The 72,089-nt window shown below is 44.3% G+C and overlaps 1 protein-coding gene and 2 pseudogenes across 1 annotated transcript; 1 reads left to right on the top strand and 2 right to left on the bottom strand.

The window, feature by feature from the left end:
- Positions 1 to 12,777: 12,777 nt before the first annotated feature.
- LOC111753410 (large ribosomal subunit protein uL18-like) lies at positions 12,778 to 13,267 on the top strand (annotated as a pseudogene).
- A 4,508-nt stretch (positions 13,268 to 17,775) lies between these two features.
- Positions 17,776 to 52,053, bottom strand: Rspo4 (R-spondin 4). The gene is made up of 5 exons (XM_003476325.4): positions 51,840 to 52,053; positions 26,883 to 27,071; positions 26,200 to 26,340; positions 23,456 to 23,641; positions 17,776 to 20,073 (listed from the first exon to the last, which is right to left on the bottom strand). The coding sequence occupies exons 1-5, from the start codon at positions 51,916 to 51,918 to the stop codon at positions 19,967 to 19,969; spliced, it is 702 nt and encodes a 233-aa protein (XP_003476373.1). The 5' UTR covers positions 51,919 to 52,053; the 3' UTR covers positions 17,776 to 19,966.
- Positions 52,054 to 57,565: 5,512 nt separating this feature from the next.
- LOC111753411 (small ribosomal subunit protein uS10-like) lies at positions 57,566 to 57,995 on the bottom strand (annotated as a pseudogene).
- Between the last annotated feature and the right edge of the window lie 14,094 nt (positions 57,996 to 72,089).

A 72,089-nucleotide genomic window follows, 5' to 3' on the forward strand; every position in this document is an offset into this window, starting at 1 on the left:
TCACTCCGCAGTTTCCCAAGGGCAGCTGCAGCCCTCCTGGGTTGGCCAAGGCTCCAGCTTCTCTTTGGAAAATTTGTTTCTGAAATGCTCTATGTTTTTTATAAGACCTCAAAATTTTTTGAGAAAATGATGGTTATTGGAGATATATATATATATATATATATATATATATATATATTCCTATGAGCAATGTGATATATACACATATATGTATGTATATTTATATTTCCTATATAAATTTGTATCTATACATGATATAACTTGGTTATTCCTTGATTTTCCACTTTCCTACCTTCCCTTCAATCCCTCTTTCTCTTCTTATTTACAAAAGCTCTGTTTTGATTTTTCTTCATTTCTCATTTATTTTACTTTTCCATTCCTCCCTTCCCCTTTCTCCTTCCTTGTTCCCCTTTCTGTCTAAACATTTCCTTCCTATTTCACATCTTTTATATGTTTTGGTCCTTATTTACACTTTCAGTTTCTCACACTAAAGAAGCAACGTGGTATCTACATATATGTGTTTGATTTATTTCACTTAAGTGCATGATCTCAAGGTGCATTCAGTTACCTATAAATCTTTCAAGCTTATCCTTCTTGATGTCAGAGTAGTACTCCATTATATGAAAAAAACCACATGGTTATCCATTCACCAGTTGATGAGTATTTGGGCTGTTTCCAAGATTTGACTATTACAAATTGTGCATCACCCAATAGTGATACATGGGTGCACTTTTATCACTATGGTATGATGTTTTTAATTCTCCTGGGAAGATACCCATAAGGGGAATGGCTGGATTAAATGAGACTGTCAATCCTAGCTTTGAGGAATCTCCGTACTGATTTCCAGAGTGATTGCACCAGTATGCTTTTCCACTTTTGGTAGAAAAGCGATCCTTTTCCCCCACAGCCTTGCCATTTATGATTGGATAAACAATCACTAGCCTGATAGTAACTATCCTTTCTAAAATAGAATTTCAATGTCATTTTAATTTGCACTTCTCAAATGACCAATGATGGTAAGCATGACATTTTCGATTTTTCTAAGAACATGCTCAAAAGAGGAATAGCTGGATTAAATGGAACTTCTAAACCTAGTTTTTGAGGAATTTCCATGCTAATTTCTACAGTGGTTGTACCAGTCTACACTCCCACCAGCAGTGGATAAGTGTTCCTTTTTCACCACAGTCCAGCTATCCTTTGTACTGGTTGATTTCTTAATGGTAGCTATTCTTTTCAGAGTGAGATGAAATCTCAATGCTGTTTTAATTTGCATTTCTTGAATGACCAGTGATGGTGAACATTTCTTCATGTATTTATTTGTCATTTGTGTATCTTCATCTGAGAACTCATCTCAGATGCCATTTTTGCAGAGGGTCTTTGAATTGGGGGCTTGATGTTTTTCAGTTCTTTATAAGTCCTTTGTTTGAGGGATTGCTGGCTAAAATTCTTTCCCATTCTGTGGGTTTTCTTTTCACTCTGTTGGTGATTTCTTTTGAAGTGCAGGAACTTTTCAATAATATGAGATCCCAGTTGTTGATACTTTAAAGTACTTCGCATGCAGTCTGTGTTATGTTCATGAACTCTTTGCCTACCCTTATGTGTCAAAATTTCTACCTATCTTGCCTTCCAGTAAACTTGTTGTTTTTTATTTTAATATTTAGATCTTTGATCCATGGGACTGTGGAGGAAAATGTACACTTCTCCGTTGTTGGTAGAAGTGTAGACTATTGAAACCACTGAGGAAATCAGTGTGGATAGTCCTTGAAAAACTTAGATTAGAGGCTGCTTTCAAGCCAGCTATTCCCCTTCTGGATATCTTCCCAGAAGAACTAAAAACATCAGACCATGGTGATATATGCGCACTCATGTTTGTAGCAGCACAATTTATAATAGCTAAATCTTGGAAATAACCGAAATGTCCATCAACCTAGGAATGGATTTTTAAAAAAATATGTGGTCTTTTTATGAAAGAGAGTACTACTCAAGGATAAACTTGAGACTTTTATAGGTAAATGGATACAACTTGAGACCATACTAACAAGGGAAATAAATTAGACTCACATGTGTTAACATTATACTGTCTCCCTAGTGTAAGAAATTGAAAGAGTAAATAAGATTCAAAATGTACAATAGATATTGTGAGAGGGAATGAAACTACTCAAAAGGAAAGAACAACTGGGATGAGGAAAGGAGAAACAAAGGAAAGGGAAACAGAAAAAAGAAAAGAAAATATATATGTATGTATATGATAGCTAAGATAATTATACTACTAATTTCTTTTATGCTTTGTGCTTTAAAAAATAAGAACTTTACTGAGGTTCCTCAGATGATATTATGTGAGCTATTTACCTCACCTCAAAGTCACACTACATCTACAGCCACCCCAAGCCAAGGTCATGCTACAGCCCACCTGATGCCAGTGTCATGCTGTGTGCAGACTGCCTGATTCCCAGAGCCATTGCTGCAAACAGGGAAGCTCTGCTTTGTTACCCAAAGTCAAAATCACTGAGAGTGGCAGGGAACCTTGTTTTGTTATGCCCCAGTCACAATTGCCCAGGGGAGAAGCTCTGCTGTTTTTCTCCTTCACTAGTTCACCCATTCCTGCTAGTCAAGAAGAAATCTGTTGCTCCCATTCAGAACAACCATCCTTGTCCCTTGCACATAGCTGTTACTGCCACTTCTGTCAACAGATCAGAACAGGAAAAATAAATTATTTACTCGGTCTAGGCTTTACTCAAAAACATTGCCTCAAAGATCTTTATATCTAGGGACATGCAACACACACAAAGACAAAAATCTCATAGAGGGTTTAAAAACTCTTGAGATGTCACGTGGCAATAACAAATCATATTCCATTTTAGATAGGGTGATAAGTAAGATCAAACTTTTCATCACAATCTAGAACCAAATAACAGAGAGAGGAGGCAAACTAGCATTAGAGGAGCAACTCCTAGAGGCTCCAGATATAAAGAAAAGAAATCAGTAGGAAAGGCCAAACAAATAGCCCTAAGGCTCAGCCCTGTGAAGCAACGGATCAAGGCTTCTGTTTCACACGTGTTATCCCAGAGCCCACTGCTAGGCATCTGGAAATGTCACTCAGTGAGGCCACACATTTGCACACAGCATAGGGGAGGAAGAGATGTGAAAATCCAGGAACAGTGTGATGGGCATTTAATAGCTGAGACTAGACCATCTTGTGCCCTCCTTCTTGGCTTTCCTGTGGCAGCCTGAGAGGCACCTGGTCTAGAGTCAAGGAAGGAGCTTGGTAACAATAGCCATGACCATGACAAGGAATGTCAGTGCCATGTCCAAGACCACATACCCAACACCACATGCAACGTGTTCCAGCAGGAAGTTATGGGAGGATATACCTGGAAGTCTCATGTAGGTGCTGGTTCTGGAAGGATGGGCAGGGGCTAACTAAAAAGGAGAAGAATAGGGCTGTCAGCCTGAATTCACCTTCCCTTCTCCACTCGACTTAAAGCAGGTCCCCTCTGCCTCCCTTTATTTCATTCTTCCTGTGTCCCATCCATTCCCAGCAAGTAGAGATTGAATCCCTTTGGGAATGAGGCTCAGGCTTGAGTCCAGGCCCCTGGAAATATACGGCCACAATCTGTCTCTCACAGAGCCTGACGTGCAACAAGTTCTAATTAGGAAAAAAATGGACAGGGCTGGAATATAGATCAGTGGCACAGTGCCTGCCTGGTAAGTGTGGGGTCCTCAGTTCAATTTCCTGTGCCCCCTCCCCCAAAATAGAAAAGCACGGGTCTGGATGGGTTCATTGCTAATTAAAAAAAAACAACTCAGGGAATTTGTAATACCAATACTCCTCAAGGTTTCTTAGTGAAACTGAAAGGGAAGCAGTACTGCAAAAGTCACCCTTGGAAGCTATCAGTACTCTGATTCCAAAACACAAGGATCCAACCAAAGAAATTGTTTAAAGAATACCAATGCAAAATTCCTCAAAAGATGCTGGAAATTAGAATGCATCGAATCGTCAAAAAGATCAAACTGCATGACCAAGTGAGCTTTATCCCAGGGATGCAAAGATGGTTCAACATACATAACTCTAGAAATGTAATGCATCACATAAACAGAAACCAGGACAAAAATTATACGATCATCTTAATAGATATAAAGAAAAAGTCTTTGACAAAATCGTACATCTCTTAATAAAAGCACTGTTGAACATATGTACAGCTGGACCTTATCTCAATCTGATAAAAAGCCATTTATGACACACTTAGTGCCAAAATCATGTAAATGGGGAAAAATAAAGTTTTCCTTCTAAAATCAGGAGCAAGACAAGATTAACAACTAACACCACTTCTGTTCAACATTGTATTCAAAACATTAGCGAGAGAAATTAGGCAAAATAATAAAAAAGGGATAATTACAGGGAAAGAAGTCAAACTATAAATGTTTGGGCTCAGTGGTACAAGTGCCTACCTGGCAAGCGTGAGGTCATGAGTTCGATTCCTGGTGCAAAAAAATTTATAAATGTTTACAAATGAATTTATCCTCTACACAGAAGACTTAAAAACCTACCAAAAGATGCTTAGAATTAATAACCAAATTCAGTAATGTAGAGAATGCAAAATCAACACATAAACATCAATAGCATGCCTTTACACTGATAATAAACCCACTGAGAAAAAAAATTTAAAAATTCATTATTCAAAAGAGCAGCAAAAAATTTAACACTTTGAAATTAATTAAGGAACTGAAAGATCCCTACAATGAAAATGATAGTACTCTGACAAAGGGAATAGAGCAGGAAGGACATCAGAAAATGGAAAGATATCCCCTGTTCCTAGATAAGGCAAAATAAATATGGTCAAAATGGCCATATTTCCAAAATTGATATAGAGATAACATAATTCTAGTCAAAATTCCAATAACATTCTTCATAAAACTAGAGAAAACATATCCTAAAATTCATTTGAAACCAGAAGAGTCCTAGAATAGCATAAGCAATGCTGGATAAAAACAGCAAAGTAGGAGGCATCACAATCCTGGAACAGAAATTATATTACAAAAGTACTATGATAGAATACTACATGGTACTGGCACAAACCCAGACTTAAAGACGTTCCCATGTTCAGTCAACTATTTGATCTTTCACAAAGAGGTAAAAAATATACACTGAAGAAAAGACAGCCTCCTTAAGAAACAGTGTAAGGAAAACTGGCTGTCAGTGTGCAAAAATTCAATCCAGATCCACACCTCTCATCATTTTGGTTTTAGTTCAATACTAAATTAAAATCAAGATGTCTCAAAGAACTAAATATTATAACAGCAACATATAACTTCTGGAAAACAAAATAGGCAAAACTCTTGAAGTCATAGGCATAGGTAAATACTTTCTGGACAGAATCACAGTTGTACAGGAAATAGCTCCAAGAGCCAACAAATGAAATTATAGCAAATTCAACAGGTTCTGCACGTCAAAAGAAATAACCAACAGAATGAAAACAACCTGCAGAAAGAGAAAAAAAAATTTGCCAATCATCCCTCAGAGGACTCACAGCTAGAATATGTAAAGAACTCAAACAAATGAGACCCCCAAAATAAAAGACCTAGTCAAATAGTGGACAAGAATGAACAGATACACCATAAAGGAATGTAAATGGTCAATAAATACATGAAGAAATGCTCGGCATCACTGGTCATTAGAGAAACGCAAAGTATAACCACACTAAGATCCCATCTTACTCCAGAAAGACTGGTCACCATCAAGTAATCATACAATAAATGTGTGAGAGGCTATAGAGAAAAAGAAACACTTCCAAATTATTGGTGGGGATGTAAACTAGTACTACTATGAAAATCAACATAATATTTTCTCAAAAAACTAAAACAATAAACAATTTGTTTAACTATATCATTAGAAGAAGGGAACTTTTAAACTTTGAGCCAATTTTTTTTTGTCTTTTTGAGACAAGGTCTTACTATGCCTTTCAGGCTGGTCAATATTTTTTCTTATAAAAAATGGTGTGTGCATTCTGTCTTCTTTATTAGTATATGTTTGTGCTATGTAGTGTTTAATTTCCTTGTGGGAAGTATTGTATGTGAATAATATACCTCAATTACTTTTTCAATCCCTTTTCTTCCCCTCCCAATTTCCTTCCTCCATCTCTTGTTCTCTTTCCTCTTCAAGAAAAATCTATCTCCCTACTTACTATTATCTATCATAATTTGCTCTTTATTTATAATTTGGGCTTATCATACTAGAGAAACCATATGATATTAAAACCAGTGTGTTTGATTTATTTCACTTGACATTGTGGTCTTAAGGTTCATCTACTTTCCTACAAATGACTCATTTATCTTGATGGGAAAATAGCACTGCATCATGTATAATCCATTCATGACCCATTCATCTGTTGATGGATATATAGGCCACTTTCAAGATTTAGTTATGAATTATGCTGCTATAAACATGGGTATGCATGCATCATTATAAGGTGATGTCTTTAACTGTTTTGGAAAGACACCACAGAGCCCGCAGTACGATGGCCTCTCTGATTAAAGAAAGAAAGCTGGGGAACAAAGCAATGGAGTGGGTGGGAACTCTGGGGCAGAAGATCTTCCCAGACAGAACAGGACATTATCAGTAACTGGGACAATATGCAGCTTCGATCCCAAGCCTCCCTCTCTTGAGCTGTGTGACTCAGCAAGTGAATCAATCTTTGTGCCTCAGTTTATTTTCTTTTCTAGTGGGCCAAATAAAGAGTAGACAGTGGCACACAGACACTCGGAAAGGAAGTAATCTGGTGTCTCTGCTGCGTCCCTTCCTTCTTTCATTCATTCATTCTGCAGCAACTATAGATTGAGACCCTCCCATGTGCCAGGTACTCTTCTAGTACCAGGGCTCTAGATGGGGCAGGTTTAGTCCTCTGCTTCAGTGGGAAAGACAGGCACATCAAGTGAGGAAAGTTGAGTCCTTGGAGTAAACAATTAGATAATCATCATCATTTTAAAACACAGAATAGCTAGAAAGAAAATATTTAAAGGTACTAAACAAAAAAGGATGTAGAGATGAGTGTGGTTTAAATAATTTACCAAGGAAGGCCACCTGAAGAGGTGGCATTTGAACTGAGTCTTATGAAAGAGAAAGAACAGAGCTCTGGGTGGGGGGAACATTGCAGGCGAGGGGACAGTAAGCGCAAAAGCCTGGAAGCCAGAAAGAGCTTGGTGTGTGCAAGAGCCAAGTGAAGACTGCGTGGCTGGAGAGGCGAGGAGCAAAGGGCAGCTGACAGGTGTGCAGAGGGCTTGGGAGCTGATGGTGGAGGACCTGGGCACATTATGAGAAATACGAGTTTATCTCAGAATGGAGAAACATCTATCTTTTCCAGCCCTGACATACAGCAGGGCACCTTCTGGGGCCTGGATCTTGGTAGTTCTGGCCTCCTCCTTCCTCCTCTGTGTTTGCCACCATCTATGGGCAGCCTTAGCCACCCCAGATCTCTCCCAAGGGAGGTGCAGTCTCAGCCAACTGATGCTTTTCCCTGTTGCTGGTGTAACAGCAGTAAGGGCTTCTGCTTCTTTGGAGGCATTGCCCCAACCACCTTCACCAGACACCATGAAAGGATCAGCACTGGATGATAAATGGACTGTTGTGCTCTTAGGGAGGTGTTCCAATGGGAGTGATCACAGCAGAACTCCACCTTTAAGGCCTAGCTGGATCCTTGGCTCCTCCTTCCATCACCTGGGCCTCTAAGTCTCAATAGCCTCACTTGAGGCATGAAAAACCTGGAAACCAGTGCACAGGTAGATGCTCAGCCTCAGAGGAATGGAAGAAATAGGAGTGAAGCAGCTATGAGCCATGCATTTCCCAGGTTTCTACTGCACTGGTGCAAATTGCACACCAGGAACAGCAATGTGTCAGCCAGTAATGATGTAGGAGAGAACTTTCCATGTTCTGCTGGGCATCTGGACTGGTGCAGGGCCCAGGCACTGTGGAGGAGTCTGGCAGGGAAGCTGTGGCTTCCTTCCTGGGTACTCACCCCAGAGGAATTATTTCTACAGGTTAGAGATGAGGGGCACATGACAGTCTGAGGCAGTGAGCACTAGATGATTATCCATATTTAACTCTTGGAAATGCAACCCACAGATGAATCTGAGAAACACCAGTGGATCGGGAAGAAGCCAAAGATGGAGGAAATCTGTGGCACAGACCATTGCTTCCCTATGTGCTTTAAAAGAACTTGCATATCTCTAAAAACAGAACACATTCAGGAGAGTGAGTGCAGAGGAGAGGAGGAGGGAATCAGGAGGGAAATTAGATTATCAGATGGCTTTCTAAGAATTGAGGATGAATGATGTAACTCTTGGCATCAAATATTCAAGATGAAAGGAGAGGGAGCGAGGGCTATGCCTTCCTCAAGGACAGCCATCAGGCCCCAAGAAGCAAGAGGGACAAGAGCACACAGCAGGTGCCAGGCACACAAAGGACCCCACAGATGGACTATGAGCAGCATGCTCGTTCGTCACTTTTCCTAGATCTCCAGCAGGAGCCTTGGCCTCCTGGGCAGTGCTGCCTCCTACTGGTTGAGGCAGTCCCAGGACCTAGACTGGATGGAAGTGAGCTGTGGCCCAAAACTAGGACTGGGACTGTGCAAAGAGAGGTGGATGGAGTCCTAAGACTGAGGGAGAGTTCCTAGGTCCAGACCACAGCAGGAGGGACTTCTATGCTCCAGGGTACAGAGGATTTGGAATTAAGGAGATTCCTGAGCAAAAGAAAACCGAAGACAGCTGCCATTATTTTACCCTACTGTGTGGGGGGCTTGACATACTTTGTCAGTCCAATCTCTAACGCTCATGGGGAAGGACAGGACTCTGCTTTTGGAGGTTCCATGGGGTAAAATGACTCGCCAAAGTCACACAGTGGCTGGATGAATGCAGGAAACAGACCAATTGGTGGCCTGTGGATGAGTCGGCTATCACCCCTTGAAGGCTGGGCCAAGGGACCAGGGAGCACGGGCACAGGTGGCCCTGGGTCTGCACATGTGACCCTTGCTTCAGCAGCATTTCATAGGACCAGACCTGGGCCAGAGGACAGGAAGGGCCATGGCCAGGTAGGCACTGGTTGCCCACAGGGCTGGGCCCTGGCTCTCAACAGGCAGCTGGCCACCTTTCCAGGGAGCCAAAGGTAGGGGCTCACTTCTTAAAGTCAGGGCTTCCTCCACTGGTGTTCTGAGAATGTTTCATGTAGGTATTTGTGTTAAAGCTCTTTGAACTCATAGATTTTTAAAGAAGAGTTTTCAGAATGTCTTCACAGAATTTTTTCATTATTTTGTTTTGGGACTTGGTTATATATTCTCATGGATTAAAATTCTAAAGGATCTGTTACTGGACAGGGTCTAAAGGTCCCTGGAGCTGAAAGAGGAACTTAACACATTCTTCCTATAGAGAAAATATTACTGTTAAAGGTAGAATTAAGAGGGCTTTGGGTGAAGAAAAGCTTAAATTTATGTTGGTGGCTCCCAGGCCTCGTGCGTTTGTATTATGCATTTGTGATTGGTTCATTGTCTAGGGGTGGACCCAGGATATGATTTAATGGCAGGAAAAAGGTGTGTCTCTCTCTTGCTAGTTTCTGCCTTGCTGTTTGCAGCTGCCATGGGTTGCGGCCCTGCCATGCCACCCTGCCTTGGAGCCAACTGAGTATGGACTGAAACCTCCAAACACTGTAAGAAATAACCCTTTCCTATCCCAACTTTGGTCATCAGGTATTTTGTCTCAGCGATGAGTTAAAAGTAACTAAGACACTCCTGGATCTTGTCCTCTGTGGAAGGCCTTCACACTATCAGAAATGATTTGTCCATTTCTGGGAGGAGTGAAGATGATGTCTTTATCATTGTCACCTGCACAGTTCCAGGCACACAGTAGGCAATGTATGCATGCTTACCAAAGAGATAAATACACAAGACCAGTTGATTTTAATGACCCGAAACTGCGCCTCAGTGTTCTGTTCTGTGAGGTAGCTTGCAGGGTTGCTGTGAGGTGGCAAGAGATAAAAGAAGTGAAAGTCGAGGCTCATAAGAGAAAATCATAAAAGGTTATTATGATCTAGGTTAAGAAGCCAAATCAAAGGGAATTGGACACTGTACATAAGGCCCCTGCCAGTATCTAGCATGGAGTAGGTACCTGCTAAACATGAAACATTTTTATCATCATCGTCATAATTATTTTTATTGTTATTAGAATTCACATTTCCAAGTCAAAAGGATCATGAAGGATGAATCATAATTTCTGTAAGTGGCAACAGGCAATTGTGACCCTCATCACTTGGGGCCAGATGTCTTGGCAAGAGGTCACGTGGTAACCTTCTTGGGACACTGGGCTCCAACGCTCTAAATAAAGTACCCATTCTCTGCAGGAAGATCCTGGGCACCTAACATTTTTTACAGCCAAAGTTCTTATGGCAATAGTGCCCTGCAGTTAGACAGAAACCATCCTCTCAGGCCTTCCAGGAGGACCTCCACAGGCTCCCTACTTCAGAAAGTTACCAGGTGTCCATGGCTGGGTTCCTGGTCAAGCAGCTCCCTCTGGTGGCAGAATGTGGGGAATCCAGGCACCAATGCAGTGGCACAGGATTGGGAATCTGCAAAGGCCCAAGTATGGCTCGGCTGGAACGGAGTACAGGAAGGGGCAGGAGGAAGCTGACAGAAATGTCTCAGTTCCAGGCCCCAGTTGCTGTTATCTCCCATTTTAGGTGTCCAAAGAAGCCAGAGTGACCTAAGGAGCCTTGCATCTCTCCCTGACTCTCCTCTTTGGCTATGTGACCCAGGATATTTGGGAGCCTCTGAATTCTCCAATCTTGCCCCGGAGGAGGCCATTAGCAAATGACCACCTGATAGCAGAAGGTTCCTTCCCAAGAAGGCTGAAGAGGACCAGGCCACCCCTGATACCTCTCCACCAAGGCTGTGGTGGCAAACCTGTGGCACCATGCTGCAGCAGGCTGCATCACTGAAAGCTCTAAAAGGTTCACCACCACTGGCCCAAGGGAAAGAACTTGATTCCAAAAAAGCAGGACTAGAAACCTCTACTCTTATCATGGTCTTGGTTTGGAGAATCCAAGACCCTATAATTCGGATCTTGGCAGAAAACTCAGTGTAGAAATATATATATATATATATATATATATATATATATATATATATATCAGATTATTGAGACTAAGAGTCAAAATCAGAGCTGTGTGCAAAAGTTTAGTTAGTTCACCTTATAAGTAGGCAAACAGAGCAACCTAAGATAGAGTCAGCTGGATAAAAGAAAATAGTACACACTAAGTGTGGAGTTATGTCAAGTCATGTTAACCTTAGAAAAGCAAAAGTAAACACAGGAAGAAGGGTAGCATGATGATAGAACAGAGAAGGATCTTCCTCTCAGGAAGAAGCTTCCTACTCAAAGTGTACTAATTCAATGAACAGCTCCTCCCTACCTCCAAGATCACTAAAAATATAAAAATAACCCATTTTGCTTAAGCTCAGTCCAAAGCTGCTGAGTAACTGACTGTTATAGTTGATACATTGTGTCAACTTGAGAAGTTTAGAATTTTGACTGAGACTCATGAGGAAGCCAGGATCCCTACTTGGTAAATATTCTCATTCTGTGCAAGAGGAGGGCACTAAGATTTTATTGGTGCTACACTCTGGCTGGAGGGGAGTGGCCTGTGTACACTATAAAGGAGGAAAAGAAGCTTTCTCTCCCCTTTTTTGGCTTTTCACTCTTGTTACTTGTGGCTGGCATGAATAGTTGCCCCTCAGCCAGGCCACCCTGCCTTGGAACTAGCTGAGTATGAAACTGAAATCTCCAAAAACTGTAAGCTAAATAAACCTTTCCTTTCTTTATTTTGTGTGTCAAGTGTTTTGTCTCAGCAATGAGATAAAAGTAACCAAAACACTGACTTTTCTCATGCTCTGCTTATTCATGTAAGAGCAGGACAAAAAAGACAATATGAAATCCATTTTTACAATCCTCTCCTGTAGACAGGAGGTATTTTCCTTATTCAAATACTCTCCTCGTTAGAAGAAATAAAAGAAATAAAGATAGGAAAGAAAAAAGTATCATTATTTGCATTTGATATGATACTCTACTTTGAAGATCCCAAAAACTCCACTAAAGGACTACTAGATTTAATAAGCAAATTCAGTAACATAGCTGGTTATAAAGTCAACCCTCAAAAACAACAGCCTTTCTGTACACGAATAAAAACTCACTTAAAGAGAAATCAGAGAAACAACATCTTCCACAATAGTACCCAAAAAATTAAATACCTAGGAAATAATCTTATGAAGGACATAAAAATACGTCGAGTGAAAACTACAGTACTCTGAAAAAGGAGATTGAAGAAGATACTGGAAAATGGAGAGAGATCTCATGCTCTTTGGCAAGAAGAATAAATATAATGAAAATGATCATAATTCCAAAACTGTTATACACATTCAGTGCAATTCCAATCAAAATTCCAATAGCATATCTCACAGAATTAGAGAAAATAATCCTAAAATTCATCTGGAACTAGAAGAGACATAAAATAGCAAAGGCAAACCTGGGCAACAAAGGCAAGGCAGGGAGTATCACAATTTCTGGCTTAAAATTACACTATAAAGCTACTGTCATAAAAACTGCATGGTACTGGCACAAAAAAAGACTCAAAGATCAATTAAACAGATTAGAAGATGCAGAAACAACTCCAGACATACTAAGCCACCTTATCTTTGACAAAGACGCCAAACACATTCACTGGAAGAAAGATAGCTTCTTTAATAAATGGTGCTGGGTCCAAATAGCACCTGCAATTTGGATGCAGGCTTTGCCAGAACTACAATTGGCAATAAAGTTTTTGGAGCCCTGAAGGGTGCTATGGATGGAGGCTTGTCTGTCTCTCACAGTACCCAAATTATTCCCTGGTTATGCTTCTGAAAGCAAGGAGTTCAATGCAGAAGTATATCAGAAGCACATCATGGGTCAGAATGTCACAGACTATACACATTATCTGATGGAAGAAGATGAAGATGTTTATAAAAAACAGTTCTCTCAGTACATAAACAACAACGTGACTCCAGATATGATGGGGGAGATGTATAAGAAAACTCATGTTGCTGTACAAAAGAATCCAGTCTGTGAAAAGAAGCTGAAGAGAGAAGTTGAAAACAAGAGACGGAACTGTCCCAAAATGTCACTTGCCCAGAAGAAAGACTGGGTAGCTCAAAAGAAAGTAGGCTTCCTCAGAGCTCAGGAGCAGGCTGCCGGGAGTTAAACCAAATATCTGTGAAGATTTTTCAGATAAAGACCAATAAACTTATTCATCAAGAAATAAATAAATAAATAAATAAATGGTGCTAGAAAAATTGGCTCTGCACATGCTGAATATTAAAGTTGGACCCATGGCACCCATTCTCCCACCCTTTGGACCCAGGACCTCCGTCTTGGAGGGCAGGCCACTTTCACTCCCATATCTCCCCCCCCCACACACTCAGACCTCAGACTTCCACCTAGGAGGACAAGCTGCTTTTGCACCCACCCTCCCACCCCCAGGAACCACCCCCACTCCTGGACCTACTATTGCTGTTGATCTTTGGCTGCCACTCCTGCTCCCAGAACCTTGGACTGCAGTGAATTAACCTTTCTGGATTGATGGGAGACTCAGTAATGTCTTGTGCAAAAAGAGGACCTTAGCAGGCCTTCTGTCAGTGTAGTGAGTTTGCTCCTAAAATGGAGGGAGCAGTAGCAAAGTCCCTTCCAGCTGTAGGACCTTGGTGAGCTTGACAAGAGTGTGGGTGAGTCCTTCCTCCCTACTGAGAACATCAGCTGAGTTGAGGAGTGTGCCTATTGGCCTTTCCCAACCTGAAGAAAATTAAAAGGGCTTATGAGACACCCAGCTGAGACAAACACTATAGACAGGGAGATCTGGTGGCCTGGAACAACCTGAAGACATAGTAACAATGGGAACTAAGGGTTCACTTCTATTAATAATCCTAGGCTAGTCAGTCTACGAAGAATATAGGACTCAACCAACAGGCCCTGCAGGAGGAACTTGGGTGACTGGCCCTCCTCTTCATTGTGGTACCCAGCAAACAGACAAACATCAACCACACGGTAGGACTCTAAGATACACACTACTGACAGTTGAGAATAGTGGAATTGAAAGGCCAAATATTAGCCCCAAAGGTGAAAATAACAAAACAAAAAAACAAAATATAATCTCATACATCTAGTCCATCAGGAGCCAGTACAGGAAACACTATAATAGAGGACTTTAAGTCATACACCTGAAATCTCTGAAAAGTTATCAAGTGAAATAAAGAAACAAATCTCTGAAGCTATAGAGGAAATCAAATTAGAAAGAGTTTCTCATGTAAAGACACAAATGACAGCCTTAGTAAAGGAGTTGCTCAGCATAGCTAAAGAAGAAATAGATTTTCAAAAAGTACAAGAGCATGGGAAACTGATTGAAACCTTAAATTAACAATACAGAAAACAAGCAGAATGCATGAAACAAATTCAAAGAGATATCTAAGAAATAAAAAATTCTATTGAAAGTTGCAAAAACCATTTAAATGAAGCTGAGGATAGAATTTCAGTCCTTGGGGACAGCTAGTGAAAATGAAAGGATAGAAATTTTAAAAATAACAATGCAGCATGAAATAACAATTCAGCAGCTTCAAAATGATTCCAAAAGAAACACTATCAGACTAATAGGCATCAATGAAGATGCAGGAGTCAACATGAATGACATACGTAAACTAATCAAAGAAGTAATAGCAGAAAATTTCCCAAACATGGAGAAGGAATCTGATATGAAGATAAGTGAGGCATATAGAATGCCAAACAGTCACAACCAACATAAATCTACACCCAGACTTATAATAATTAAGATCCCAGACATACAGCATAAAAACAGAATATAAAAAGCTGTTAGACAAAAGACACCATTCACCTGTCAAGGAAAGCTGATTAGAATCACAACAGACTTTTCAGCACAAACCCTCAAGTTAAGATGAGCTTAGAGTGAAGTATTTCTAGCCATAAAAGAAAAAACTTTCAACCCAGATTAATTTAACATGCAAACTAATTTGAAGGCAATAAGATTTACAAAGATGCCCATTCTGGTTTGACTATTGTCTCCTTTGGAAGTCCTGTAATGTTCACAATGCCTAAGTTTTGTTGGTCTTGTTCTCTACTGTTTTGTCCAACTTTATAATATCTAATGAGATAGACAATTCCTTTTAAGGAAACAAGAGACAACGTTGATAACCATTGTTAATAACCTTGTACTCTGTTCTACATCATGTGCTATGTCTAGCCTTGGTTTTGACTTACAGCTTTGTTTTGCCATATTTGACTTTATTCTCTCCCCCCCAAAAAGTAATAAGAACTAAGGAGTAATAAAATCCAAAATGTGTAAATTTTGTTGTAAAAAAGATAGGGAGGAAAAAAAAAGAGCTCTAACGGATATAACAGCAAGTGTGTTTAGGGGTGTTAAATAGCTGACTATATTAATGTTTTTGGATCATCGAACACAGCTGTTTGCAGTCTCTCTGTTTGAATGTCTACTTTGTATTCTTTGATACTGTGATTTGAGCAACTATTTCCAAGATGATAATATGTAATCTATTAACAGGTGATTTCTTACTGTTATGTTTTTTTTTTTTTGTAGTTCTGTATTATGGGTAACCTTACACTGCTTTGTTTTGTTTTGTGTTTTTCTCTTTTTCCTCTTAAATAAAAAAAATTTAACATGCAAAACTTTCTTTCAAATTTAATGGAGAAATAAGGTACTTCCATGACAAAGAACAATTGAAAAAATTCACATCCACCAAAACAACCTTAGAAAGAATACTGAAAGATATACCAGATAGAGATAAAAAATGATCACAACCCCCAGAACAACAACAGAAAGAAACCACCAGACAGGGCAAGCAATTAAACAAGGAGGAAAGAAAACCAACAGCAGCAAAATAACATGAAAAGGTGAGCCAGTACATATCAGTGAAATCCATCAAGGTAAATGGGCTCAATTCACCTAATAAAAGAAATAGTATGACAGCAAGGATCAAGAAACAGGATCCCACAATATGCTGGATACAAGAAACACATCTGACTCAAAAGGAAACTCATAGACTAAAAGCCAAAGGTTGGAAAACAATATTCCTTGCAACAGGAACCAGAAAAAAGCAGGGGTAGCTATCCTATTTGCAGACAATGTGAACTTCAAAACAAAAGTGATCAAAAGAGCTAAAAAAGGTCAAAACACACTTGTCAAGGGAACAATTCAAGAAGAAGAGCTAACAATCATAAACATATATACACCAAATATAGAAGCACACAACTATATAAGGCAAATACTAATAAATATGAAAAACCAAATATAAACAACAACACAATTGTAATAGGGGACTTTAAAACCCCATTGTCACAAAGAGATAGATCAACTAAACAAAAAATCAGCAAAGAAATAACAGAACTGAATAAAACTTGTGAGCAAATAGACTTAGATGTTTACTGAGTGTTCCACTCAGTCACACCAGAATACACATTCTTCTCAGCTGTGCATGAGACATTCTCCAAAGCAGACCATATATTAGCCCATAAACCATTATTAAATAAATGTAAAGGAATTGAAATTATCCCATGTATATTATCAAACCATAGTGCACTAAAATTGGAAATTAATGGCAACAGAAATTGCAAAACTTGTTATTGGAAATTAAATAATGACATCCTGAACAATCAGTGGGTTAAAGGTGACATTAAAGAAGTTAAGCAATACCTACAATTCACTGAAAATCAGATACAACATACCAAAACCTGTGGAACACAATGAAAGCAGTCCTAAGAGGGAAATATGTAGCAACAAACTGTCTTATCAAGAAAACAGAACAAGCACAAATACAACTTAATGCTACATTTCAAGCTTCTAGAAAAAGAAGAGCAAATCAAACTCAATGCTCATAGAAGAGAGGGAATCATAAAGATCAGAGCAGAAATTAATGCAATTGAGACTAAAGAAAAACTAAATAATTAATGAATCAAAGAGCTGTTTTTTTGAGAGAATAAAATTGACAAACCTCTGACTAACTTTATCAAGAAAAAGAAAGAAAAAAACTCAAATTCAGGCAATAAGGAATGAAAACAGAGAAATTACTACAGATCCCATGGAAATTCAAAAGATCAAGAATATCTACTTTGAAAATCTACTCACATAAGGTGGAAAACACAGAAGAAATGGACAAATTTCTAGAAGTATATGAACTACCAAAACTCAATCAAGAAGGTAGAAGATATAACAATTTTGGATAACCCAGTATCAGCTATTGAAATCGAAAATGTGATGTAAAAAATTACCAATAAAAAAGCCCAGGTGTTGATAGATTCACAGTTGAACTCTACAAAAAAATTTAGAGAAGACTTGATGCCAATACTCATCAAACTCTTCAATGAAATTGAAAGGGAAGCAATCTTCCCTAAATCATTCTTGGAGGCAAGTATCAGGTATCACTCTGATTCCAAAACCAGAGAAAGAACCAATCAAAAAGGAGAACTATAGACCAATCTCACTAATGAACATTGATGAAGAGATTTCTCAATAAAATGTCTTGTGCTCTGGGTGACTGATTTAGGGATGGCAACGCACAATGTATATACCATTTTTGTTCCCTGATGGTTGTATTTTGAGATTTTGTTTTACCTTTTTCTCTTTGAAATAAAATGGACTTTTTTAAAAAAGAAAGAAAGAAAACCATTTCAAAAAGAAAACTCTCCTCCTTTTGTTCCCAATTTTATTCTTCAAATCCGAGAGGCAAATACGCTTGATTTGTACAGAATTAACTGTTTGAGTTGCAGCCCTCAAATCTAGCTCCTAGCATTCCAGGGCTGAAGTAATCCAAGAGATGCCTTGGGCCCAGCCCAGCTTGCCCTGGAATAATCAAGTTTGCTTTCGCTGTCTGCTTCTCAATCTGCTCACAATTAGTAGGTCTCGGGTGGGGTCCTGGATATGAATTATTTTTTAAAATCCCCTGGAGTTTGATTTTGGGCCTCCCAGATGTGGGCCGTCCATTCATTCCAGTCTTCTCTTCTCTTCATCCATCCAATGGGGAAACTGAGACGCCACCACTGGCAGGTGGAACCTTGGGACTCACCTGTGCCTACCAAGGCTGAGGCCATCTACCAGCAGCCCAGGACATTCCCATGGCTTCGTGGGACTGTCCACCTTCTAGAGGACCTAACCCCTCAGAGAAGCCACACTGAGCCAAATGGCCCCTGAGGCCACTTGTGTGAATCAAGAGGTAGAGGGCGGTAGGGGTGGGGTGTTCTGGGGCACAGGCAGACAGTGCTGCCCTCTTCTGCCTCTGGCTGAGTCGCATTCTTGAGGGGCCTGAAAGGGTGAGGCCCATCTCTTTTCAGCACCCCCCCCAGTTGAAACCCAGCTCATTCTGCATACACCTCAACCCCTCTTCACAGAGCATTCCAGTGGAAACCACCCCACATGGTTTAGATTGTGCTACTCCAAACTCATCAGCATCATGGTTTTGTAACCCTCTTGATGCCTAAGATACATTTGCAAGTTTCTTGTTTCTTTCTTTTTATTTAAAAAAAAGTTCAGGGTTTGAGAAACCCAGAGAGCATTTCAGAGGCACAAACTTTTGCTGGTGGCCTAGCCAAGAGGGCTCTAGCTGTCCTTGGGGAGCTGGTGGGACAAGATGAGGGTGAGCCTTAGTGAGCCAGGCAGCAGTGCTGCGAACCCCAACTAGAAAGGTGGAGGATGAGTATGAGAGTCACTGCCCAGGAGTAGGGGAGGTGATTTTCTACCTCTCAGATGGAATGGAAGGCAGTGAAAACCAACCTGTGGATTAGTTTGATCTCTCGATCCTTCCAGGGTCCTTTCTGCCTGGGGAGAAGGGGTCACAGCAAAGCATAAACTCTCAGGTGTTGGAGTTGGGCCAGGTGAGTAGGCTGTCCCACCCTGTGTCCTTCATCTCCTCCTTGAGAGCCCCTTTCCATTTCCTTTCAGTAGGATGTGCTGAGCCCAGCAGCTATCAAGCGAGGGCCCCACACGTTCCTCGGTGAGTCCCTTTCTCCCAGGTCTCAGTTTCAGCTCTGGTAAAACAGGCAGGAGGCATCATGGTGGAGAATAGAATGACTTGGCAGCTTCAGTGGCCTCTTCTGGGATGACCTATTTGCTCCCTAGGGGTGACAGTCCCACCTGAAACAGCATTCAGTTCCCCAAGTTTGGAAGTTTCCCAAGGTAAACTCAGAAAGATGGGGTACAGAACTGTGAGAGAGGGGAGGGGAGGGAAGGCTGGGGAGGATGGGCCTGGTAGGTCTGAAGCCGCACATGGCTCCTCCCACTGCACACTGGCAAGATGTCCAGGCTGGGCCTTGGGAAGCCCCCAAATCTCTTTCTAGGTGAGCTGGTGACTGAAAAAAAAATGGCCCATGTGGGATGGACACAAAACAAAGGGCTCAGAGCTGAGTTCAGTTATCTGGGGACTCACCCTGTTGTTCCTGGGCTACCCCCTGGTAAAACCTTCTTTGCAAGAAGGGGTCAGAACCAATCAGGGAAGATGCACAGAAAGATGTTTGCTTTCTATAAGGGGCAGAGAGACCACAGGGAAGGCACAGACTTAACATTTCCCTCTTAATGTGTGTATGCGGGTAGAGAGAGGATTGAGAGAGAGACAGACAAGGCAAAGAATACAAAGGACAGAAGGAAGAATAAAGAAAGCGCAGACAGGTAAAGGGTAAGAGAGAAAAGAGGAAGCAGGGAAGGAAAGCGGGAAGAGAGGAGAAAAGTGAGGAAATGGAGAGGAAGGAAATAAAACAGAAGAAGAAAAACATGAGATGTCAGTTGACCCAGAAGAGAAGGGAAAAAAGAGAAGCACAGACAGGAAAAGGGAAGGAAGGCGTTGGGGTGGTGACCACAATGAGCAAAGAGAAGGACAAGAGCAGAGCGTGGTCACTGTAGGTCAGGCTGCCGAGGCCTCCCATCAGGCCTGCGCTCCAGCTTCCTGTCCTTGCGCTGGCGCCGGTCCTTCCGACCCTTCTTCTGGCGGGCAGCTCTCTCTGCAAGGGGAGGACAGGGCCTTGGTTCTGGGGCTGCAGGGCTACAGAGGTCCTGGGTGACTCCTCAGTCCTGAAGAACAAGGGTGCCCACCCACACACCCACAGGGACCCTAGAACAGAGGGCTCTGGTTTCGCCATCACCCGGTGTTAGACTGTGGGTTGCAGGAGTGGGTGCCCTCCCCACCACTGAGCCTTTCTCTGTGGTTCTTTAGGGGCAGGGAGGGCAACCCAGTGCCCTGCTTTGTACCTGCCAGGCCTGAGGTTCACTGGGGCTTCCAGTCAGGACTCAGCATGGTCACATTGTGGGTTCTTGACTTTTCATGTGCACTCACCAGGGTGGCAGGCTTTGTCCCCCAGAAGCAGGACAGCAACAATGTTTAGCAGTTAGCTGCCACACACCATAGCTGGACACCTAAAGGCTTTAGGGATGTGAAACTCTCAGCAGCCCCTGCTTGCATTTGACAGGTGATGAGAACAAACCCATAGATTAGCTTGGTCTCAGCTGTGACCATCCTAGCGTCCTTCCTGCTTCCCCTGTGGGGACGAGGGCTGGCTGCAAACAGCAGGACTCAGTTCTGCATCTAGACCCATTATGGAAGGGGATGAATTTCTAACACAGGTGTCTCATCAGTCCCTCTTCTTAGGTCAGGTGGCAGAACCCTGCAAGGGTACCAGCTTGCTCAGTGACACATTCTGACTGGAGTTTCTGGAGTCTGCCCTGTGCTTTCCCTTCTAGGTGGCACACTTAGAATGAAGGGACAAATACAGTAACCAGATGGGAGGAAGATGTCAGGGAGTCCCAGCAGGCTCTCTTTGAGAGCAAAAAACACTGGTGTCTCTGCTCCCTCTTCTGGTGGCAGCTCTCCTGGTCTATCTGACCTTCATTGGTCCCACTGCTGGCCCCTCTGGGCCTCCCCAGGACAGATCCTGACCCCCTCCATACCAAGTCCCTAATATGCTCTCCCAGCTGTTGTTTGTCATTGTTATTATTGACCGGTGAGAAAACCTAGGTGTGATTGGGAGCGAGACAAGCCCGACACTTCTGGCTACACATTGAGGCCTTCTGCAAGTACTAATCATCCCCAGATAGACCCCAGGGAACCATGTGCCCACTGGAGCACAGCAAAATAGGTGGAGGGAACCAATCTTCAAGGGCTCAGAGTAGTGGGGAGGATCTCAGGGTCTGGCAGCCATGGGTTACTTCTTGAGTGTCAACTGTGTGTCTGATTCCTTAGGAGTCTGGGCCATGCTCCAGCCCAACTCCTCTCCATGCAGGGCAGACTCAAGGTCACCCTTAGGCCAGGATGCCTACCTTTGGGGCTCCCACACCTACTCCAAACCCCAAGAAGACACTGAACCCATACTATCACTCTCAATTCTGGGGCTCCAGAAGAAGACCACTGGGGACAGGTATGTTACTGCCTGAGCTTGCACTGTCAGCTTTGAGGGTTCCGTGTTGGTAGTAAGTGGCTTTATTCCTCCCTTAAGCCAGGCTGTAGCTGCCCATGTACCCATTCATCCGTCCATACTCCATCCATCTACCTATCTGTTCCACCCATGCACCTACTCACCTATCCATTCACCTATGCACCCACTCATCTACCCACCACCCATTCGTTGTCCAAGAAAAATCAGCATGACACCTACTACATACATTCCAGGTCCTGCTGGAAGTGACAGCCAGACACAAGCAAAGACCTTGCTCTCCTTGGAGACTATATCCTGTCTTTTAAGGAAAGCAGACACTGGAAAGCAACCACAGACTGAGCAGGATCACTCAGAACACTGTGACTGCTGTGATGTGATGTGACAGACAGTGACTCCAGGGGCAGGAAACTCAGACAGTCTCTCTGTATCTATGAAAGAGGCATCCAAGCGGAGTTCAGGTGATGCCAGGAGCCATGTGGAGCTGGGAAGATTCAAAGAGCCGGATGCACAAAGTGCTCAGCATGGTGCTGGTGCCTGGGCAGCACTTTATGAGTGCCTGCAGCTGCTGCCTTTATTAGCATCATTAGCATCTACACTGTTATCATTGTCTAGGGGACAGCCTTCCTCTCTGAATTCCCCAAGAGCCAATCCTTGCCAACTCTCAGACCCACAGGGTAAGAAGGGCTACAGAGGTCTGTCTGCCTATCTGTCTAGATGCCTGCCTGCCTGTCTGTCTGTCTGTCTGTCTGTCTGTCTATCTGTCTTCTTGAGTCCATGATCACTTCATTTCTCACCCATCTCAACCTCCCTCTCTATTCCCAACTGCCAGACATGACTCCCAGAGGCTCTGCACTCCTTACTCAGAGACCTCATATCCTTCTGAAATGGGGGTGTCCATGGCTCAAATCCTGCATCCACCATGTCTTAGCTACGTGTCCAGGTGACCCAGCTCCAGGTCTGTCAGCCTTAACCATGACTTTAGATTCCTCTTTGCACACTGACAGTTTCACCCCTCCCTGGCTGTGTGACCTTTGGGCAAGTGACTCAAGCTGCCTGGGCCTCCATCTCTTCATCTTAAATGGGCGTAATAATAACACCTTCTTCAGAGCATCATTGTGCAGAAAACAAACTGTCTAGCACAGTTAACACTGCTAATTCTTATTACTACCATTTACTGCCAGATCTTACCAACTACAGTCTGCAGTGTCTCCTGTCTGAATCAGTGGTTCTTGAGTGCCCCCAGGAATATTCTGGAAATCTGTGCACTGGTCCTAGTTACCATATGAAGGGGTCCCATGGTGCTGACTGGACAGAGACTAGAAACACTGCATGGGACAGGCCCCCATGAAGACCAGTTGTTCTGTCACATCCTGGCCCAGCCTCACAGAGCTGAAAGCTGATCTCTGCCCTGCAGTAATGGCAAGCACTTTGAACACTCCACTCATTAACCCCATTAGGACTACAGTCTGACGCTAAGCAGGAGAGCAGATGGACCTCACTAATGATCAGTCACCATAAGAGAAGCAGCATCACATGACAAGGAGGTCAGACATGTACACAAGGTGCTGATCCCAGTCGCAGCTGGGACCCCTCCCACAGTGTGGTGGCACAACACTTGTATTGTAAACCTTCTCCTCTTTGTCTCTTCTTTGACTGGGCCCTGTGTTGGGTGTTTTGAAGGATCTGTGCTCATAGGCTATATTACCAATGGATTTCATTTAGGTTAGTAAGGAGCATGTTCCAAAGTGCTTGTATGACATGAGGAGGTCAGTATGGAAGGGTGGACCTGTCTTCCCCAGGTGCTTGGGGCTGAGCTTGTAAGCAAGGCTCGCTCACTCTCATGAAGGTGTGGTTGAGGGGGTACTCAGAACTATTCCTGGGGGCAGCATCCCCAGGACACTAAGAACCTCTGGGGGCCGTGCCCATTGCAGCCCCACACAGCACCCTTGCTCACCTCCTGGGCAAGGCCTCTGGATGGGACATTTCCTGGACTCGGATTGCACCTGGCAGGTGGCCTCTTCCTCCCTCCCAGCCTGCCCAGTCTCACGTACACGGGTCTCCAGGCCCCAGGTGGTACCGCAGGTCTTCCCGCCATGCATGCAGGGGCCCCAGCTGCCCCAGGGTCCCAGCTTACATTCCTCTGTAAGGTGAAGGAACAAGATGGACAGACAGACAGGTTAGCTGGTGGTGAGTGCCCTTCAGTCCAAGGGCAAGGCCTGGGCATTTGAAGACACCTTCTGAAAACACCCTGCAAGGAGCATTTGATCATTCATTAGGGACAGCAGGGGACTTGTTTAAAATTCGTTTCCAAGAGCCCAGGTTGAGCAAAGGGCAGACACTGCCATAGCCAGAAGCCAGCTGGTGACTTTAGCGGAGTTAGGGGCAGGTTTCCTGGAGGAGGTGACCTATTAGCCAACCCGACAATGGAAACATCTTCACAGCAGAAGAAATCTGTGGCTGTCAGAGTAGGGGTGAAAGTTGAAGCAGGGAAGAGCAGGAGATGAAGCTGAAAATCACCTGGGAGGTCCATGGGGAAGAATTTTTGAACTTAACCTTGATCAACCACAGAAGGCAGAAGATATCCAGTGCTGCTGAAAGTGAAGCCAAGGCTTGGAGTTCTTCACAGAGGCAATTTTTCCCATATGTATGAAAGTAGGTGTTTTATACATATATATTATCATCTAAGAGCCCCTGAGAGGCAGGCACAGGATACAAGTGACTGTGAAAGCCCTCATTCCACAGATCAGCACACTGTGGCCTGGAACAGCACAGGGTTTTCCAAAGGAACATGAACATGACAAAGGAACACACAGAGACGTCAAGGTCCCCTGGAGCCTGCAGAGGGCGGAGGGGCAGCCAAAGAGCAGCTGGGCCAGCCCTGCCTCCTGACTCTGCATCCACATATCAGGCTGGGGCAGCGGCTGCTGGCACATCTTGGGGTGCTCAGAGGAAGCAGGAGACACCGTGTGGGGGACTAAGAAAGCTTCCTGGACAGGGAGACTCGAGTTGAGGGTGGGCTAAGGGTGGAAGATCTATGGATGAAAGGAGCCACTCAGTAAAGTTCCCAGGACCACATGGTCCAGGATGCTCCCTGGAGTGAGTAAGTGGCAGTGGATCTCAGACAGGAAGAAGAAGATGGGGCAGAGAGACCAACACTGGAGAGCAGATTGCCCAGGGATGGCAGGAACCATAAAAGGCCTTGAGCGGAGGACCACCTGAGCAGATTGAAATAATCTGCCTGCATGGTGGTGCTCTGCGGACCACCAAGCAAGACATGAGGTGGGGAGGCAGGTGGAGGCTTTGGATTTAATCCCACTTTAGACCCACAGGTGAGGAACAAGGGCAGGGTGGGCTTGGGAGTGTCATACTGCTTCAGTTTTGTGCCACAAGTTGCTTCTGCCAGTTGACATACTGTCTATTGATTCTCATGTCTCATGTCTATTCTTTGAAATGTCACCCTGTGAGGGCAGAGGCTCTGCCTTCTGCTCACTGACATGTCCCCAGCACCTAGGATGGGGCCTGGAAAGCCAGCTGTGGTGGTGCATGTCTATAATCTAGGACTCTGGAAGGCTGAGGCAGGATCTCAAGCTTGAACCCAGCCTGGTCTGTTTAGTGACTTATTGAGACTCTGGATCAAAAATTTCAAAAAAGCCTCAGTTGCAAGGGCTAGATTTAAAGGTCTCGAGTTTAATCTTCAGCACTGAAAAAAAGAAAAAGGCCCTGGTCAGAGCAGATGGTCTAATGTATGCTGTTTGAGTGACTGAGGGACCAGACTAGGTTACACAGAGGGTGAGAGAAAGAAGGGTCCAGATGCCACCAAGTCTGGGCATGGCCACAGCGGGGTTCTGGATCTGGGTGTGGAGCTGGAACCAGGGAGGCACCAGGCTTAGACATCTAGGGGAGGGACCTGTGGAGCCAGAAGCCTCAGCTGTGGGATGGCCTTGAGCATGTGCCCAGGAAGACCGTTGGCAGTGGGTGACAAGACCACCCCAGCCAGGGCACTCACTCATGGGGTCTGGCAAGGAGCTCTGGGACTGAGATAATGATAGCTAACAGGCACTGAGAATTTGCTGTGAACCAGTTGCTGAACTGAGTAAACTACAGAGCTATATTTAATACTTCAACAACCCTTCCCTATGAGTAGGGTTTGTGTTCTCACGTGAGTTTTTAACATTTGGCAAAACTAAGGCACAGAGATCACTAATGAATAAGTTTTAGAGCCAGAATCTGTTCCGAGGTTGTCTTTTCTATACTGGTGATTGAACCCAAGACCTTGACACTGAGCTACATCCCCAGTCCTCTTTATGCATCTATTTATTTTTTATATTGAGACAGGGTCTCGACAAGTCCCTAAGTTCTCCAGGATGGGCTTGAACTTGTAATCCCCCTAACCCAGCCTCCCAGACATGCACCAACAACACACTTGGCTTGATCCTAGATGTTTCATTCCAAAGTCATTGCTCTTCTTCTGTCTCCTTGACAGTTACATGATGCTAATATTGGTAGCAATAGCTGTCGCCATCATGGTGGCTGAGTTGGTTCCAGCACACTGGAGGACTACTCTGTGCAGGTCCCCAGTACAGGAGATTCGGTGGCCCTGGGCCTACCACCACTACATGGCATTCTACTATGATATGTCCTTGCCTTCAACATCTGTCATCAAGCCCTACTCCCAGCAGAGAAGGAGTCTCCACTCACCCTGGCACTCTCGGGTGTTCTGCTGGGTCAAGGTGCCTGGTGGGCAGGTGCGTAGACATTTCCCCTTGTGTAGAAAGAACCGTCTCTTGCAACGGATGCAGAAGTCTTGGCTGAAGCAGCTGTCGCACGTGGTCCCACATTCTGCAACACAGGCAGGACGCCACTAGTGAGGGCCCCTGCCCAGGAAGGGCCCCAGGTCTGACTGAGGTGGGGCTCTGACCTATCACAAGCTCTGCAGCATGGGGGTCTGGATGCCGTGTCGCCTCTGAACTGCAGCCTTGGCCGAAGTCAAAATGGGTTGCATACTGGAAATCTTTTCTTATTTTAGCTATGCTCAGAAAGGGCAGGTGAGTCACTTGAAAGCACACAGTAAATCTGGACTGACAGTGAGGCTTCCCTGGCTGTTTTTCCACCAAGGTTCAGACATGATGGTAGTTTTTCCCAATGTCACAGCACAAATAGGAGTCAACACTTTCCTGAGCCAGGAAGGTGAGAAGGTGAGTAACATGCCCAAGGCCACACAGCAAGTTAAAATCATAATTCCCTGCTGTTAATGCTACCAAAGGCAGAGAAGGGACTGACTGCCAGTCTGGAGCTGAGTAGGTATCAGGTGGGCTCAGGCACCTTCCTGCTTCCTGCAGCTGAGCTGGGGCAGAGGATGGGACACGAGTGGGGCCACCTACTTTTGCACCTATTGATCTCCTGGCCACGGATGCCGAAGAAGCCGAGTGGACAGTCATGCACACACTTGCCGTACTGGCGGATGCCCTCACGGCGGATGAGCAGGAAGAGCTTCTGCTGGCAGGTAGAGCAGCCATTCTCCTCCGAGCAGATGATGCAGCCCGTGCAGTTGCTCCCTGCGCCAGTGCCCACTGCCAGCCAAACAGGAAAGAAGGGGGGAGGAGAGCATCAACACACCATGAGCTGCTCAGACTGTCTCTCTGTGCTATTTCCTGGGCACAATGGCACCCAAACAAAACTACATTTCCCAGTTTCCATTGCACTTAAATGCATGACAGTGCCATGCCCCTTGTCATCACTTATCCTTTCTACTGGATGGAATGTGAACAGGATGTTTGAAGCACAGCAGCCATTTTAGGTAATGAAATGGAAACCATGCTTAAAGATGATGGAGAGATAAGATTAAAGGAGCCTGGATCTCTGAAGAAAGTGGAACTGCAGTACCAGCTCTAGATTGCATGTGTAGAGTGTCAGAATGAGACAGAAATCAACATCTATTTTATTTAAACCACTGTTACTTGGAAATTTCTCTCATTATAGTCACATTTAGAATTTACTAACGCAGTGCATTTGAGATTGATCAAAAAATGCAGTCGATGTGTAAATTTTTAAAATTTATTATCAAGAAGGCACATTACTATTAATTTTGTCAAAATATTTCCCCTCTTTTTGAACATGCTTATCGTTGTTACCACTTTCTGAAGGCAGTCATCTCCCTTGCTTGCCTTTGTTCCGCTGTCATGCTGCTTCAGTCCCTGAATCCATTGAAAATGTTTACCTTTTATGATCATTTTGACTTTTGGAAGAGTCAGAGTCACACAGAGCCAGATCTGTTCAATAAGGTGGGTGAGGTTACACGATAATACTTTACAAGCCTGCCTTGCTGCGGATGGCTCCTTCAGAAGCACTCACCATAGGTTTTACCACAACTTGTAAGACATGAAAGAGGGCTTCCAGAACTGCTTCAGAACGTGGAAAGAACAGTGGAACAAGTGTGACAAAAGTGAGGCAGAGAGCAGGACAGGGTGGGCATCCCTGTATTCCCAGTACTTTAGAAGCTAAGGCAAGAGGATTATCACAAGTTTGAAGCCATACTAGGCTACATAATGAGTGCCTGGCCAGTCTGAACTACATAGTAAGACCCTGTCTCAAAAAAAGATGTGAAAGGGATAATTTGGGAGGGATTAGTGACAGTGTCTTTTATTATAATAAATTATCTAAACATTTACTTTATATTTTTATATCCCTTTTTTTTAGCATGTGGGGGATCTCACGCATGTGGGGATGGCTGGGACCCTCACACTCCTGCATGGCTCTGAGTAATATTCCATTCCCCATTATCACCACCATCAAACACACCCAGCACATTTGGGAACAGCAAGTTGAGGGGAGGAATTTTTACTGCTCCAGAATTGAGAACCAGTAACCACGGCTGGGGAGAAAGAGGTAGAAAAATACCCTCAGATCTAAGGACAGTGTTGGTAAGGCCCACAGGGAGGCTGTAGGGAAGTACCAGACCATCTCTTCAGGATCACTCAGTGGGAGGAGGAGATGCACAGGAAACTCTCACACACAGACAGTCAGGGGCTGCACAAGGTGATAGCTTCTCCTGCCCCAGAGCCTGCATCCACAGCCCTGTGGCTCTGCCCCTTCCCACACTTCTCTGAGCAGAGTCAGTTACACAGGAGAGAGGGCAAAGCAGAGAGGGAGACATCAGCAGGAGAGTGAACTGTCTTTCACACCAGGCTTGCAGGACTATCAGGGGCCAGAGCCCTTAGGATGAGCCCAGCTTGGTGGTCTGTGTGGCTGCTTCACACAAGTCCCTGGCTAACAGGTGCCCAGCAGTCAGAGGCAAAGTGACCAGGTCTCAAAGGAGGACAGGAAAGGCCAAGCATCTCTTTACAAGAAGCAATGAGGAAAACACTAAATTTTCCAGTTTATGATCCCTTGAGTTTATGACCCTTCCTCAAGTCAGCAGGGGGTGGGTCCACACTGGAATCTTATCAGATTCTCACTCCTGTGGGTCTGACACCAAAGTGCAGGGACCCCAGGGATGATGTTATGGTTAGGATCCGGAATGTCCCTCAAAGGCTCCTCAGTTAAGGCCTGGTCCCCATGGTGGGAGTATTCAGAGATGGGCTTTTAGGGGAGTGACTGGATCATACATTTCTGACCTTACCACTAGTTGAATCCATTAATGCCCTGTAGCTGGTGGGCAATGACAGAAACTTAGGACCAGGACCTAGTTGAAAGGAGTGGTCCTAAATGCATGGCTTTCAGGGCTCTATTTTCTTTCTTTCTCTCTCTGTCTCTGTCTGTCTGTCTGTCTCTCTCTGACTCCTGTCCCATGGAGTGAGCTGCTTGCTCCAGTACATGGTCCCTCCATGATGCTCTGCCTCACCATGGGCCCAGAAGAAACTGAGCCAAGTGAATAGGGGTTGAAAACTTGAAATCATGAACTGACAGATGTTTCTTCCTGTTAGTTCCCTGACATTTTGTCATACTGACAGAAAGCTGCCCAACACAGGTGGGGCTGTAATGGAGACAGATCGGGCTTTCTCCTCAGATCTGGTTAGGGCTTCGTCCTCCTCTTCTCCTGGGATGCATCCTGCACTTTCCAAACCCAATCTTCAGCTCCCTGAATTCTTTGACCCCCCACCCATGCCATTGAGAACTCTGTTTCTATTGTTTACAACTAAGCCAGCTGACAGATACATGCTGCCCACATGTACACAGTGACTGACAAGTAACCCAACCCCAGGCAGAACACAAGGAGGCAATACCCTTGGTTCTCTTGCCCAGGCATGAGAACTGCAACAGGACAGCAGAATGAAGATTTCTGTTTCCAAAAATGTACAGCTGGCAGGGACTTGAGGAAAGAAATTGTGTCAGTGTCAGAGAAATTCCCAGGGCCCAAGGGTGCCACCTCAGCAGAATTTAACAGGACCTGATCTTCCACTCACTTGGCAAAACATTCTAATTCTGAAGGTACCAAGGGCTCATAAGGATGAGAGGAAACTTTTCCTTTTTATAGCCATGTGCACTTTGGAGGAAAACCTAGCACCACCTACCACAGCAGAAGACTTGCCTTTTTCAAATGTAGCAGTTTGGCCTCTTGGGTAAATCTCCAGCACATAGCACTCCCAAGGCCTTGTTATAGCACAGACCAACCCGGTTCTACCTCAGCCTCTGATTTAGGCTGGACAGGGCTGGGGATGTGGATTTCTAACAGATTCCCAGGTTGGCTCAATGCTACTACTCAGGGAACACTCTGCTGAAGGAACTCTTGCATTGTGCACAAAGAGATGTGTACAAAGATGTTTACTGTGGCATGATTTAATAGCAAACAATTGCAGAAAGTTAACTCATCATCAAAAGAATAGATAAGCTCATGGTGGTATAGTCACATATGTCAGTCATATACCACATACACAACCCAGCTATGATAAATGATGGAGGTAGTTACATTTTTCATTGTGATTGCAACTCAAAGACAGTGTCCAGAGGAAAAAGCAAGTTGCACAATGAATTATGTAGCAGAACATTTATGTCAAGTTAAAAAGCCTGCTGAACAGCAAGGCATAAAAGAGATGAATACACACCAAATCGAAGCTGGTAGCACATCTGGGTCAAATGTGAGGAAAGGGCTTCAGAACCAAGACTAGAAATTTCCCTTCTGTCTGTAATGTTTAGCTCCTTAAAATCTGAAGTGAATGTGAAAATGGAAATATTCAATCAAATTGGCTGGCAGGTAGACACATGACCACCTAGAGCTGCAAAAGAGATTAGGAAATGCAGTCTTTCCTTGTAGACAATGTGAATTGCTAGAAATAAGTTCCAGGACCTGGGGAGCATGCACCAGGGAGACGACTAGCTCAGTCCCAGAGTGGGAACTGATATGCATTGCATTACTTTTTATTCTTGACTACAAGTTTAAAATAATCAATAAAAATACATGAAAAGAAAAAAAAAGTTTCTATGTTGCCCAGGTCCAGAAAAAGACCAAATTCTTCCCTTCTCTGTCCTCCCTAAGCTGAGGTAGCAGAGAGAGGAAGTTGACACATTCTGGAGACATAGGAAGGGTTTCTGAGAGCAGTGGAGACCCACACCCTGGACTGAGCTAGTCCTCTCCCAGGAGCACTCTCCCCCAGGTCCTGGAACTGATTTCTAGCAATTTACATTTTCTATAAGGAAAGACTGCATTTTCCAAGCTCCTTTACAGCTATATATGGTCGTGTGTCCACAAGCTGTCCAATAAGATGTGAGTGGGCATTTACTTGGCCACATCCAGGGAATGCCTGCTCTTCTCCGCTGTTTTACTTTTTTCATTACTGAGACCAAATACTCAACACCTAAAAGTTAAAGCAGAAAAGGTTTATTTAGCTCACAGTTTATGGCTGGCTCCAAGACAGGGTAGCTTGGCAGAGGGGCATCACAGAGGACAAACAGTTCACAGCAGGCAAAAGACAGAAAAACCAAGCAAGCAAGAGAGTTTAGCAGCTCTTTTCCACCCCTTTTATACTGCCCCTTTTATCCAGGCTACCAGGATAGGGAGCCAAAGTAATCAGTGGAATGATTTAATAATCACACATCCTCAATCCAAGCATTGTACCAAGAACCAATCACACAGTCTAGATCCAGGCATCTCTGTAAAACACCCACCAATGACCACATGAGGCTTTGAAGGGACATCTAAACACAAGTAATAGCATCTCCTCACAGAGGATTTGGAGACTCTATAGTTGGTGCCATGGCAGGGTGCAGTGATGGATAAATCTTATAAAAAGACATCACTGCAGCCACACCAAGCCAGAAGTGTATACTCGCATTCTATGGGAGTGGTAGGAAACTGTAATAACCTTGTTTAGGCTGCTGTGTTTTTTCTGATGCTCCATAGGAACTAATGGGTTTTCTGCCAGCAGGTGGACACAGAGTAATACCACTAGAGACCTGGGTACCACTGTGTTCTTCCTGAAGCTACGATACAGCCGCATTAACAAAGGGTCAGTGGCACTCAAATGACTTGAGGTGATCCTTGCCACCCAGCAAAACAGGAGCTCAAATTACAGAAAAATAAAATGGTGATTCCTACAAGCTGATTTTATAGACAAAGATCCCTGACCCAAGTGGGGGTGCCATATTAGGGTGGAGAGAACTCAGGCTCAAAGAGGCAAAATGATGTGCTACTATTATAAAGGACCAGTAGGGGCAGGGACCCGGTCGGTTTGTCCTCCTAGAAACTGTCCTTCTGAGCACTTATCATCAGGCAGAGCATGGGCCATGACACAAGCTGCACACACAGAGTTTCTCCTCCTATGGGACTCACAGGTGGTAGGCAGACTGAGACCCCAGAACTGATAACACAGGTGGATGGAATCAGGTCTCCAAAACCAGGACTAAGCAAAACTCTTACTACTAGAAGAACTCAGAAATCAGAAGGCACTCAGCCTGAAAGGGGCAGTTTTACTGGTGACCCTCAGGCTAGAAGAGGTTTAAGTTTTTCCAAGTGACACCCAGGAAACAAGGGACAAGTTAGATCTACCATACTGGCTGTAGAACAATGACTCAGCATGCATAAAGACCCTCCCCACCCTTGGAGAGTGTTGGTGAGGGTGCATGCAGGGACAGATCTTAGCTAACATCTTTCAACCCTAGTCTTGACAAGCTGGTAGCTTCACCAGACATTTCTGCCCCCAGCCAACACCTCAAGTTTAGTTGCCACAGCAAGTGACTAAGGTGCCCTCTTGTGCTCCTAGGTTGTACTACCACAACTGCTGAATTCTCATGGTCTGAGTCTGGCCTCTCACCACATCTCTTAACTCATGAGAAAAGAGCAATGCTATTCCCAAGGTTGCCAGTATATGGACTTAAACCCTTACTTTGTGCATAATAAGTAGTGGCAATTAGAGTTTATGCAGCACTGCTCTACAAAGATACAAACTTGATGGTTCTTAAACTGGACTATGCATCAGAAACTTAGAGAGGTTTGCAAAATGTGTGCTTTCAGCCCAGAAATGTGCAATTCCACAAATCTACAATAAATTTAAAAAGCATATGGAAATTGCCTTCCCTACCCGAAGCCTCCTTTCCCTGAGAACTGGTGTGAACAACCATGCTTGTGTTATGTGAACCTGGCCCTTACCAATGACTCACTCTGGGGCCAATCATACCATCTCATTGAGACTGTGATGGCAGACAATGGTCTGGGCTGGCCTTCTGACCAGGGGACAGCTCCAAGTGGAGAGTGTGGTCTGTATAGTGAATATGCTTCCCCCAAAATAAGAGTCTGCTATGTTTTGTGTCTGGATGTCCCCCTAAAGCCTCATGCCATCATGGAATGGCTGAATCTAAAATGGCTAAATCTAGAGTTTCTGACTGATTCATAGCCTAATGCTGGGAATAAGGATGTGAATGCTATCCCCGCACTACAATGTGTAGCCTGCATGCACTATAAGGGACAGAAAGAGGCTTGCCTTCTCTCTATTGTTGCTTTTGCTGTCTTCCGCCATCATGAATGGTTGCCCTTCTGCCATGTACCCAGCCAATTATGGACTGAAACCTCTACAGACTATAAGCTAAATAAACCTTTACATCTTTAACTTTGAGGGTTGAGTATTTTGTCTCAGCAATGCGAGGAAAGTAATTGAGATAGAGCCAAAAGACATGAACTGGTCTTAGCAGCCCCAGCCCCTTCTTTTGCCTGCAGAGGCTCAGCCTGCCACACTGCTCAGCTCTGGGGATCATGTGGAGCTATTTCTACTCTAACACACATTACTTGTGTTTGGGAAACACAACATCTGGGGCCCTTGTCCTCAGTGGCTATCGGTTCAGATAGTGGCATGTGACTTAGCAAGAGCTGGCCTTGGAATTTTTGCTCATGTCAATAGGCATGTGTACATGCATATGCATGTGATGTGCACGTGTGTGCATGTGTGTGTATGTGTGTGTGTGTGTGGTGAGTGTGCATGTTTTTATTCCACTCTTCAGATCTAGAAGGATGTAGGCCAGAACTGATTGATGTGATGATAGGGAAGAATGGAGACCACACAGCAGCAACAGAGCCAGGAGAAACAGGTTCCAGAAGGAGTAATCTATGCAAGTGGATCACCCCAGGCACCCACGATTCATTTCTTCCCTCAGGGCACACTGAGTTAGGTTTTCTGTCATTTGCCATCAGAAGACTTCTAATTCAGAAGCAGAGAGTGAGAAAAATAAATCAGAGGCAAGGAGAGAAGCAGCAATCAGAAGTCTCAGGGACACCAAAGTTTTTCACACCTCACTGTCCCTCCTAAGCTCTCACTTCCACTACATACAGCTCCAAAGAAAGTCACTCTGCCATTTGAGTTAATTCTCTTCTCTGAACTTACAAACAAAGTGGGTGTTACTTAGTATGAGAAAGATCATATGGAAGCAGTTCTGTTTCTGCAGAGTAGAGGGATGGAGCAGCAACTACGCATTTTGACTGCTATAGTGCCCAAAAGGAACCTTCGGATTCCAGGAGGCACATTGAAAACTGCCAGGCCTTACATTTCGGGCAGATCTTGGCTCCTATTACTGACCTCTCCCAGCTCCAGTGCAAGTTTATAAATAAAAGCATCTGAGCTCTAAATTACAACCCTCTGAGTTTCTTGGATATCACAGTGGATGGCATCTCATGTAATTTCACTTAACAACTCTCTCCCATAATCAAGACCATCCTTGCTCAGTGGACATGTTGGTTGGCCCATGCATGGATCCAGCAGCGAAGAGGCCTGAATAATATCTAGGTGAACCACCCCTTTCCTCCTAACTCTAACTTAGTTGACTGATCTTTCCCCCAGTAGTACCAAAGAGCAGAGGAAGCTGAGACTTCAATGTCCATGTCATGAGGAATGATAAGCATGCCAGGGCTCACAGCTGACAAAGTGATGCAGGTTGTAACAACTTTGAATACACACATCAGCTTAGGGTTGAAGGATTCATCCATCCAGTCCTTCTTCTGTTCATTCATCAAACAGTTACTGAGCCCCTTCTGTGTATCAGATACAGTGCCAGCTCATTGTTTACACTTTAGAGGGGAGCACTGTGTAAGCCTGGGAAAGATACTTTACCTGAGTCTCATTTTCCTAGCTTTCAAATGGGGATAATACATGGCAGGGTTATCATGATTAAAGAAGATTGTGCAGGAAACACTTTTTTCAGAGTCCAGAACACAGCAGGCATCTGATACATTCCAGCTTGCATCACTATATTGAAGACAATGCAATTTCTTCTATAAGAGTCTAAGAAATCTTAGGACATAGGTTATGGTGCAGGTGTCCAGTTGGAAGTCCTGGCTCCACTGCTCACTGAGTGACCTTAGACCTTCCTCTCCAAGAGGCTGTTTCCCCATCTAAACAACTGACAGTAACTTCACCCTCACTGGCCTTGTAAAGAGCAGCAACAAAGAAACCAGCAAGAGCCCAGCACACAATTCACATCTAGTACAGATAAGCTCCCTTCCTATGCCCTCAGTGCCCTGACTCACACAGGGATGTGGACATCAGGGACAGGGACGTGTCAGTTAACTTGCTGCAGAGTGAAGCAGCCCTGGCATAGACACTAGCAGGCAGTTTTGGTCTTGAGTGAAAAGCAGGTTTGTTCCTCTTGCTGGAGACAAGGAGTGACCTGTGCTCTTCAAAGAAATGTCCAACCCCAGGGTCATTCACATCCTGGGATGGCCGCACATCCTTGTACTGACAGGAGTCAGTGCCTCAAGGTTTGCCAGTGAACGCTTCAATTGCAAGGCTTCCATTTGGCATTTGGAGTGGATTTGTTGTGGGAAAATTCCCAGGTCAAGCCAAACCAAACCAAAAGGAAGAGTTTTTGCACTGAGGAGATAAAAAGGCAACATTTAATCTTTATGCCAGCAAACTGTCAAATCTTCACCTCAGGGGACTGCTAGAGGATAATTCCACAAAGCTCAGAGTTTACAGAGACCTTAGTTTATATGGATAGAATTTGCAAGTAGGAGGTACAAAGCAAGTGAAAAACATTACATAATTGGTTACATGCATTGAGTCATATATTGACAGGCATATATTTGACAGGCAAATATTAACAGATTTATTGAAAAAATTGTTTATCATAATATAGAAACACTCTGGGAACAAAGAGGTAGGACTTACAGAGAGCATAGTTAAAGGTGTCCTTGACTAGCCCAGGGTGCCTTAAGGCATAGACAATTACTCTGACTCAGTGTTCATCAGAGATAAGTAACTGGGCTTTAGACATTGTCAAGGTCAATTGAATTCAGCAGAAAGAGCAGAACTGAAACTTGGTGAGAGATATCTAATTGCTCGTGAAATACCTACAAGTTTGCCATTTGATAATGTGTTCTTACATTATAACTGTGCCCCAACAGATTTAAGGTCACTTCTGCCACACTGCAATTCCTGTCCACCTTCACAACACAGCACTTTCCTTGGGGTCTGAAGGCTCAGGGCGCCATCTGGAACCCTGACAATTACAAGTTCTCCCAGATGAGGCCATCTCCTTGCAGCCCAGAGACCTGTCATTGAAAGTTCCTCAGTACCCAGGTCAAGAACTCCAGCCCCTAAGTTTTTTATTTTTCTTGAAAACTAATTTGGACAGACAGCCAGCACTATAAAGTCAAGAGATGTCACATGGAAAAGCTGGAATTCAGACTTCTCTGGAAAAATCCAGAATGTCTGCCAATGCTGGGCTGCCTCCTCACCGGGCAGCAAGATGCTGCAGTTGCATAACTAGCCTGTGCTTTCCAGTTTGCCGTGTACCTCCCACTCTGTTACTGCCCCTGAAACTGAGGGCAAAGGTCGCTGCTATCTATTATCATGGTGGGTGCAGCCCTCATCTACTTCACTCAGAGTTCAAAACAATGTAGTGAAAGGGTTCATTTTCATTTTTGTTTAAAAACAAGCAATCTCATTATGTTGCCCATCCTGACCTCAAATTCATATAATCAAGCAGTCCTTCTGCCTCAGCCTCCTAAGTAGCTGAGACTGTGTGTGCCACTCTGCCAAGCATGGCAGGGACTCTCAACCTTGGGCATGCACCAGAGTCACCTACAGGGCTTGTGCAGCAGATCACAGAGCCTAGCCCCAGATTGGCTGACTCAGGGGTGTGCATGGGGCTGGCATCTGCATTCTTAATGAGTCCCCAGGAGGTGCTCCCGCTGCTGTTCCTGCGCCCACACTTTGAGTCACTGGATGAGGAATACAGTGAAAAGCCAGGCTGCTCAGATTCAGATCAAAGCTTTGCCTCATCCCTTTGCCTTCGTGACACAAAACCAATGCCTCAGGCTCTCTGAGCCTCCATTTTCCCATCTGTAAAACAAGAATCATACTGACCACCCTTACAGGCGCGTTATAAGAGACTGGGCAGGAGATGACAGTTACGAGGTCTCAGTGACCTCACTGTCACTCTTATCCCACCGCCTGCCCCGCGTCCATTGATGTCTGTGAAATCTGGGACTCCTTTGACAATCAGTGATGTTTATTTTGATACCCACAGTTTTGGCCATTATGTTTCTTCATATTTGGGATGTGCTCAGGGAAGTATGCTTGCATGAGAACTTTGCTGGTCATGGTGGCCTGAGGATTACACAAAGCTGGCCTGAGGATTCTCTGGAAGTGAGAAAGATGGGAGGAAAGAAAGAGGTCACTGTCCCATTTCTCATGGCAGTGACTTTCAGTTAGGCCAGACCCAGTACTGGTCCCTGCATTGTACCCTGGAAGGAGCCAGAAGTATAACAGAAGGCCCCACACAGACCACTGGGCAGTGCATCCTGCAATCCCCTCCTGGCAATGAGGATGCATGTCACTGATGACCAAGGGAAATAAACAACATCTGGTCACCCACCCGCCTACCCAGATCATCACATATGGGAGGCAGTTGCCACCCCTGGGGGCTGGCATAGAATAGCCCTGCACATTTCTGCCTTGGGGCAAATTACACCATCCCTCACAAGGGGTGGTCCTAGGGGTGGCTCCTGGCTTGGAGCCTCCCAGACTACACAGCCAGAGGTATCCAGCCAACTGGTTCCTTTTCAGTACTGGTGTGGGGATGTAGAAGGCCTGAGTTCAGGTCACATGGTCTTCTGCCAATGCCTCCTGGGTGCCCTTCATCCTCCACACAGAGCAAGGACCCCCTGAGGCCTGACTGAGAACCTCCTTTTCCTGTGTTAAATTCACTTTCTTCTCCACTGTCCACTTGACCTTAACCAAGATCTTAAACAAAGGAGGAAACTGGCCACATGGGCCATGTAAACTTCCCAACATGGGCTGCCATTCTGCATTTCCAACAACCCCTCTACCCCTGATTAGATGCTCCGCCCATTAGTAAAATTGTGTTCAATCAAAGAATGAAGTGCCGCTAAGGCTGGATCAACAGTTGTTGTCTGAGAGGTAGTAGCTCCTGCTGCTTTTACAAGCAGCCTTGAGTAATCATGATGGAGTGTTAATCTAAGATTCAGTGTTGGCCAGAAGGTGGATAGACGTGGATCTGTACCCTGCTTATACCACTACACTCATCCTGCTCCCATCTAAGTCAAGTTCTAAAAAGAATCCCAACCAGTCTGTCCAGCAGTGGCTCAGCAGGCCCTCCTCTACCTCTCCAACCAGCGTGTGCAGAGTAGCAGGAGAGCCCCAAGTTCTCCACATGTGCAGACCCATGAGTTCTTTAGAAATTGTTATGGAAGTCACCAGGGCCTCCAAAACTGTCATGTGCACACTGAGGGTCCAGGGACCTTGGGTTTAAAGGTAGATATTGATGGAAAAGTTCTGAGGGGGCCAAGAGTCTTTTTAGAAAGATCTGGGGAGGATGACAGAACCTCAGGGCCCATGTAAGAAAAAAGGCCAGGGATGCCTTTGTTACCATTGCTTCAGGACTGAGGAAGTGAAGCTTAAAGCCAAGTTTGAGTGGTGGAGCTTGACTAGGACCATTGGTCAGCGGCCCCCAACTCTGTCTACACTGTCACAGCCTTCATCCTGTGGCTTGATGTTGGTGGGTGAGAAGGAACAATAGGGGTGAATCTGGAAGGGGCCACCTGGCTCCTTACACCACTCATGGCATTTCCCCAGTGGCCTGAGTCAGGGTTAGTCTTGCTGGCAGGGAAGGTTTTTGGGCCTATGAGTTCCCCAAGACAGAGGAAGGTGTGTAGTGACAGATGCAACTGTCTCTAAAGGATTCAAGTGTTCTGGTTATAAAACATAAGGAAGTCCTTGGTCCCTATAGGACCACCTTTGCCTGGGCTTTGAGGGCTCTCCATGGTAGCAGACAGAAACAGGCCAGGGCTGGTATCCCTCTTCACACCAAGTCCCATCTCTGCTTTCCTACTTCCCAGGGCGTACCCTGCACCCTCCAGAAACCTTCACCTCCACTAGCTGCTCACTAGGAGAAGCTACACTTGTGCTGGGCAGAGGGGAGCCCTGGAAGTACTGAGCAGCCCCCTTCACCCTATGATCCTCAGAAACATTGTACTTAGGGAGAAAAAGGATTATTCTGTGATTCCTCATCACTTGGCAAGATCTGGGTGATTCTGAGGTTAGGATCAGTCGGTTGAGACCTGGAGACCAGGACACAAGGTTAGGGGGCAGGCACATTCTCTAGGTGGCTTCTCACAGCTCCTCTCCTCAAAGCTCAGCACCCTGTAATCTATGAATACCAACCTGTCCTGAGTGTGAAGCTGCCACAAATCAATGTCTGCAGAATGTCAGAAACTTCTCACATGTGTAAAAATGTCATAATGCTGTCAAGTATGCCAAATTGTAATGATTTGTCTTGCAATTGTTGTAAAGGTAAAACTGTCATGAAATGATCAGATGCATATTGTTGCCCTTCATTCAAAAGATGCTGAGAAGTCAGTCCCCCTTCCTGTCCTAGAGATGAGTTTGCTATGAGTATGACCATAAATGAGTTGTGAAACGCTTTGTGTGCCAGCTTCTTCCTCTACAATGACGATGCCTGGTGCTAAATACGTGCTGCTGGATGACTCTTCAGGGATGGTAGTGACTCAGCCAGGATCTGGCTTTCTTTTTGAAGTTCTGTTCCACAGTGGGGTGCTGTGGGCAGGTGACCTTGGTTGATCTCTTCTGATGGGATCCTCGCTGAGTTTATCTCATGGTCTTTGTCACAAAGGGCCATGAGAATTGTGCACGAGGTGCTGGCAACACAGCAGGGACAAGATGTGCAAGCTACATCCTCCTTTCTCCCTCTGGGGAGGTTAGGAATCCTCAGATTTTTCTGACCCTTTTGCATGCTGTAAAAGCTTTTGTTTTGGCCATATGCCTTGTGCATACATGTAATCCCAGCTGCTCGAAAGTTGACACAGGAGGATCTCTAAATAAAAAATAAAGGTCTAAGGACACTGCAGCTCATGGCTGTCTAGATTCAAGCTCTACTATTACACACACACACACACACACACACACACACACACACACACACAAATAACAAAATCCTGCTTCCTCTGAACAGGACTCTAGCAACAGAGAACGCCTGGCAGGTCACCTCCTGTCAATCAGGATCCTCAGTGTCCCAAAGAAGGAAAGACAATGCCAGTGGTCCAAATCCAGGAGCCCCTTAGAGCCCAGGGAAGGAAAAGAACTCCAGGATCACAGGACCGGTGGGGAACTGTGTATGGGGAACTGAAAGCCCATGATTCCCAACACTAAGCTTCTGATAAAGGCCCCAACATTCCAGGCCTGCTCCATTAAAGTCCTACTTTGCTGCTGTGAGCAGAGTTCCGCACCAGAAGTTACAACCCAATTCTTGTCCCTACTCAGCTTCATGCATGACTTCTGGTAGAACACCAATTACCCCCATGCTTCGGTTTCCTCATCTGAAAAACAAGGCCTTGATACCAGACTTCAGAGCTTATTCTCAGTCACAGAGCTTTCTTTCTCCCAGTGTGAAAGGCGATGTGGGGCAGGAGCTCTATTAATGAGGTAGCAAAGAGCTGAACAGCTGTGACTGAGGCCAGGATAAGCTTTGCAACTTGTCCCTTTAAGGCCTCTTTGCTCCACAAGACGTGGGCATCTTCCAAGATGCCATAGTGCCCATGGCAGGAAGAGAGGAGGTGCAGGATTTGGAGCAGTCAGGGGCACTAGCTCTGGAGGTAGCAACCTGGATATAGATCCTCATTTTCCCTTTCTGGAAACTAGGATTGATAACATCTTTACACATTGTTGTGAAGGTTCAGAGCACTTCTGTGTGTGACAGGTCCTAGAACAGTCAGGCAGGTAGCAGGTGCACTGCAATGGGACAGCTGTGAGTGGCTATGGAGCTCACACATGGGACACACAGACCCAGAAGCACTGGAAGTAGGTGACACTAACTTGTCTCACCAACAAAGAGGCTGAGACACAGAGAAAGGTAGTTGCCCAAGCTCACATAGATCCATGTAGCAAGCTGGGATGCAGAGCCAGGCAGTCTCAGCAACTGCTAGTTATTATTATTAATATATTAAGTCCTGGAGAGAACCTAGGTCCCTAAATAGGTCGGACCTAAGCATCATCCCTGTTTCATGAAATGCAAGGAAGTTTTGGAATACAACAGGATCCCAACACTGAAGAAGCCTCAGTGCCTGGGCCTATGAGAACCTGAAAGGGACCGGCTAGATGTCAGCTGGCCAGGGCAGCTCTCAGGGCCATGCCAGATCCCCCCATTCAGCACCCCTGACATGAAGGTTCCCACAGTAACAAGTTGGGGTGCAGCTGGATCTCCTGATATCCCAAGCACAGAGGAGTATCTCCATAGTTCCGTTCTGGTTCCTCCTGTCCACACAACATCTCTGCCCTCAAATCCTAGTACCTGGGAGAAAAGCCTGCATGTAGACACTTATCCAGTTCTGTATGTCCTCAGGAAAGTCCTTCCTGCCTTCTGGACCTAGAGTTCTCTACTTGTCAAATGAATGGCTAAACTCATTATTGCTAAGTGCCCAGTATTAACCCATCCATTCACTCCTTTCTCCAATATTTCATGACACCTACTATGTGCTAGGTTTTTTTTCAGGACTCCAAGTATAATAAGGGTAAAATAAAAAACAAAAACCTCTCTCTTGCTTTTGATTTATTAAAGTTAAGAGGCAAATCTCAGCTCTTCAGAACATTTTAGAAAGACAGGGAGATGTCAACTTCCCTAGAATTTTGTTTTATTAGTCATTGACCCTCCAGGACCTGTGAAGTATTTACTATATGCTCGTGTCCCTTTCAAATGTTTGCTGAATGAATAAATCAATAGGACTTACTTTACTGCTTCAAAGCATGTGCCTAAGGATGGAAAAAAGTCCACCCTTCCACCAAATCATGTTGTAAAGAGAGCCACCTCATGAGTTTAAAACTGAAGCCAATACTGACCCTGGTTACGGGGTGGGGGTCACTCTCCTTCACTGTCCTCCATCCCCCTACTCGGCCTCCCTAATCTAGTTAAACTAGTCTGAACCAGCTATAGAGGATTTCCCAACAGAGTCTAGGGCAGGGCAGGGTAAATTTCCAACTTTCACATCAGGGGGGCTTCAGTGTGTGGAAGGAAGGAACCTAAAGGGCAACGGAAAGGTCACATCATTCTCTGATTGACATTTGTTATCTGCCCCATGTCTGCTGAGAATGAGATGCACTGCCACCTGTTGGCCAATCTCTTGTCCCAGCCCAGTAAGTACTTAAGGGGGCTGAAAGGAATCAAGTTGTAGGTTCCTGTCCAAAAGATTGGGAGTTTTGGGGCACCCCTCGCCTGGAGGGTGATGAGGACAGACGGACATGTGCACCCAGCCCTTTCTCCTGTGGTCTAGTGATGACCCTGATTTGCCAATGCTGGGAGTTTTGGATGTCACAGCAGCACCAGGAAAATGAGTGTCAGCTTTGTCCTCAGAGGGCCATGGTCACCTAGGTTCAGGCTGGTACCTGTGAGAGCGAGGGAGGGAGGACTATTGAGTAAGGTCATGGTATCATGAGACATAACAGGCAAATGGGCCAGCAGCTGTGCAGCAGGAAGCAGGTGGCAGGCAGCTCTGTTACTTGTCCTAAGTTTTAAAGCAACCTCATCCTAGACTCCCACAGACATCTGCCACAGCCTATTCCCCCCAGGTCCAGCCACTTCCACCTCCCCTGTCATGGGTTGAAGTCTTGCCTCCCTGACCTGTTCCTACCTCCCAGACAGGGTACTGCCTCCCTCCGGTGGTGGTTTTTGAGCAACATGCACACCTGCTGCCCCAAATTGGTGTGACACTGAGGTCCTGTTTAGATGGCTCCCCTAAATCACTTTCAAAGTTGAGAACAAGTTGTGAGTCAATGCCAGCTGCCAAGCTAGGTCTCCAGATAAATTTCCCAGACTCAGGAAATGAGGACCTGTGATATTGTATTAAGTTGTTGTAAACCCATCACAGATCTACAAGTCTGGGACATTTTCATAAATGAGAAAATTGAGGCTCAGAGAAGTGAAGTCACTCGCCCAACCAAGCACAGCAAAGAGCTATGTAGGATACAACCAGGGTCTCGACTCCTACTGCTGGGGCCAAGACTGTCTGGTGGCCTGTGGACCCTTCCTATTAACTCCTGCCTGGTGACTATCAAAAGCTGAGAGCTGCCATTTAAAGCTGTGACTGACTCAAGACCCAAGGACCACTAGAGATGGATTCCAAACTGTATGCAAGGGCAGACAGGGCAAGAGATAACAGCAGCCATGTGAAGCAGGAGGGAGAGAGGAAGTGACTGAAACCATGGTAGTCACATTAGTTGGGGACTCAGGACATTGGTGAGTGGGTCCCACACCCGAGACAGCAGTCCCCAGACCTTTCACCTGCTCTGCTTTGCACACAACGGTCCACAGTGCATGTTTTGTGACTGGGTTTGCGGGTGCAGGAGAATGAGACGATTCACAGCTATGGTGATTGAGCCAACCAGCCTCTAAGGGGAACAGGGAACCCGAGCCCTGGCTGAGGCTGCCGAGGACCTTTGGGAGGACTTTGCTCAAGGCAAGGTCAACTGTCTCAGATGGAGCCCCCACCTGCCGTCTGTTCTGGAATTCACTGCTCTGGGGCCTCCACTGCCACCAGAGTCTGCAGCTGCAAGGACAAGCTCTGGTGCACAGCGGTGGTCACCGAGTGTGCTGATAGCAGGAAGATGGGGACAGAGAAGTGTCATCTGCATTTGGGCCTCCATGAAGGACTGGGGGAAATCCCTTACAGGAAAGGTAGCCTTTGCCAGGAGAGAGGATTGAAGACTCTTTTTATAAGGACTTTTAATGAGTGTGCACTAGGGATTGGACCTGAGGCCTTCCCCTGTGCTGCAACCCCAGTCCTGTTATTTATTTATTTTTTTATTTTTATTTTTATTTTGGCACAGGATGGGCTGGAACTTTGAATCCTCCTGTCTCAGTCTCCCAGAGTGTTGAAATTACAGGTGTGTACACCACATCTAACTTTTATAAGATGTTTTCACAGGTTCAAAACCCAGACCAAAGTAAAGCAATCTCTTCTCCCCCACGTAAAACCAATAGGCTTGAGCTCATCAGCCGTGTCATGTTTGATTTATATTCTCCACCAGACACACAAAGTTAGTGGGGTGGTGTCAGTCTGAAGAAAACACGTTTAATGCCAAAACCACTGGATTGATATGTAGGCAATATAAGGAAGCCCTATAAATTGACAGAGAAAATTTAGGAAATTCAATTTTAAAAATGAGCAAAGTAAAAATAAAGTTACATTTTTTAAAAACATGGAAAAATAAGTTACAAACTGAACAAAAATAACTAAAAATTCTAAAATAAATAGCTTGAAATTAAACTAAATAATCAAATAAAATTAAAATACATTTGTAAATTACATTTAGTTGCATTTAATTTAATAAAAATTAAAACTTTAAAAATAACATCAGTATGTTTAAATAAAGTAAGAACTTGAAATTTAAAAATAAATGAAATAGGTGCTTAAGAGTAAAATATGAAAAATCATCAACCATTTGTAACTATTTAAAAAATAAAGACAGAAAAGTCAAAACAAATCAAAGCATAAGAGAGGGTCTGGCCAGACTGATGCTAAAAACATGTTGTGGATTAAGGGTCCTGATTCACTCCAAAGCCTGGACTGGGGGAAGTGAGGAGAATGGCAAAATGCATCACAAACATCAAACATGTCCCAAACATGTCCATTTGCCTGGGTGTTTCCAGTCTGCTGTCCACAGCAGACAGGACGTCAAGCCCCACAGGGCTTTACCCACAAACAGCTGTCACATTTGCAATATGCTCACACCAAATACTGCACACACATCATCACCATCATCATCATCCATTCTCGCTGCAATCTTTTGAGACTTGCTTTCATAAAGGAATGGAGAGGCTCAGAGAAGCTGGATCTCTGTGCCACAAATTCAAACCACATAGGGCACTCTATCCTCAGAATTTTTGCCCCTCAATACAACCTTCTTTGACAAGTCGTATCAGCTGAGTATGTTCACAGAGCTTGAGCCATGTGAGACATCAGACTTGAATGTTTTGTACACTAAAGAAGCTAATCTCCTGTGGTGAGGGAGCATTATCATTAGATCACCTAGTTCCTCCCAGGTGGGTTCACATGCTCAGTCCTCTTGACCTTCGAGACAACTGTATGACATAGTTGCTGTCACTGGTCTTTTTATCCTGATAGACAATCTTGGTATCCAGGACTGAAATACTGTCACCCAAGCACAGCAGTAGCAGAGCTGGGAGGTGAGCTCACACCTGTACACAACTCAGATCCCACCCCAGCCCCTGCCTGGCAGGAAACATCACAGTCATTCTCTGAGGGCTACTTGTGTGCTACGAATGTCATGCTGTCTGCACTCAAGTCCCATGCGGCAGGAGCCAAAGGAAACACAGAAGGGAGAGACGAGCTGCCCAAGGTCTCTCAGACTTCATTACAGGCTGCTGGCCACCCAGTGCTCATCTAGACTCCACAAACAGCACAGCTGTGTCCACTCCAAGCACCATATCCAGCTCTGACGGGCAGCTGTGACATTCCTCCTCTGGGAGTCTGTACCCCAGCGGATGCGGTTTTGCTGTAGGGCTGTGGGGAAAGTAGAGGATTCTGGAGAAAGAAGTGGTGTCCCCACATGGTCAGGCTTCCAGGCAAGTGTAGGAATGCCTTTCTTTTGAGCTAGTGAAGGAAAGTCCCTGAGCTGTAGTAGGGCATCAACACCCCCATCCCAGGCCACAAAGAAGGGCCCATGAACTGTGTGACCTTAACCATATCAGGCACAGTGGCAGCACCCAGGAAGATTAGACTCAGCTATCCAGAACCAGGAACCAAATTGTGCCCTGTGACATCTAGAAAACTTCCCAAGAGGGCAGGAGACATGTGTGTCCTAGACAGGGCTGACTTCCTCAGGGCTCAGGAAGACCTGGAGGCACATCTCACCCTCTTCCCAGCACTGTATGACCCACTGGACCCCATCCTGGCTGTGCTCTGGACAAGTTGTGTCCCCTTGCTGAGCATAGTGGGCCTCCTCTGTGGAAAATAGGGAGAAGAATGGGGGAAAGCCACCTCTGGGGTACAATGGGAATGAATTAGGAGATCTGATGTGACATGGTAGTTGTAGCTCCATGGTTTGGAATTCAAATGTCTGGATTTAAGTCATGGTTTTACTAAATTTATTCTACTAAGCTACCAGATTCAAACATGCAATTGCTGCCATTTGGCTGTTTTTGACCCACAAATATGATAACTTCATATACTTCAACTGATGTTTCCCCTGAACCAGCTTTCCTCTCCTGTATGCCAGGGAGGGCAACCGCAGCCAGCACATGGTCACGAGGAAGGTCAGTGGGACACGTGCTGTCCAGCACACCCAGGCTGTTCAGGGTATCTGAGTGCAGGATGACACTTAAGCCCTGATGGAGCATTCTGCTTTCCAAGAGCTAAAGTCCACACATTTGGGATGGACACGGGCACCAGAGCCAGGCTGTAGAACACCTCTGGCTGCTTGCTTCCCAAGGCAGCTTCCTGGGGCACCAGGTGTTCTAAGGCCAGCCTCCCTGACCTCACCCCCCAGCTCCCTGCCTAGCACTGTATGATGCACTGGACTTCGGTCTTCTTGCCTGGAACATGGGAACTCTCTCACTTTTATGAGGACCTACGTCTTACAATCATGAGTACCTGAGCTGAGCACAGAAAATAGGCACAACAGACAGAGTGGCAGCCACACTTGAAAACAATTCTGAGAAATAAATTTTTGTAGCAATGCACAAATAGAACACACAGACACACATCTATACGCATATGCACTTGCTCATTACAAACATTCATATATTGCACACATGTATTTGTAATTTACTAAACACAATTAACTAGCTGGTTAATTGGATGCAAATCTCCTTGTGAACTTCAGTTTCCTTACCAGATAGACATATGGATAAACAGACTCTACCCGTGAGATACTTTGGCCAGCAAAGCAAGCTCCTCAAGGCTGTGCCTCTGGTAGTGATAACATAGCAACCATATCTCCTTTCCTTTCAGTACCTGGCCCAGGGCCTGGCCCAGAATGGGAACACAAGAAATATTTCTTCATCAAGATGTCAGCAGGTAAATGGTACCCAAGGCCATCCTGACTAGATTCCAGCTGTCTGCAATGGTCGTACACTTCCTCTGATCACAAGGCCTTCAGCCTTTCCCACCTAGCCAGAATCCCCCTCACATTTTGAGGCCCCACCATGCTGCCACTTCTGCCTGACCCCTGCCCCACATTGACTGTTCTCAGATAACCTCCACCTTGGGGCCAGACTGTGACCCCAAGTTCCCAGCAAGTTTTATTCCGGTTCAAGGAACAGGTTATAGAACCTCCAGAGTTCTGTATCCCATGATGTTTTAGCTTCTATGAGTTCCTGGTCAGGTTACTGACCCTTTCTGAATCTGGGCTCCCTGTCTGGGAAATGGGTGTGACTCAAGGCAGTGACAGTGAGGACTCACATCCCATCTGCCATGTTCCCACAATGTAGACAGCTCTCCTCTCTCCATGGCCTCCAAGGTCTTCAGAGATTGGGCATACATAGGGGCTGGGTGGCTTCCACCCACAGAAGAGGGAGGTGGGCTTCCCTAAGTGATAGCATCACCCACTTTTTGCCTGGGTCAGCTTCCCAACAGAGTGACAGAGAAAGCAAGCAGGGCTCAGGTGACTGACTGGTCACATGCCTTGCACTGAACATCCTGCTTTCCGTTTCTCAGCCAGCCCCTACTTTACAAAGGGCAGAGTGATCACCCACTCAGGCATGACTCCCCTCTACCCCCACTCCCGGGGAATCTGTGGTTCTTTCAGCACTGACTCAATGGGCAAGATCTGGCTCTACCTGGATGCTGGCATTCAGAGACACAGCTGCTCAGGACTCTGACTGAAGGCAAGAAATCCAGGTCCTCACCAATCCCCTCCACTACCTTCAGACATCTGCTGGCTGGAGGTCAGCTTCTATCTGTGCACAGAGAGTGCTGCTAGCTGGCCCGTAAGACAACTGCATGCTTTACATAGAAGTATCACCTGTGTGCTGGATGATTAGGTACCAGTGATGTTTCATGACCAAGAAACAGAAGCACAGAAGGGACAAGGCTTGCTTGGGGTCACACAGCAAACAAGAGGCAGAGGTGAGATCCAACTCTTCCGCCCAACCCCAGCATAGCCCAAGACAGGAAGCAGCCAGATCCTCTTATGAAGCCCTGATGTGTGCCTTGGCAGCTTCTCTGTGGGACTGAGGTGAATCTTCCCAGCTGTCCAAACACATAGTACAATGGCACCCATTTCACAGACAGGAAACCATGGGTCAGAGAGGTAGGTGACTGCCTAAAACCATACCCTTGGGCCAAGAGAGAGCTCCAGTTTTGAACCTGGGCTACAGGAAATCCACAGCACCTCTTTCTGCCCTTGCTTCTCCACATCCAAAAGAATCTAAAGCTGGGAGTCCTCCCCAGCAGGGCAGAGTCACATCTCCTAAATGAAGCTTTGCCTTATTGCCCAGATGAAGGTCCAGATCCAGGAGTAGGGGACACAAACCAAAGCTCTGCACTTCACGCCATGGCCCCACTGCCTGGACATCCCAGTATGTTTGAGAAGAAATGTCCCATCTGGTTTTTATTCACTTATACTTAATTAATCAAAATATTATTTTATAAGAGACAATTGAGACCCAAGAAACTTTCTCAAGCCTTTTCTCTCATTCTAGCCTTAGAAACAAAAGAATTGGGTTTCATCTAATAAAAATAATTATTTAATTTTTTTGAAAAACTGTGCTGCTGGAGCCCTAGGAAACACAGGTCTGTGACAGCCAACCCCAGCCCACTGGCTCAGCCCAGGGGAATTCCTCTTGCCCCTGCACACCTGGCCAAAGGCTTAGCCAAGGACAAGGTGCTGGAGTTGTCTCTCCACACTGCTGCCACTCAAGGGCAGGCCAGATCTATTGTCTAGGCACCCCCTGGCCCCCATACAAAGTCTGGTAAGAGAGCTGTCCAGTATCACTTGAGTGAGCAAATCAAGAATGAATGAATGAATGAATGAGGCACTTCCAATCCGGGATGTGTTTAGGACACATTCTCCTGCTAAATTTAGATGAGAAGGTCAAAGATGGCAGAACCCTTGGGAATTTTGTGTAGGTATTTCCAAGCAGATGCTTTCCTAGAAACAGCCTCTGATGACAAGTCTGGGGAGACTTGTATTTTACTCCACCTTTCCATATGCTCTGATAAATCCTACAAGCAAGTAGTGCTAAATCCAAAACACGCCAAATCTGTTTGTCTAAGAAGACTATGGAATTCCTTGCAGAACACGCTATAGGAAAGGTTTGTCTAACCTCCACACACCTCCAGTACTGGTGGGGAAACTGATGCTGGGTAAGGGCAAGGAAAAGACCCACTCACCCAGTCACAGAGTGCCACAGGGGCAGGAATGAGACAAAATGCAAGGCTGTTTCCACAGCAGGTGACAAATCAACAGAGCAGTAAGACTCTCTTTGAAAATGCCTGTGTGCTGAGGCACAAGATTAGATATGCTGGAGTGGGGAGGGGCCACCAAGAGCCCCTCACCAAACTGGGGAGTCGAAGGAGGACAGGGGGTAAGGGCAGGCACTTTTCATATCTTTTCCTCCTCCTTGTCTTTTTAGAACTGAAAAGCATCCTGAAAGTCTTCTAGTCCAGCTCATGAACATATGAAACATTGAGGTTTGGGAAGGGAAGAACAACACAGCTTGTGAGACTAGGATTCCAACCTGCTCTGCTACTCACCTGCTGTGCAATATTAGACAAGTTAGTTCCTATCTCTGAACCTGTTTCCTGATCGGGAAAGTAAGTGTCTCCCTTTACCTCTGCTAGGCCCTTATAAATAAATGACACAGCGGACAAGAAACATGGTGGATTAATACCGAGGCACTCGTTTAACACACAGATGAACTCATTTAGCCTTGCTCAGTGTCTTCCTGATGAGTTGGAGATTTAAGATTTATTATTCCTATTCTTAAAATGAGCCAATGAGAAAAACATTTTTAAAATCTGTTTCAGAACTGAGAAATATCTTAGAGATTTTCTGAAAGACCTTCGGATGGGACAGGACCAGCAAAGTGATTGCCCCATGGTCACTTAGCTATAACTCAGGAAGTAGGGATTTCAACTCAGGGAGGCTGGTTCCAGAGCAAGTGATATGAACACTGACACCATGTTCAGGGGAACAAAGGCCATCCAGAGAGTGGCGCCCACAGAGTCTCCCAAGACCTGAAGACACCTGGAGCCACCTAGGGCCCTCCATTCTTGCTCCCTTCGCCTAGCCCCACAGAGCTGCAATCCCTTGGGTCATACTGCTGCCCCACTCCATCCCACCTCCCAGCACCTTGGCCTTCTGCTGTTTTCCAGGAGTGATCATGTCCACCTAGGACTTTGTGCACAAAGGGACCAGAAGGCCCCTGAGATCAGGCTGTACCTTCCCACTCTTTCAGACCAACATGACAGCCAGAGAGAAATCTCTGCATCTTCCTATCCACCTGTTGGATAACTTAGCCATCTACCTGTGTAGGACTCAGGGACCTTGCTTTATAACATAGGTCCCTGGTGAGAAGGTAGTGGAGATGAGACAGTGCATGGCACAGTGACCAGTCTTTGGCCATTGATTCTCAGACAAGCAGCCCAAAGCAAAGTGCTCACTGGTCTGCATGCTTTCCTCAGTGGCACAGGTTCTGCGAAATCTCACCCTGCAGGGCAGCCTCAAATCCACTGCCAGGGCAGTTTCTGATTGCCATAGTAAGGAACAGTGACATAGGATCCTAAAGGGAGAGTGCACAGGGTTCCTGGTACATAATAAGTCTGATTTTGATTCACTTTCCTAGTGGCCCTAGGTCCCAGTGGAAAAATCAGAGCTCTTGAAACAATTCTTCCAGGTTGTCCCAAGAATAAGTGAACTTGAACTAAGGTCTCTTGCTGGGCTCACCACAGAGGGCTCACATTACCTTCTGGGATGAAACACTATAAATTGGGGCAGTGGCCAGCTGGAAGCTGGATGTCAGACTTTCCAGATCGGGCTCTTGATGTTGCCTCCTGGCTCAGCCTAGATTCTTGGGATGGCTTCTAAGCCACTAACTCCATCTCCTAATCCCAGGCTGGCTCTTGAAACTTGTGTCTGAACAGAGGCACCCTCTCCATATTGCTGCTAGGAGACCTAGGGGCACTGGGAAAGACTTGGAGTCACTTTCCTGCTTGGACATCCTCCCTGGTCCAGTTAGCCCCATAGCTCTTTTACTGGATGTCCTGGAGCTTCAGTCTCCACATCTGTAAAACAGGATCTACGCTTATCTGGAGAAGTCAATGGGCTGGGCACAGAGCACCAAGCCCATGTCCTAAGACCCAGGGCAGGCTGTGCCCCACAGCATCCACCCGGGAACCCTACTTGCCTGTGAGTCTCATACAGTACCTTGCTTCTTCCTTCGGTACAAAGCAAGGATGTCCACCGCGTGGGCGACTAGCAGCAGCAGGCACAGTGGCGCCCGCATCTGGACAGCGTGGTCCGGGCCCTCGGAGACTCCCGGGCGGCCTACGGCGGCGCGGGGGCTGCTTGGGGTGGGTCCGGTGCATCCGCGGGGCGCAGGGGTCGGTGTGGCAGTGGGGAGTTGCCCTCAGCCCCTGGACTGGTCAGGTCGAGTGAGGGCAGGGGCGGCGCTGGGCATGGGCTGGGGGAGGAGCTGACGCGCGCGCAGGGGTGTGGGGGCGCGTTAACCCTTGCTGGGCTGGCTCTGAAGTGGTTGCCCGACCGAGTCCCCAGCTCTATCTTTCCTATCAGGCTTGTGTCAGTCCAGATCCCAAGGATAAATGCAGTCCGCGGTCCCAGGTACAGGCGCCTTTGCGCGCGCGCCCAGGTTAAGGTGCATGGGTGCTCAGAGACCCTCTTCTCAGTACCCTGTCCCTGCCTGTGGTTTCTTGTCTGTCTTCCCCAACCCTGTTTCCTCTTGGCTCCGTCTCTCCTGCATCTCCCACCACACACACACACACACACACACACACACACACACACACACACGTCCATGTACTACTATCTCTGTGCTTTCGCTTTCTTTGCAGAGGGTCTTGAGTCCCTGCTGGCCACTGATCCAGGATACTTCCTGCTGCAGCCTGTGGGGTGCCTCTACTCTCTGATTCAAAGTGTTCCGCACTTCATAAATTCACCTGTGACAGGAGTAAGGACCTGGACTGTGTTTCCTCCAACCTTGTCACCAAAACTAGAAGCATCTGGCTCCATTTTAACCCTTTCAGAGTCAAATCACTCCTCCAACTCAACTCAACTCTGCCTCCTGTTCCCCTACCCAACAATGATGGTGGTGGTGGGTTTTGAAGCCTATGTGCTTAGCACGTACTTTTCACTGAATATAATCTTCAAAACAAATCGGGAAGTTCCTAGTCTGATTAACCACACTTTTCAGGAGGTGAAGAGAGGAGTTCAGAGAGACCAAGTAACTTGCTTAAGGCCACACAGCAGATCAGCAGTCCACTGAGTCCCACACTACTCAGGACACAGTCTCACAGAAATAGTGGAACCTTGGAGGCCTGGAGGAACTTATCCTTGACGCTGTCTTGTTGAACAGTTGTCCTGCCCTTTTTTCTGCATGTGCTATGTGATCCAAAAGAGAAGGACGTTGTCTGCTGGTACCTCCTCCAGGTCCTCTCCCAATGCAGTGAGGGACACTTGAGGAGTGTCTGGGGCAAGCAGACTTAGCAAAAGACAGGTGACACAGGCAGACAATAGGGATCTTGGTGGAATGTCACAGCCTTTGCACCTCAACCCAACCCATCTCACAGATGGAGTCACCAAGTCTTTGAACCTGTAGGCCTGCTGAGTCTACGATAGAGCTGAGATGGGTGTATAGTGTCCCAGCATATTTTCATCATGTCCTGCCCAGCCCTACACTTCTGACATCCCAGGTCCCAGGTATGCCCTTACCTCACCCTTCCTCCTTGCAATATTTCACAGACCCCTTGGGCCTCCTGAGGCTTTCTTTCCTGATGTGGCTTCTCCATCCACCTTCTCCAGAGTACTACCATGCCCTCCTCCTTTCCTGATTACCTGGCCGGCCCAGTACTTACTATGGGAAAATCTTTAGTCAGAGCTCTGATCATATAGTGTGATAACTGTGAATGTCTCTGTCATCTCTCTAAACTGTCAATACTTTCAAGCCAGAGACTTGGTCATATGTGAGTCTCTGGAGCCCAGCACAAACTGGACACAGAGCTTGTGCTCAGTATGTTAGAAAGAAAGAAAGAAAGAAAGAAAGAAAGAAAGAAAGAAAGAAAGAAAGAAAGAAAGAGTGGATTAGTGAATGATTTCTCTCGTGCAAGAATTTCCCTGCCTGAAGTGTAATGCAAGTCCTTGGAAAAATGAGGTGACTCCAGAATAGCAACTCCTACTCCACAACTCTTAGCACTGGAGCCTCCAAATCCAGAGAGAGTAACTTCTGCGCATCATGAGTCCTGTTGAGGGTGGGGCTACTCCGTAGCAACACAACCCTGCAGGGTGCAGAGTGCAGCCCTCACCCCTTGACCAAGTTCTCCTCTACCCCCATCCCGCTCCCTTCTCCCTCTGCTCTGGCTATCTGGACTTCTTCTTGTTTCCTAGTCTCTGGTTCCATGTCTTTCTCAGGGCTTTGATGTTCCTCTCCCTGGAAAACCCTTTCCTAGATGTCTATAGAACTTGTTTCCTTACCACTTGGGCCTGTATCAACCTCCAAAGTACCAAGCAGCTCTGGCTTGCCACATTATATTGGCTGGCCTGTGACTTTCATGAGGCAGCAATCTTCTCTTTTATCCCTGGGTGCCTCACACATACAGTGATTATCAAATACTATGGAATGAATAAAAGAATAAATGCATGAGCACTCTCTTTCTCCTCAGGCTTTTCCTTCTCACATGGGCTATTTCTCCATTTGTTCAGTGGCATTATTGAGAGTTTGTGTTCTGTGAAAGTTCTTTCATTTCTTCCAAAATCTGATGTCTTGCATTCTAAGACCCAGACCTCAGAGCACTTTCCCTCTCTGGAATGCTCAGGGGCTCTTGGATTCCATGTAACTATGGGGGGTTTTCAGCATCTCAGCCTTCCATCAATACCCCATCTCCAACACAGGTACCCAGAGAAGTCATTGAGACTACTGATGCTGATGGCACGGCCAGGAGCTGCGTAGTCCAGGGCCATTGAGTAAGGAACCACTGGACATTGTCATGGATAGACAAAGGTAGAGTGGCTGGACCAGGCTGAGGTCACAGCACATGCTCCTAATGAGAAAATTCTCTTCGTGAGAGTGGAGGCCTCAGTTTCCGCCAGCTGTTACTCTGCCCTCCCAGAGACCATAGCTCTGCCTCATCCATGATTTCACTTCCCACAGTTTCAGCCTGTCATAGTTGACAGCAGTCTGAAAATGTTAAATGGAAAATTCCAGAAATAAGCAATTGATAAGTTTTAAATTGTGCACCATTCTCACTAGTGTGATGAAATCTCTCCCTGCCCACTCCATCCTACCCTCATCGTGAATCATCCCTTTTCCCAGAATATCCACACACTGTATCCATCTGCCCGATATTCACTTACATGACAGGGTTATTACATCCATTGTTGCTGTATTGCAGCAATTGTGTTCAAGTCACCCTTGTTTTACTTAATCGTGGCCCCAAAATGCAAGAGTAGTGATGATAGCAATCTGCATATGCTAAAAAAAGCCATAAAGTGCTTCCTTCAAGTAAAAAAGTAGACAGAGGTACCACATTCACATGACTTTTGATATAGTGTACTGTTACAACTGTTATTATTAATCTGTTACTAATTTATAAATTAGACTTCATCATAAGCTTTATCATATGTATGTATATATAGCAATATATATATTTATATGTGTGTGTGCGTGTGTGCATGCATGCGTGCGTGTGTGTATGTGTGTGTGTGTGTGTAACAGTCCTGAAGAAGAGAAGGAACAGAGCTTTCAGAAGGTAGGCGCTTGTCCACCTGTATCCAGTTGGCCAGAACTCAGTCACATGCCATACCTACCTGCAAGAATGACTGGGAATTGTAGTTTAGCTGTGTACTAGACTGTACACAAGAAGCCAAAGTTTGGTGAACATCAGCCACATTGAGCCATGTGATCCAGTAGTTTCTTCCTGCATCTACTCTGGCCCCTACACAAGCTCTTCTTCCTAAGCAGCCAGGAAACCTGAATTTCTAACAAGTGACACTTAAACTCTTCCTCCCAGAACTGCATGATGGTCTGCTAGGATGACCAACTGTCTCGGTTTGCCAAGTCTGGGATGGTTTCCTGGGCTGCTTTGTCCTTTCACATAGCTTGACATAAACTCTACCAGTCCAGTTATTTAAAAGTGCCACTGTCATAAGATTCCTGCATGGTACCCACACTGTGCCCTTTACGGCTCCACTCTTCCTCTCCCTTTCTAACCCTAAGCCCTAGCAACCAGTCATCTGTTCTCAATCTCTATAATTATGTTGTTATGCAAATATGAAGTGCAATTGCATAGTATGTAACCTTTTGAAATTGGTTTTCTTAACTCAACATAATTTCAATGAGAGTCATTCCATGTTTTGCATGCATTTATAGTTCATTGCTTCTTACTGCTGAGCAGTCTTCCATGGTATGGATGCATCAGAGTCTACTTAGCCATTCACCCACTGAATGGTATTTAGGTAATTTCCAATCATTGGTTATTAAGAATGCAGATACCACATCTCCAAGTGTGTGGACTTTTGTATGTCCTCTTTGGTGATGTATGTACATCTTTTGCAAATTCTAAATTAGATTTTTTAAATTTTACTGTTGCATTTTGAGAGTTGTTTATATATCCTAGATACATGTCTTTTGTTGAGTATGCGATTTGCAAATACAGCATTTTCTCTTGGTCTGTAATTTGTCTTTTCATTCTCTTACCAGAGTCTTTCACAGAACACAGAGTTGTTTAATTTTGATTAAATCTACTTTAACAGATTTCCCTTTTTATGGATCATGATTTTAGTGTCCAAGTTCGAGTTCCAAATTTCAAAGGTTTTTGCTTATTTTTTATAAGTTAAATAATTTTGCATTCAAGTCAGTGCTCCATTTTGAATTAATTTTGTGTAAGGTGTGAGGTTTAAGTCAAGGTTCAATTATTACCTATGAATTTTCAGTTGCTCCAGTGTCATTTGATATAGAATATATCCTACCGCACTGAGTTGCTTTTACTCCTTTGTGCAAAATAATTGAGCATATTTGCATAGATCTGTTTTGGGGTTATCTAATCTTTCCAGTTGTCTGTGTACCTACCTGTTAGCCAAGACTTCACTTTCTCAATTATCGCAGCTGTATAATAAATCTTGAAATTGATCAGAATAAGCCTTTCCATTTCATTTTTATTTTTTGAAATTAATTTAGCTATTCTAATTCATTTGACTTTATATATAAATTTTATAATTACCTTGTTTATATCTACAGAAATATTGCTGGGAGTTTGATCAGAATTGTTCTAAGCACATATAGGAATTTTGGCAGAAGTAACAACCTTATTACACTGAATATTCCAATTCACAACACAGCATGTCTCCTCATTTACGTGCATCTTCGCTGATTGTTTAAAATCAATGTTTTGGCACACAAATCCTGCATGCTCTTTTAAATTTAGATCAAAGCATTTTCTTTCTTTTTCTTCTCTCAGCAATTGTAAATGTCATTGTAATTTCCATGTCACTGTTCACGTGTTCATTACTAGTACATGGAAACTCAATGATTGTTATGTGTCCATCTCATATTCTGTCACCTTGCTGAACTCACTTATTTCTAGGAATATTTTTGCAAATTTTGGCCCAGTCTTCTATAGACAATAATGTTACTTGCAAATATGGACAATTCTATTTTTCTTCCTGATCTTTGTGACTTTCCTTCTTTTATCTGCCTTTTTGAGCTGGCTAGAACTATACGAAGTAAGGGAAAGAGACCAGACCTCTTTGCTTTGTTCCCAGTCTTCACGGGAAGGCATTCAGTCTTCAGCATTAAGTGTTGGGTTACCCATAGGGTTTTTGTAGATTCTCTTTACCAAGTTGAGGAAGTCCATTTCTGTTACTATTTTTCTGACAGCTTTTTTTTTTAAAAAATTGACTACCAATTTATTAAAACAGTTGCCTCAAGCATCTGCCACCACGGCTTCAACTTCCACTCACAGTTCAATAGTGATGAAAGTACCTGTTTAACAATCTCAGAAGAACGCTGCAAATCAGTGAGTGGCTTGTGGGTTCTCACCTGTAAATGATCCCATGTCTTGGAGCCTTCATTATACAACGTTTTTTCTTGTAGAGATTTTCAAAGTCTTAGTAGTTCTTTCACTTTCAGATTCTTTTCCTTTGGGCCCCTGATCAAGTCACCACTACCTTCTACAGGGATTTTCCTTCGAGGCCGAAGGTAATTCTAATTCAGTGAATCACCACCTCTGCCTCTGGTGTCTTTCCAGTGTCTTTGAAAGCTCTGGCAGAGATGCAGCTTCCTGACCAGTTTGCTTCTAAGCAAGAGCCAACAGGGGCGAGTAAGGAACAGGAGCAGATACAACTGAAACCCATTCTCCCCCAACCACCTCTTCCTCAGAAATACCTGACAGCTCTTAAAAATCACAAATGAATGTTAACTTTTTTCAAATTTTACTGTACTTAAATTTTCTATTTTTACTGTACTTAAATTTTCTATTTTTTACCATACTTAAATTTTTATTGCCTATATATATTATATATTATATTGATTGATTTTCAAATGTGGTATTAATCTTTCCATAATGAAATAAACTCCAATTTGTCATCCTATGTTATTCTTTTTATATATTACTTAGTTCTACTTGCTAATATTTTGCTGACCACTTTTTGGAATATATTCCTGAAAGATATTTGTCTGTTTCTCTTTTAGTTCTGTATGGTTTTGATTTTGGAATCAAGATAATAGAGTCCCAGCAGCACTAAAAGAACAAAGCAAACAGGCTCTGTAACTAACCTGTTATTGCAACTACAGCCCACAAAAGTAGATGAGAACCTGTATGCTACATCAGAACAGAAAGATTGCTGCTAAAATACCAGGTGTAATAGGACCAAAATTTTCCTAATATCAGAGCCAAAATAGGGAGCTGCCTGCCATTATAAGAATCAGAATAATTAGGGGCTGAGGATTTAGCTCAGCAGCATAAGTGCCTGCCTTGCAAGCAGGCAGTTGTGAGTTCGATCCCTGGTACTGATAAAAACGAAAAAAGACCAAAAAAATCAGAATAATCACAATTTTAATGAGAAACTACAGTCAAGTGATGTTATATTCAGATGATTAAGGTGTTGGAACTATATAAAAATAACTTTAAAGGAATCATCACAGAAGTGTTTTGGGCAAGAAGTTATGAATTCTCTTGAAGAAAATGGAAACATAGATAATTTTAGCAAAGAAATAAAAGTTATAAAAGGGAGTCAAATGGAAAGTATACAACTAAAAATCACAATAATGGGGAAAGATGATTTGCTAATGGACCTGACAGACATGAGCTGTGATGGGCCAATACACCATTCCTTCATCTGAGAGGCAGGATAGCTCCAAGTGTGTAATGCATTGTCTCTCAGAATTCCTAGGACTAAGCCCCAGCTACCAATGATAGTGTCTGTCTGCCTAATCCAACCTTACTGGTCATCTTCCCTTCTTCTTTCATGTCTTATGCTCTGTGTTTCTTGGAGTCAATTCCTAAATAAACAGGAACTCAAATCTTGATGTTGGAGTCTGCTTTTGGCAACCTCAAACCAAAACAGTATCCTATGAATTCTCATGACAACCAATATCATAATGCAGAGGAAATCATAGAACAGCACACAACCTAGATAAATCCTTTCTAATGACATTGGTTATTTCTCAGTCTCAGCATGTATAAAATAAGGGCATTGGAACCTGATTCTTCTCCTCTGGACTTCATCTCCCACCTTCATTCCTCTCTTAGGCTGCCCTTTCCCAAGGGAAGGCAAACAGTCTTATTCCTTTAGAGTTCTCAGGAGCACAAAGCAACTGCTTCAAGCCAGCACCCTCCCTCCAAGGCCAGTGGAAGCACAGCCTCCATGATGTGTTGGATTATTGTTTTAATACCAGCATGAAATAAATTGAAAAATTACCCATAAAATGCAGGTTTTCAGCATCTGGCCTGAAATTTCTTTCCATAAACAAACAAGTCTAAAGAGATGCCTAAATGCAACCCACTAATTCTTCTCCAACCTTTTATGTTCCTGTGTGGGAGTGGAGTCTGCTGGGAGATTCAGACTCCTGGATAAAGGCAGGTTTCTGGGGACCATGAGTCACTCCCTTGGCCTTTGGAATGACCTATACTTTTACTCCTTTCTGTCTGCTCCTTGATGAATTCCCAAAAGTAGTCCCCAAAGCTTTCCCCAGTTCCTGCATTCAACATAGACTCCAAAACTAAATTCTCCCAGTTTGAATCAGAGATTTCCCAATTATACAGTGTGACTTCAAGCAAGTAATTTAACTTATCGCTGCCTCAGTTTCCCCCTGAAAAGTGGAACAATATTAATATCTATAGGATTGATTGAATTTTAAGTTAGTTAAATATACATGACGTTATTAGAACATAGCACAGGCCGTGCTGTGGAACTGTCAGCTATTAAATTTATAGGAGGAAGAGAAACTGGATAGACGATTTGGTAGCAGGCTTAGTGACATTTAGAATTTCCCACAATGAACTTCTTTGGAGTTTTCTCCTGCATGTTTATATGAATGTTTACCCAACAATCTGCAGTTTGCAAAGTTTGCTGACATCTGCTCTCCCATTTTGCCTAACATTTAACTATGGAAAGATTCAGGACAGGGTTTGCAATTATCCCTCGTTTATAGAAAAGGAAACTGAGGTCTATTAGACAAACTGACTCATGGTCTTAGGAAGTGGTACAATCCAGTTTTATTTTGGTGGTTTGAAGACCCAGGAATGAATCCTGACCTGGGTCATACCATGAGTCTGAATCTGGTCTCAGACTGAGATCTGACCCTGCATCATACTATGAAACTTGAACCTGACCCTAGATCCAATCATAATCCCAATGGGACTCTCACTCAATTCTTGATAATTGACAGAAGCCCTGGCTAAGCCCTAATTTTTGGTTTTAGTCAGAACCTGAATCTTGTTTCACATCAAGCCTTGACTCTAGCCTCAGTCTGAGTCTTGGCCTGCGAGGAAGACTGATAATTCTGGTCCCATAGTGACTCATAATACTGGTTATACCCTAGCACCAACTGGCCCCAGACTGACTTTCTAATAGAAACCTCTAACTTATAACTTCACTTCTAGCCCCATGCTGGATCTCCTGTATGAATCCAGTCAGCTGTCTTCCCAAGCTTCAGTCTATTTTCCCAGGAAACACTGGAAAAGAAAATGTTGACGAGGACCTAGCATCAGAGTAAGACATTAACTATTGCAGGAAACAAGACCCCTACTCACCTCCTATTTGCAACATCCCCAACTATACCTAGGAGGATTGTCCCCCAAAAACTAAGTCCTCCTGACACTAGCACTCTCAAGAGTCCCATTATTTTGGGTGGTTTTAGTTTTGATCACTTAATACAGTCATTTCTGGTTTTACACTCACAGCACTGGTCAGCCCAGAGCAGTTTTTCTCCTCTCTGTGGTTGAAGGGAGAAGGGAGAATTGTAACACTCTTTCAAACAAAAGAAAAACTTTTAAACAGCAGTGAAAATGTTTTCAAAACATGTTCACAATCAAGTTAATGCCTTGGTAATTGTCTTGGAAAGAAGGAAAAGACAAAGAGATGTTTCTCATAGTGAAGGCACAGGGGATCCCTGCCAGGCTGAGGACCGGCGCACAGGGGCCAGCGTTGGTTCTTAGTCTGTGCAAAGCTGGTGATGGCTGGGGGAAGACAGAGATGGCAAGCCAGGGCTGAGAAGGTGAGGAAGGAAAGCCAAAGTCAAGCCACTGAGTATTCCTACTCTGGAAAGAGCTGGGACCCAGAGCTGGTTATTTTGATATGACATCACACAGAACCTCCTTTTTCATCTATCATATAGACTCAATGCCTGTCCAAAGCAGGTGCAAGCAGCAATAGCTTCTGCCATTGTTATTATTTGTATCCATTCTGTCAGCTGAGAGGCAGAAGAGATTGGTGGAACTCCAAGTAAGACTTTCGGGATTCAAGTTCTGGTTTTACCACTTACTACTTATGTGCTCTTGGACGAGTTGCTGAAGCACTGTGAGCCTCAGTTTCCTCATCTGTAACACAAGAATGTAAATTAACAATTATAGGAATGAATAAATACAAATCACTTAATGTGCCAAGTACAAAGCAGGTACCCAAGAGGTGTTAGCTCTTATCATCTGTTAAAAAATGTTTTATGCATACCGTTGTTATGGATTAACTTAATGGTGGTCAACTTAACGCTAGCAGAATTAAATCACCATGGTGCTGAGCATAGATGTTCCACCTGAGGAAGGGAGAAGGAGGCGTTGAGGTGGTGTGGGTTCTCCCATGTATTGCTGTTTAAACCATTGGTTCTCCTGGAGGAGCTCATCATGACTAGCTTCCCCAGAGTGAGTTCTACCATTGTCATTGGAGGAACTCGGGACCTTGTTGGTGAGAGTGGCTGTGGTTCACTTTGGGGTAGCTCTGGTGCTTACATCAAGCATCACTTCCTGGCTCTGGAGGGGAAGATGTGTGCCATTTAATCTCCAGGACAAACTCATCCTGATGAATTCCTGGTGTACTCAACTGTGCTTATCATCAGAGGAGCTCGGGGCCTCTGTGTCACTGAGGATGGCTGTGATGCTTTTCAGGACAGCCCTGATCTTTGTTTTGAGCATGACTTCTCAGCTCCAGCATAGAACCCTCAACCTATCAGCATAGCTCCTTCACCCTACTGGCATAGACTTTCTAGCTTCTATCATTGACCTTTGGACCTTCCCAGCACAGATCCATAAAAGAGACTGGCATGAGTCCTCCTTGTGGGCTCTAGACCTCCAGTTGGACTTGTAGGAGACATTGTCATGAGCTCTGTGTCTTCATCCAGACTCATGCAGGACATTGCTGTGGGATTCAGGCCCTTGGCTGAATATTCTATATCTTTATTTCATGCAGTTTCTTGTTTAACTCTGGGTGACCATCATAAAATAATATTATAAATTCCATGCCCTGATTTTAATTGTTCTCCTCACAAACCCTGACTACAACACCTATGGTGCAAAGACTACAGTGATAGAAAGATTAATTCATATGAGGTACAGTAAGAACACTAGGCCCCCAAGTTCTCCTGCCTCATATACATTATTTCAGGTCAGGCCATTAGCATTGATTGACTGAGTAATTAATTAATTCATTCATTACCAAACACCTACTCTATGCCAGGTAGCAGTGAGAGCTGAACACAAATTGCTGGGAGCAGAGTAATCGGGGTCCACTGCGGAGACAGAAATGGAGAACAGATGAGTCCTGAAATCCAGGACTGTGGATTATGTTATGCACCTAGGTTCAAGAGGCCTAGTAGAGCTGACATCTGAGCTAAACTGTGAATGGATTGCAAAAATTACATTCATTCATGAACAAATCTTTACTGAGCACTGGTCCCTACCTGAGGGAGGATTCAGTCAACACCACCATGTTGCCTGACATGTTATCACATTTTGTTTACCTGACTGGATGGCTTTGCATGAGGTCCTGTGTGATCTCCAGGAGCCTCTTGGCCCCAGCCCATCCCACTTCAACACATGCACAGCCGCCTAATTACAGTTCCTAACAGATTGTACCTATAGCACATACTGTCATTGTCCCACTTTGTCCCGTTGGCACTTGCCTTCCCATGCCCAGTGAGGCCTCTGCCAACCCTGAAACTGTCTAAGGTTAGGAGTGCTGGAGAGTCCAAGTCCAGCAGCAGCATAGCCAGTGATTGATGGGGAGATGGTAGATGAGCCCAATCCCATCCTTGGCTGGAGCACCTCTAAGGTGTGCTCTCCACTACCTGCAGAGGTCCTCAGTGGGCCTGTGCTCATGTCACCCACATCAGCAACTTACATATCAGCCCCTTAATGGCTCACTCAGTGATTCACTGTCTCTGGACCACACAGCGCTATGAAACCCACAGCGCTCTCCCCAGAGTACATCCTGAAGCCTCTGACTCTGCTAGAGAAGCACTGGTGTCCAAAATGTCACTCAATCCCTCTGCCTGGTTTTCAAGGCACACTGACTTGACTGACTTGTGTCTATCCTTCCATGCCAGGCTAATGCTTTTCCTTCTAGCTTAAACTATGCTTCCCTTGACTTAATGCTTATCAATTTACATTCCCTTCAGAGCTCTGGTCAAGTTCACATCCTCCAGAAAGTTGTCTAGATTGTATTGTTCATGGAAGAGTTCCTACAGCCGAGGCAATCAGCCCCTTCTGTAGCACAAGTGAGACCTTGGGCTTTACTTGGTCTGTTCCTCCAGCAGATGACCAGAAAGCATTTTCTCTGCATGGCCTGAGAGCTTGAGACATGTGTCACTTACACTTACACACTTAGATTCATTTGCTTACCCCTGATCAAATCAAAGGAGGTCTTTATTTTGGTAAAGGGGGAAAAGGTTTTATTTAGAGCTACTCTGAGGAGATAGAGGAATCACTATCTCACCATGTACAGGTGTGTGAGGGTCTTTGATGCTGAGGAACAGAGGGAAAAGGGAGCACAGAGAGACAGTGCAGATCACCACACTTTCTTTGTCATTTTCAGCCACCTTCAGCTCATCCTCCTCTTTCTAGTAAAAAGAAACCTGGGTTCAGTCTCCTGAGGCTATTGACATCTGCACATTCTATCACTTCATCTAAGCTGAGCAGAGGAGAGGGTGTTGGTTATATGCTTAGCAGGAAGTAGTTTGGAAAATCTGCTTATCTTTAAAAGTTGCATTTTGCAAAAACAGTCCCTTCTCTGAGGTCTGAGTAGTCTAAAGGAGATACTCACAGGAGATAGAGCTGGGCACCCTAGGTATGACCACCATTCCCATGAGGAAAGAGGCCATTTTTATATTCTATAAAAATGCATAAGTCATTTATTTTGGTAGCTAAAATCAGAAATTGGAAAACTGGGGACCAGAAAGTGAATCTGATCTACCACCTGTTTTGATTGCTTTATCAAAACACAGCTACATTTATTTATTTGTCAGGTGTAGCTGCTTTTGCCTTACAATGGCAGAGTGATTGTGATTGAGACTATACGGCCCATAAGGGATATAGTATTTACTAAATGACTTCAAAAAAATTCACTGACTGCTGGCTTAAAATACTAGTGGAATTGTTATTTCCCTCAGCTCCTGAGGATCAGGAATTTGGGAGTGGTTAAGCCAGGTAGATCTGAAGGTTCCTGGGGATAGTCAGTCCAAGTATCAACTGGGCCTGCACAAACACAAAAATTTGGCAGGACTGGAAAATCTGTCTCCAAGTTGGCTCACTCCACTGTCAGCAGGCTACTGTGACTGTGAGCTGCAGGGCTGACCCCAGTCCACAGGGGTTTTCTACAGAAACATCTCCATGAGACCTTTCTGAGGATTAGTCTGAGTTTCTTCACAACACTGGTTTTTCCAGTAAAAGCCTTCATGCTGGGCAGTTTACACATAGCTCATTTAATCCTTACAGATATAATTATCCACTACGTTTCTTGGCAAAGGAAGCCAGAGCTTAGAGAAAGGAAGATACTTTGCCCATGTCAAGAATAGAGCTAAAACAAGGCCTCGGGTCCCCCTGGCTCCAAAGACCTGCTCTGTACCACACAGCTGCCTTTCTGGACCATCATAGAGAACCATTAAAGTTTTGTGCCTGGGGAACCAAAGATCCTTTGGGTTCAAATCAGATCTCCCCTTGCTGGGGACGTGGTCCCACTTTCTCCCCAGTGACCAGCTCCATGCATGGTTCCATTGCCTCTAAGACCCTCTGAAGCTTCCTTCCTAATGTCTGTCATCCAGCTCCTCTGCTTCTATCCTTCTACCAATCTCCATTCCAGGGACTAAGATATAACTTTGAGTTAGACAAGGTCCTACCTCATAGAGCTCGCATTTTGGTTGTGGAAAGCAAACAGTCAAATAAATACACATTGTACAGGAGGCATAAGTGCTCCAAAAAAAAAAAAAAAAAGAAAGAAAGAAAGAAAAAGAAGAAGCAGGAAATGAAGTCAGAAGTGACTATGGAAAGATGATCATCAGGAAAGTCTCTTCTGACTTTTTGATTTTTTGAGTGTGAGCCTTGTGATGACTTGGAAGAAGAGCATTCCAGGCAGAGGGTACATCTGCGCAAAGGCCCAGAGGCAAGAATGAGCTTCATGGGTTATTGTGGATGGAGCAGCATGAGGGAGGGGAAAAAATACACAATGAGCCCAGAGAAGACTGGGTCCCAGCAGGCTTCATAGACACTTCGGGTGATATAATTTTATTCCATGTTGGTCTACAGTGCCTCTCAGTGATGGAAATCTTTCTCATCTGCCAGCAGAGGGGCCACAGAGGCCTGGAAATGGGTGCTTCCTGATTTCTCCTTCTTTAACCATCCATCCTCCGAGTTTTCATATCTGCAACCAGAACAGATGCCAGGATGGAGATTTAGGAGGCCAAGGCTGGAGTATCAATTTCTACAGCACACAAGTGACCTAGTCTTACATGCCTCAGCCTAGTTCACCTTCTGTTGCTAAGCTGAAATCACCAGCTCACGTATTTTGTTATAGTTATGGAAAGTTGACTAACACACTCCTCTATTAAAATGGTTAAAAGCTTTGCTCACTAATGCGCCTATGAGGTGCCAGACTCAGGAGCAGCACTTGCAGACTGACTCTTGCCCAGTCCAAGAGAAAGGCTCACAGCCTCAGCACAGCCCACCAACCACCAGTGGTGAAAAGAGCCTCAGAGTCAGTATGTGCTTCAGATCATAAAGCTTAGAGAAGAGGCCAGGATACTCAGACTCAGCTTTTCATAGTATAACTCTAGTTGGTAAGAGATGGAGAGGAGCCAGAACTTCCCCTACAATTTCAGTGGCTTAACTTAGAGATTGACAACAGATGTCTTCTGAAGCTGTTGGCTGTAAAGCAAAGCGACTTTCTCCATAGATTGTCATCATGTTCTGAGAGATGGAGCCTGGGTCTCCACTATGGTCACTAACTGCCTCCAGCAAGCACATCTGGTGAAAGCGAATTGACTCATTCATCAATAGGTTACTTCACTGACTGATTGATTGATTGATTCCTGTTTCCCTATTGTACAGTTTGAGGCAGTTGTGTCAGGAAGTGGAGGATGGAAGCTGGTCACATTCCACTCATTGGGAACATCAAGAAGAAAGAATCCCAGCTGCTCCATAGCTGGGGAACAAATTCTTAGTATGGAAGTAATTCTGCTAAGGCTAACCTCCTCAGAGTGCATTCCAAAGTCTTTTCCTATTTTCACATTTAATTAAGAGACGTTTCTGTGGTGTGAGTCATCACTTAATAATGGTGGGGGGTGTTTATTAGGAAATCAGTAGAAAGAGGACAAAACAGTTGGATATTTCCAAGCTCAGTTCTTTGATCACTACGTGTGAGCTTGGGTAAACCACTTCCCCACTCTGAATATCTTGTCTGTAAATTAACATTTACCTGACAAGGATTGGACCTTTGAAGTAAATTGTGCACATTCGTCAGTGCTGGCATACAGTACATGTTTAACAAATATTCACTGCTCTCTTTAGTCTTGCTGAAATCAAAGTAGATAACATTGTTTGCTTTTTCTACCATAAACTCTAATCTCTCAAGAGGTTACAGACTCACCACTCCTCTGAACTGGTGTTTCATGTCAAGCCAGCATACCTTTTCACACTGCATAGCTTTGTTTTTTCCAGTACAATGGCACACAAAGTCACTGCTATAAAAAGTGTCTCTGGATGGGGACAGAAGTGTAAAAGAGAAAGACATTCTGGGCTGGGGATGGGAAGGAGGAAAGAGCTAGTGAAAGCTAGCATTGGAGACGGGACCAACCAGATGGATTAGTCCCCAAGGCCACCAATGGCCCTGGAGCAAGAAAGAAGATGTATTTCTATTAAAAAAGGAGCAAAGTCACTGTCTTGCTGATCTGTACTTTGGCAGATAGCTCTTCCTCCTGAGGGTGGGGGGTGGTGCTCTGCTTTCCTGGACCTTAGATGTTGCCAGGTCTCTGCAGCATTTACCCATCACACTCCGCCCTTCTTGTCTTCCCTAATCCCATGATCACTATCAGTCAAATGCCTATCACTGTGCCTATTCTGTCTATAGAAGGTAGCATTTCAAGTGGGTCAATCAGAATCCTCTCTTCTTTGGGGGCTTTAGGAGAGGGTTTCCTTTTCTGTGCACATGTTGATGCCACAAGGAATGAAACTGTCTGAAGCAGGAATGGATGGTATCACCAAGCAAAGAGAGAAGAAGAGAAGCAAAACCTAATGTTCAGGGAAGCCTGTTTATTGAGATTATTTGTGTGGTTGGATCAAGCCAGGCCTGCAGCCCATTGAGGTTTGCCCTTTTTGTGAATAAGCAATTCCTCTTTGCTTATTTCACATGATTTCTGTCACTTGGCAAATCAAAAGATTCTGATTCATGCACTTATACATGAGAGACAGATCCAGGAAAAAAAGAAAAAAAGAAATTATAAACAAGAAACCCAATGGGTGAACTCAGGGATGAGGTTGGATTAATGAATGTCTGCTGAGGAGTTCTGCACCATCACTAGAGGTGTACAGAGATGTTTGTTCTGAGACGTGTAGCCACAGCACGAATAAGAAAACAAGGTTACATGGATTCATGGCAGGAATGGGGGATGAGGGCAGATGATGATAAGAAAAACAGTCCTTGGAAAGAAATTTTCCTGGAATAAAAGTCTGAAATAAATATCCCTGTAGTTCCTCATCAGAAGGACTTTTTGACACATGCTGGGCAAAGTTAAAAGTCAAGCAACAGGCTGAAGAAAAACATTGCAACACAGTAACAATTGCAAGATTGAAATTCATCATAAAGCATGAGCTCCTAAGAATCAATAAGGAAAAGCTGAAACATTTCACCATAAAATGGGCAAAGGGGAACAAACATACAATTCACAGAAGAATAGCTATAAAATCTGCAAAAACCAACAGAATAGGACAGCATAGATAAAAGTATGGGAAAATAAGTGTATAGCAGAAAATGCCCAACGATCCCCCACCCAGCCAGTACACTTGAGTATACTCGAGTTTGTTAGTTGCCCAGGTAATAGTTCCTGCTCCAGTTCAAACTGCTCCTGTCTCTTATGGGTAGTTAGGGGCAGAGCTACTTAATGAACCACTGCAAACACCCAGGTCAGGCAAACCCCGGGTGTGCAGGTACGCAAGCGCCTTTGGCAGGTAGAGTAATCTGAGAGACCAGCAATGTGGAAGTGTCTGAAGCAGCAGTGAGGAGCCACAGTGGGCTGTGGAGAACTCCACCAACAGAAGACCAGTACCAGTCCCCCCACCGGAGGCCAAGATCATTCCACACCCAGCACAATTTCCAAGGCAAACTTGACTCAAATACATAGGACATTTCTGATATCTGACTTGGACACTATCACAGAACTGTAAACACCAGAGATATTACTATTTTTATTCTCCTTTACTTGTCAGATTGACTCTCATCTTCCTGATTTCTTGTATTTTGTCTTGTTTTTTTTTTTTTTTTTAGTATTTTATGGTTATTTTTGTCTTTGTTAGCTTTTTCTCTTTTCTTTTTTCTTTTGTTCTCCTGTTTTTCTGACTTTCTTTTTTCATTCTTCTCTTTTTTCCTTTTTTCCCCACTGTTTAGTTTTCTTATCTTTCTTTTTTGTTTTCTTCTACTGATCCTCTTTCTCTATTTCCTCAACTACTTCTTGAATTTAAATTTTCAAGTAAGAAAACATTGTCCCTTCTCTTTCTGACTACCCCTTCACATTCTATTTCATTCTATTCCTCCTATGTGCTCCAGTTTCCCAAAACTTGATCACTCTTTGACCTCCACCCTTAATTCTACTATATTTGACCTCTGTAATCTTGTTATCCTGCCCCTGCCCACTTTAAACACCCCTGTCTCCCACAGCAGGGAAAAAAATCGCTTCACTGGGTGGGGGGCGGGGAATCACTTCATGGTTTATGTTTGATTTTGTTACATAACTTTAGAGTTTGCTCCTGAGTTTGAAGTAGCAGATTAATGGTTGCCACAGTATGTCAGTAGGTAAGCTGTACTTGAATCTATTATTATTACCTTACTCAGGTTGTTATACATGCTATAATCAGTTTTTCTCCCTTGTATAATAACACAGTGATTGTGTCATCATAATCATCAGCACAGTCCAGTACCAAAAGATTAGGTGCTAAGCCAAATAGTAACTTTATATCCTGAACAAACTGGGAAGGTAGGTTCTTGGTATAGCTATAAAGAACCACCTATATCTAAAGGAGATTTCTCAAGAACACACATCTCTTAGGGAAGCCTCAATACTAGTAATAAAACTATCTACCATAAGAAATTGGCAAGCACCAACATAGAAAACAAAATACAATAAAAAATAGGAAATAGCAAGCGATAAGACATGAAGCAAAATGCAGCAGCAGAGCTCCAGTCTACCAAACACAAGGGTGGAGCACAATGAGAAAAATTAAATTGGAAGTCAAATGCTAGAAGTTTCTGAAATGATAGCAACAGAAGTGAAAATACAAGTAGAAGAGGCTATAAAGAAAATAATCTCTCAGATGCAAAAAGAAATGATACCTAAAATTAAGTATATTATAGCAAATATACATTAAAAGATGAGCTTATAAAAATGATGGAAACAAAAATATCCAACATAGGAAGTAAATGGAATCCACGAAACAGACCCAAACAGAAATCCAAGAGATTAAATCCTCCATTGAAAGTATACACAACAGACTAAATAAAGGAGAAAATAGTGTGTTACAGGTTGAAGACAGAATTTCAGTCAGAGATCATGAAAAGAAAGATATCTTAAAAATAGCAAGAGACCGTGAAAAATCAATCCAACAGCTACAAGATGAACAAAAGAAGAATAACTTAAGATTGATTGGGTCAATGAGAAAGCTGAAGACAACACAAAGGCCACAAAAATATCTTCAAAGACATAATGGCAGAAGACTTTCTAAGCATGCATAAAGAATTCAACATACAAATAAATGTAGCATACAAAATCTCCAAAATAAAGCTGTATCAAGACATATACAAATCAAGATTCCAGAAATACAGCACAAGAGCAGAATATTGAATGCTGTTAGAGAAAAGAATCAGATAATCTATAAAGGAAAGCCCATCAGAATCTTGGCAGACTTTTCAACACAAACCTTCAAATCAAGAAGAGCTTGGAATGCAGCATTTCAACTCCTGAAAGAAAGCAACTTTCTTTTTTTTTTTTTTTTTTTTTTTTTGTCTTTTTCCTTTTTATCGGTACTGGGGATCGAACTCACGACTGCCTGCTTGCAAGGCAGGTGCTTATGCCACTGAGCTAAATCCCCAGCCCCAAAAAAAGCAACTTTCAACTCAGATTGATGAACTTTGCAAAATTATCTTTAAGAAATAATGGAGAAATACTTCCATGACAAACAACAACTGAAGAAATTCATGCCCACCAAACCAACCATACAAAGAGTATTAATGCACGGTGCGGTAGCTCACGCCTGTAATCCCAGCACTCGGGAGGCTGAAGCAGGAGGATCATTGTGAGTTCGAGACCAGTCTGGGCTACAAAGTGAGCTCAAGGCCAGCCTGAACTGCATATCGAAACTCCGTCTCATAAAAGCCAAAAAAAAAAAAAAAAGAAAAAGAAAAAAAACAGATATTCCAGGGGCTGGGGATCTAGCTCAGCGGCATAAGCACCTGCTTTGCAAGCGCGCGATCGTGAGCTCTATCCCCAATACCGATAAAAACAAACAAACAAAAGATATTTCAGACAGAGATAAAAATGACCGTAACTCCAAGAACAACTGAAAGAAACTACCAAACAAAGCAAGCACTTAAACAGAGGGAGGAATGCAGGGAACCAACACCAGGAAAATAGTATGACAAAGTTAAGCACATATATACACACACACACACAAATAGCAGTTATAGTCATAAATGTTAATGACAGAATGGATCAAGAAGCAAAATACAGCAATATGTCATATACAAAAACACATTTAACTCAAAAAGAAACTCAGAAAAGGAAAGTCAAAAGATGAAGAACAATACTCCACGCAACAGGAACCCAGAGAAAAATAGAGGTAAATATTTCGTTTGCAGACAGTGTGAACTTCAAACCAAGAATGATAAAAAGCTATTTTTAAAAAGTCACTCTATACGTGTTAGGGGAAAATTTCAAGAGGAAGGGATAACAGTCATAAATAATATGTACCAAATACAGGAGCACCTAACTTTTATAAGACAAATATTAATGCACATAAAATCATATAAACAACAATACAATTATAATGGAGAATATTAACACACCATTTCCACAAAGAGATATATCAACTAGACAAAAATCAGCAAAGAAATAACAGAACTGCCTCTAACTTGTGAACAAATGAACTTGGTAAAAATTTACAGGTCAGCAACATCAGAATACACATTCTTCTCAGCTGCACATGAAATGCTCTCTAAGGTAAAGTATATACTAGCCCACAGAACATGCTTAAATCAACA

Source organism: Cavia porcellus, unplaced genomic scaffold (genome assembly GCF_034190915.1).
Source record: "Cavia porcellus strain 051 isolate PalLab524CR breed Dunkin Hartley unplaced genomic scaffold, mCavPor4.1 scaffold_5, whole genome shotgun sequence".
Lineage (NCBI taxonomy): Eukaryota > Metazoa > Chordata > Mammalia > Rodentia > Caviidae > Cavia > Cavia porcellus.

Coding starts and splice junctions, on each gene's coding strand:
- Rspo4 (XM_003476325.4), bottom strand. CDS start 51,918: ATGCGGGCGCCACTGTGCCTGCTGCTGCTAGTCGCCCACGCGGTGGAC. Junction 27,072..51,839: donor GTACCGAAGGAAGAAGCAAG/GTACTGTATGAG, acceptor TTTGGCTGGCAG/TGGGCACTGGCGCAGGGAGC. Junction 23,642..26,199: donor GAACACCCGAGAGTGCCAGG/GTGAGTGGAGAC, acceptor TTCACCTTACAG/AGGAATGTAAGCTGGGACCC.